Consider the following 70,053-nt stretch of genomic DNA (forward strand, 5'->3'; position numbering starts at 1 on the left):
TTTGTTGATCTAGAATGTGTGGCGTATAAACCATCCTGGCATGATCTATTAATGTCCTAATAATTCATTTCATTTCAGCTCTATCTATCACTTTATTAAGTATATAGTGTTTACAAGGATGGCTACACTCAACAAGATACCAATGCAACTTTAGGATGGTCCTCTGCTTGACACCGGATTTTGCAACAAGGCACCATGCATCATCTCGCTGTGCCACCTCCCTCTACCCTATGGGGATAACGGCTTCTTAACACAGGATGTGTGCCATGCTCCACTCTGAAGATGCCCTTTCATGCACACCATTTAGAGGCTTTGGTGCCTAGCATGGGGTCTCCCTACCCGCATAGACACCATGCAAAATCAGTCTATGGTTCACACAATATCAATGTCAGCTATATATAAATCATTGCCAAGGATTAGGAAATGATTTCATGCCCAAAAATGTGTGTGCTGCACAACTACATGATCCTAGCCATTTGTATCACATCTTCCACTCATGGTATCACAGTAGCATGCATGCAGACTCATTTCATGCATAATTTAGTGTTGGTTGCAGTAAGAGCACAAATTGAGTAGCAGCTCCTTAAAAACTGGTAGCAAGATGTCACGACCACAAGGGATGCTCCTAGAAGCACACCAAGAGGGCTTTGCACTGTTTTTCAAGACACTGCTAGGATATGTGCCCTTGGTGCTCTAAGCCTCGTGTGGAACCTGCACCAATGAGTTAGGATTGGGGCAGCTGCCACTTCATAAAGCACTGCAATGGAGTATAGACAGAATTGTTTACTGCTCGCACAACCACATGCATGTCACCCCGCACATATAGTGCAGGGACACATGTCCCTTAGTGTCATTTAAGCCTATATTTTTTTGGACATCTGGATCATAATTTTGGATATCATTAACAAGAAACATGCATGATCTTCCTTACAAGCAAAGCGTCTGGGTGGACCCGCTAAAAGAAAGTATCAACTAAGTAAATTTTAAGTTTAATTTTTAGTTTTTTTACAGTTTTATACATTTTTCTATCAATTAAATATAATTTAAATTTCCAATAAATACTGGAAAATTGGTAAAAATCAGAATATCAGTCTAAGAATATAATAAGTCCCTAATAACATTTATGTATATGAATGTTGTGACTTCAAATTTTTTTTGTATATGAGTTTAATCTCAGACCTTTCTCTCAAAATATCATGATATTAGGAAATGTAAGAACATTTGAAAATTTTAATAGTTATTTAATCTTAAAAAATATGGGTTTATAATTTTAAATTCAAATAAATATATAAAATACTGAAATTCAGCAATAGAAATAGCATGTTATTTGTGATTGGTGTAAGTATATAATTAATGTCTTAAACATTACATGTATATAAGGTTTCTAACTGGGATACTGTTTTTCGTAAAAAATAAGTAATGAATATTGGGAATAATTCAAGCCCAACTTAATCCTCAGCTCACTATTTCTTATAGTGTTTGAAGAAATTAAACTCCACGAGTTCTTAACCAATGAGAAAACAATATGAAATGTCATGGGGAAATAATGAGAATGGAAGGAAGGACTCTTTAGGAGCCAAATCCTATGAGTAAGTTATATTTTCCTAAATATCTATCCTCATTATAGAGCGTTCTGAGTTAAAGGATGACCACAAAGATTATGCTTAATCTAGGACCCAGGTTGATACACTTAGGTTAAGACTGTTTGGTGGAAGTTACCATTGATCTTTAGAAGAAACTTTGATAAAAATAAATGCTTAAGTTTGGATGCATATTCAGAATCAAGATGAGTCCCCTAAATCCAGAAGCTTTACTCTTTCTATCTTCAACACCTCAACAAAGCATAAAATTATTATTGTTCACTCTTCCATCTTCATGACCTTAAAAATCACTTCTTTCATCACATAGCTGACCTATGGTTTCCATGTGCACCATCATCCGCCACCGTAGTAAAAAACCGAGACCCATGGCAACATTACAATACACACCTTTTTGCATATGATAATTAAAATTTTGATTTATTTTTATTAGTGTTTTGACATGGAATTTAAAATATGGATATAAATAACTTTCACCTTGATTTTTCAACATGAAGTAAAATTTAATTAAGAGGCTAGTTCTCGGGAAGATAGAGTAATAATTTTCTGAATATATTTCAAATTGTGTAATGTTAATTAATTGCTTTAGAGAAGGAAGTAGCTGGAGCTCAATATTTTTTTATGACTAGTTTGTTGGTGGGGTGGTGGATGTGTCACTGGAAAGTTAATGGGCCACATGCATAATGTTAATGTTGTGCCAACAACATGCTAATGACATACCAACAAGGCTACATAAAATGTTCTCAAAAATCAAAGTTGGCGGTAAGACAGGTGATGGTCACGTGATGTTGTAGGGCACACTGGAATGTGTGGATTGTAGATGTTGACAATGACGGGGTGGCAATGGAAAATATTTTTAACGATCTTGAAGAACATGAAGGGAGAACAGGATTTGTTTCAAGGATATTTATAAAGCTTTTGAGGAGAGAGATATGGTAAATCCACCACAAACCTTCTCACAGTTTGAGTATTATACCCACACCAGCCAATTCTATAAGGAAGGAAGAAATCAAAATGCAAAGAAAAAGCATTGCGTAAATTAAACTTCGACCAGTTGCATCAACTTGGATCCTAGAAAAAGCTTTGTCTTATCGGGCAGCTACTGTTAGAGATAATGTATACAAATATTATTTATTCCTAGAAAATGTTACCATAATACCAATCTGTATAGTCTTAGTATCTTCCCATGCCATTTGTTCATGTTTTCCTAGTGGCCGAAAGCTTTACAAGTTGATTTTAATATGTTTTTTTATGAATACAAAGTTTGAAAGTTGATATTGTGACATATTTATCCTTTTTCTCTTCTTGAACCCATGTGTGTATTTCTTTTTCCTTGATCTCAAATGTTCTATATAAGATTCTTCTTCAATCTCATCAGTGGTAAAAAATGTGTTTGCCCATCTAAATCTTGATAGTGGATGCCAACATTGAGATGAATGCTATACCAGATATCAGAAATTGGAAATCCACTAACTGGCTCTACCAATATCTGAATAGAGAATGATGATATCAGATATCAATTGCTAAAATATCAGTATCTGCTATCGTCTTCCGTCCTAATATCGGTATCCATCTTCATCTCAGGGGTTGGAAGACAATATCTGACATGGGTGTCATTTATTGGTCATCCCAATATTCTAAAAATAAATTAATATTTCAAATGGTTTTCTAATATTAGTGTGAAATATAATTAAAAATTAATTAAAATATTTTTGTGATATTAGTATGAAACATATAAGTATGTAATTAAGATATTTGACTTCTATGTATGAATAATATTATTCATTATTAGCGTAGTTAATTAAAATTAACATAATTAAATTTTGAGAGGAATAATAAGAGACCGAAGAAAGATTCTAGTGGTCAAAATCAAGGGGGAAATTTATTAGCTCGGCCTAGTTTAGTTAAAACATGCTAATTTTGATAGTAAATTCGTGGATTTGTTTTCATTTAATTTATCATCAATCAATGTCACTAAAACTTAAAATGAGTTATTGCATTCTTAGAATGGTTCTAATTTCCCCCAATTTTTGTATTTTTATGGAAGTAGTTAGCATTAAATTCAGAAAGAAATAATTGTAAAGTCATAAAAATAATTTTTAACTTATTTTAATATTTTGAGAACTTTTTTATTTTTTCCTGTCTTTCTTAAATTTTGTGTCATCTAGCATTACAACACAGAGATAATGGAAGAGACAGAAAATTATATGATTGATATTTCTCAAACTTCAAATGAAGATATCAAACAATCTAGAACGAGTTTTGTGCTGAACTTTTGAGGACAGTTCCTTGTTTACCTCCTCCGTCCATCCACATGCTGGATATATAAATAAATGTCCCCATGCTTGTAAAATGGCACTCTTGGATTTTTTCCTATTTACGATTATTTTTGTCATATGTGTCCATTAAAAATGTGGTTTGGGTCCGTTTGTACATTCCAAGAGTTAATGATTGAGGTTGTGATTTACAAATCAAGACACATGAAGGAAATTCACCACTCTACCTACTGGGGATGTGATGATGATGTTAGTGTGATATCATCTTTTTGGACTCACATCTTCCTCGTTTTCCTGGGTTTTTGTAATCCATATGCTAGGTTTTCACCATCATGTATGGCAACGCCAACTCTGCTGCTCATTGGCATGTATCTGCCTCCATCTCCATTGGCATCAGCAATGATAAAATCAACACCAACTGCTCGCACTGTCGCTGGCCAGGGTGTATCCATAACCATCTCTCCCACAACCGCTCACTCCACTCACGCTATTCATACCGTTGCCATCAGCCTATCACCCAGCTCTATTGAAGTGACAAAAAAAGTATTTATTTGAACTTATACGTAAATTCTACAACAAACTTCCATTAAAATCCCCAAATTGATTTCATAAATTATGAGTCAACTAGGCTAATTATGAAAATTATTTTACCACCATTTAAAAAATATTTTGAATTAATTTTAAATTTTTATTTTATTACAATACATTAGATATTTAAAAATAAAAAAAATTATTAAAATAGAAATTAAATTTAAAAGTGAATTATTCAATACTTTCTCCCTGTGTATTCAACGTTTGATTTAGGAGACTATAAATATTGTTACATTAATCATAACCCTTAAAATAAGTTCTTTAAGCCCACTTTCTGGTCTATCACCTGTACCCATAATGCATTAAATTTTATGTGTGTTATAAGTTAGGGTTTATTAGTCAATAACTACATGTGTTTTCAAAAGTAGTATTTTTCACTTGGGCATTCCAAGAAAAATGTTTATTCTACATATTTTCTCTTCTTTCCTTCCTTATGAGACATCCATGCTTATAATAAATAACCGACATCCAGATCTCACATATTAATATTTGGATATCAATATTTGATAAGGATTCTGATATCCAATTTCCAGATACCTGAATACGGTATCAACATATTATGGTGAATAAATGATATGAAATATTCAAGATTAATGTAATTTATTGACTTTGAATAAATCAATAACTTTTAGCTATAAAACAGATGGAGAATATTAATTAGTATTTTCCCATCTTGGATGACGATATCAGCCAATATATCGAATCAGAAGTCTGCCTTAACTAATATCATGATATCTGATATCTATTAGTACAAAATAATATCTGCTATCCATTCAGATATTAGCCTCCACGTCTCTTGATGTTTGGTTGGAGATATTGGATGTTAGATCTGGATATCGCATTATTGATTATTGACATAGTATTTTTATTTTATTTTCATAATATACATGTTTTTTTTTATTTCGTTATCAGTAGTATTCGCTTAGAGAGACTCTGCCTTCTTTCTCTCTCACGCCAATATTTCAAATTCAATTGTATGCTGCTTCTCCCCTCTTGTCATAGCACCAACGGCACATTCACATAGTTATATTTTTCTCTCTCTATCAGTATTATCTTTTATCTAAATATATTGTCTTATTTGGCTATGTTTCTTCATCTATTGTTTCTTGATTTGTTTTTTTGTCTCTTTCTCTATCATTCTCACTGATTATCTCTCTAATCATTATCTATATTTCACTCTCTTGCTCCATGTATCTATTTATATATATATATATATATATATATATATATGTATATATGTATCTCACCCTATCTCTTTATTTCTCTATATGTATCTATAAAAGAGTTATTTTAAAATTTCTACCAAGTGATACATTGCTTCCATGCGTTGCTACTTTTGCACCATCCAGATATCGAATCCAATACATGAGTTTCCAAATTTAATATATGGCTCCAATTTCCACCACCATCAAAATGATGATGATATATGTCTCAATATCCATTAGCTCTTACAACTTGATTTCTATCCTGAAACTCGATATTGTCATCTGAAACCGCTTATTTTTCTGAAACCGATATTTCAAAGTTTCCAATAACAGATATGGGGATAGAAATCAGAGCGCAAACACTAATTTATTGTATATATGGAAATTGGGAATTATGGTTTCAAATTCAGGGATGCCAATATAATAAATGTTATTCAATAAATATAAACCATCCATAATTCAATAATAATCGGTGGATAATTCAAACATTCATTATCTATGGTTTATAACATGATATTTTACACTCAAACCCTCAAAAGGATATGCTGGAGACAAGGAGATCATTTGATTTTTTATAACATGATATCATTTGGGTCATACAAGTAGACCATTTTATGGGCATTCATCACTCAAGGCCTTTATTTTTTTATATGGAATGGCTTTTCATAAAAACTCATACACTTAAAGTTTATCCTCCAAAATTCAATAAACTTATGTATATGACCATGTATTCTGATGTACCAGTATAGGTAATTGTTCTATTAGATGAATAACTCTTTATTGGGCACCCCGATTAATGAACTTTGTCCAACATGAAGATTAACTAATAATGTATTGAGCTAATCCTATCAATTTGAGAGTCATCATCATGTGAGGTGCAAAGCTACACTTCATTTTTTACAAAAGGTAGAAACCATTTTATCAACTCTTCCACGGAACCTGTCTGTTATTAGTTACCATGTGTGTTTAATCCCTCATCCATGTGTCATCCCTATAACGACTATCAAACCTTAATCGGTCATCAAAATTTGGACTGATGTATTGAGAATATTAGGAAACTCATTTTCTAATAGTTTACCTTCACTGTCCAAGGAATTGATTGCATCATCTTCCTTGATTATATCTCCTCTTATTTCTCACAAAAATTAAATAAATTGAATTTTATTCTATCTCATATGATGGTTGTATCACCTTATGCTGAATAATTCATTCATTATCACTTGGTTCCTTGAAAGAGTTCCTTCAAGTCATTCATGCATCTGGCCTCTAGATGTAGCCACACTATCCCTCTAACATTTTATATCATGTTTAATCGCTTGAATTCCTCTTGAAAATCTAGTAGATCTTTTCACCGTCTAATCACATTTGAAGATAGGTTTATGAGAGGAAGAGGAAAAAAAGGGGAGGCACCCAAGCCTGGTTTTGCATGTACACATGAAAATGGGTACCCTTGTTTTTATTATTTTGGATATATTTATACAAATCATTATAATACCAACAGTTATCATATTATAATATGATATCACAATATACGCAACTTATCGACCTCTAGTAATATCCACATAGTTATCTTTAAGATAGTTTCCTCTCCTATCACTTGATTTGTGGTACCTGATGTACAACACTTTTTGCTAAAACTGTGTTTCAATTTAATTTCTACTGTGATATTTCTATTTCTCTTTCCTTTCCCAGTTATTATTTTTTGGATTGAGGATCATTATTATCTAGGATTGTATGATTTAATTCTATTTTCTTATATTTTTGTCATTTAACTATGGCTATGATAAGGCTGCCTTTCTTTTAAAATAAAATATATTTCTTGGAATGATCCAATAGATAATAAATAATGAGGACACTACTCTGTCAATATATATATGTTTGTATATTTCAGACATAAATCCTATAAATTTAGGTATGTGACCTCATTAACTAATCAAATTATCTCAGATATTTTTCAAAAATATGTGATCTTAAAATTTTTTTCTTAAAGGCTCATGTTAATGTTAAAATTCACCCATAATTTGTTTCTACAGATATTTAAAATATTACTCAATATGAATCAGTTGGTACATATTAGTGGTGGCCTTGTCTTCTGACTAGTCAAATATAGTTAGATTGATCTAAAAAATAACCAATTATACATATCATGATAATCTACACTCCAAAAAAATTCAGATTCAGACTTGAAGGTTTGATTTGACCATATTTTCAAAACTCAATCTTCACATGGAGACTACTTCCCTTCTCACTAAGTTATTGGGGACTATATATTAGATAACAAATGGCCTTGATTGAATATACGAAGTTGATAACTATTAGGGTAAATATTGATGGATATTACATGGATGTCATGCCAATCACACGGCCATGTTATGTTTTAGTTCTTTGAAATAAATATGCATTCGTTATTAATCCTTTGTTATGTTTACAAATTTATTCCATGAATACATGTAATGGCTTAGTGAATTATGATGAGATAATAATACAATGATCATCGGTAATTAAACATGTATTCCAAATATTCATGTTTATGGAAAATCAAGACATGCATTGTACTATCCAAAAGAATAGCACACTATGATCCTACTTATGAGACAAGTATGGCTGTTCTTGTGCATTTATTACAGAGATCCTAAGGATAGAAAGTGTGTGTTCTTTAGAGAGAGTTCACCAAATTGATTGTTACGAATCCCTGAACGGTGTTATACCTAAAGTATGATGATCTGAGAAGTGCCTCAGAAGCTCCCTCTACTCATATTCAATGGACAATGTGTAATCATTAGTAATTCAAAACAACAAGATAAAACAACAAATCATGCATCCCTCGTTCACAAAGCTAACCCCATTTGAGAATTTTCACCCTCGGTGGCTATTAAGTGAACCAATCTAAGTCAACTCAAGCAAGAATATGCAATGCTGGCCCCCTAAATTAGTTATTCATAAATGTCAAACCACTACAGATGATAATAAAGGGATATAGGGAACATAACCACACAAATTAAAAATTATACATAGCAGATCAAGCATAACCTCAACTGGCTAAGGTTTGAAGGTTAATTTTAGGAGACTTTATAAAGATTCACGAAGTTTCTAGTCAATAATCTAATCCAAACTTGACAAAATCCTTAAATTTAATCGCAGAGCGTGTGGAGAACGTGTGAACCAGTGGCTCAATCGATGTTTTATCTTCTTTCTTCTGCGGACGTTCTTCCGCTACGTCCATAAGAAATCCTCTCCCTCTCTCTCTCTCGATCTCTCTCGATCTCTCTCGATTTCTCTTTCTCTATCTCTACAGCAGCTGTAGGAGGAGAGCATGGCGTCCACGCTCTCCGCTCTATCTCTTCCATCCCTTTCGCTTCGCATCGCACGACACCGCCAAATTCTCGTCTTCCGATCAAACCCATTACTGTCCTCCGCTTCTTCTTCCAATTCGATTAATTGGGTTCGCTTTCCTTGCTCCGTCGCACTCAATAGGCGGATCGCGCGCCGGCACTTAGAGAATTCGGTAAAAACTGAGAATTTTAAGGTACATTGCATTTTTCTTTCTTAATTCAAAGTGTGTCTCATAATTGAAGGCTGGATTTGTAATTATACCGTTTTCCTTTATCCCCCGGAAGCTTTAAGATGGAGTTGGAGTTGCTAATCTTCTGTTTAGCACACGATCGGGTTTACCTGCGCAGAAAGAGATGAACTTTGAATTTATTTTCTGCTGATTCTGTATCTCGATGCAACTCTGTTGAGTTCTTTCAATGTTTTACCGATTTTTTTTGCATCAATGTCCCTATCATTTTCTGTTAATTTTGAACAAGCTACCAGAGATTTTATTCATCGACTGTCTAAATCTTCGATCTAGTTCAGCACACTTTCTATACATTCCTATCGTGTAAGCTGGTTTTATCGTTTTTATTTTTATTTTCTTACTTTTGAACTTTCATTGCTTGTTGCTTTTCTTCTCTGTTAAGTTTAAGTATTTCAGAATTCAGGGTCTTAGCGCTTAAATACTTTTCTCGTTGCAGGACTTCTGCTCCGATGATGAAGAGGGTCATCAGATGTCTTCAAATTTCATTGATAGGATTTCAGAGAACGCTCCCCTTTGGCGACAAAGAGTTGATTTACACAGTGGTTTAAAGTTAGTGTTGCTCTCTGGTCTGCTTACCTTTCAAGGCTGTCAGCACGCTGGTGCGATTGCAGAAATTTCCAGTGGACTTCAGGCTAATTCTTTCCTCGGAGATTTAAACGACATTGGGACAGGTTTTACTTCAGTTAGGAAACCTTCCTATCGCTTGTCTTAATTAATTTTTTTTTATTGCTTTTTTCTTCAGGTTCAGAAAATCATAATCAACACCTACATTCTCTTAATATTGGTAATGCTAAATGAGTGGCGAAAAACCTTCATCTTAATACTTCACCAGAGGACTAGATGAGAAGTAATTTCACGAATTAAGCAAACAATATCTCGAAATCTTTAATATCTCTGTCATATCCTCTTTAGTGGTCCGGTTCACTGATGTAATTATCCTTTTTTGCCAGGCATTTTTGCTTATATTTTTCTCTGAACTTGGAGATAAGACATTTTTTATTGCTGTAAGTATTCTCTCTCGGTGGTCTTTCATTAACTTTATTTACACACTTGAGGAATAACATTTTTATATATTGTATGCATTCAGGATATTTCTTTCACGTTTTTCTGAGGAAATAACGTCAGTAGATGAAAATTTGTTTTTTATCTATCAGTGCTGCAATATTAATAATGCTAGCGTTTTGAGCAGGCTCTTTTGGCTGCAAGAAATTCCGGCCTTGTGGTCTTTCTAGGCACGTTTGGTGCGCTCGCGTAAGTGTCTTCTAAACGTTTTTGCCAGCTGCTGTTCTTTTTCCTCCTACTTTCCGGTTTATTTTTTTATTTGTTGACGCATTTTTTCTATAATATTCTTCTATGTAAACTTCAACAAAAATCGAAAAAAAGTAAAAAATAAAGAAAAAATCTGCGGGAAAGTGACAACAGGTTTTGCTGAAGTATAATTTTGATTAGTAGTCGGATGTTTTACAATTTATGATACAACAAAGCAGTTCGTTGTAGTCGATTCCCCCTCACCTTATCTAATTAAGATAACATCTTTATTCTTCTCACTCCACTTCGTAAATCAGATATTTATGCTCCTTCTAATGATCTATATTGTAAAAATTTAAATCACACATCCGTAAAATGAGAAGCTTCCTATTTGGTCCAGAAGATCAAATGGCTAATTTGATCACCCCCATACTCCATAACGAGTGATAAGATGGTTATTTTTAAAAAGATATTTACTTGTATTTCTTTTTCTCCAAATGCGCAGGGTTATGACTGTCATATCTGTTGTTCTTGGACGTACATTTCATTATGTGGACGACCTCTTACCATTCAGGTAGGAGGTTTCTTCTTTTTTTGAATGTTCTGGTGGTTAACTTTGTAGTTGGCCGAAGATATACAATCGACTTTTATTTTTCTTTGTTTTTTTTTTTAAAACCCCACGATAGGTTTGGTGAAACAGACTTGCCAATTGATGACATTGCAGCCGTCTGCCTGCTGGTAATACCTCAAGCACACGATGCCCAAAGCTTATTTTTTCCAAGAAAACTTTCGGATTTAACTTCTTTGCTTAAAGTTAGGGTTTTGAATGGTTTCATGAGGTTATTGCTGAAATGGCGGGCAGGTCTATTTTGGGGTTTCCACTCTAATTGATGCATCTTCCAGTGGTACTTCCAAGTCTGAGGAAGAAAAGGAGGAGGTACATTTAAAACTTTAGGTTTTATTTCCTTTTTGGAGTTTGGACTTATAAAGTCATTGATTCTTTTATTTACCTCTGTGACTGACCCCGGATTTGTGAACAGGCTGAGCTTGCCATCGCAGACGTACTGGGCAATGGCGCTGGCATTGTCGCCGCAGCTAGCACAGTATTCAGCACTTTTGCACTGGTTTTTGTGGCTGAATGGGGCGACAAATCCTTTTTTTCCACCATTGGTATGTTAATTTTTCTTCACATTTTAGGTTAATCAAAGTCCATTCCTCCCAACAATCATTTTGTAATAATTTTTGTAAATTTTTATTTGATTTTTGCAGCCCTTGCTGCTGCTTCTTCACCTCTTGGGGTTGTGGGGGGCGCCTTTGCTGGCCATGCTGTTGCCACTGCGGTTGTTCACAGAGCTTTGTGTTTTTTTCTAGATTTAACGAGTCCTTATTTTAATATCATAAAATTATTTGAACTTATTAAGCATAATCTTGGTTATTGCAGCTGGCTTGCGTAGGAGGATCCTTATTGGGTACATTTCTATCTGAAAAGGTCAGTATTTGCTACCATAAATATTCTAAAAAATTACAGGAAAATGAAGATTTTTTGCTATTTTCTTTTTGCAGTTAATCTCCTACGTTGGTGGGATTCTCTTCCTGGTTTTTGCTGCTGTCACACTCTCTGATATTATTAACTAGAGGGACGATCACGAGGTAAGATCGGTATTTTACCTCATAATCTTAGCCATTGCTTGGTGAATTATTTCTTTTAGTTGGTCCCCAAGTCCTGATCAGTTTATATTAATCTTAATTGCAGGCTCAGACATCCAAAGATTTTCTATAATTCAAAGATTTTCCACGCAGGGTATCTTTGAAGGGGCTTTGTGATCTCAGCCGTTCGTTCACCTAACAATCAATCAGATTCTGTAGGATTTTAAACATGTTTATATCACGTCCTTTCTAAAAGCAAACCGTCATCCCGTTCCGTTTAGAGGTGTGGACGGTTCAGATGACTGATGACGAAAGATGACAGATGGTGTTCAGATAAAAATGGATGACGCCTGTTGACAAAAAAATCAATCTAAATTAGATACAAGAATTGCATTGATGCACACTTTAAATGAATGTAATGTATTATCTTTTGAAAACATGGTTTCCCATTTATTTTATTATAATTTCATCAAAAATATTTACGTATGCTCAGATGGAAAATGCCTTCTTAATATTAATTTATTATCATAGTGAGAAATAATAGAATGCCTTCGTGGTAAGTAAAATGAGAAATATTTTGTCGGATTCTTAAGAGTTCATATAAGAAGTAAAGATTAAAAGTATTGCAATGAAATTTGGAAATTTCTTTGAACTGTATTGAATTTTACTATCTGTTTGGATGTGTAAAACTCTTGGCACCTATTTTTGTATCATTTTGAGAAACGTCTGCCCAAGAAAATCAAGAGGTTAATTTTTTTTCTTTAATATAAAAGAGTGTATTCTTAAATCGTTGTTGAAAACATTATTTTTGCAAAATAATTATTTCCCTTTTCTACACGCTTTGATTTTGACACAAACAGAGGAATTTATTCAATCTAAAATGTCAATATCCTCGCACCACAATTTTTGCTTACCCTCCTTCAATTTTTCATTTTGCCCAAATACATTCTCAACATCAATCTATCAACCTCAACGATTCAATTCTTCTAAAATGTTTTATTTTGATTGAATCTCAATCACTTCATTGATGTCCCTAAATTAAACTATAATTTGAAACCATAATGATAATTTTACCATGATGACCATGATTAAACGTTACAAAAAAACCTGTTTTTGGTCCTTTCTAATTAAGTTAATATAGGGATAAAATACAGTCTCATCACAAATAAATTCCATTTTTGAAATAGAACCTAATATATGACAATTAAAACATTATCAATGGGTGTGTATATTTCCTACTACCAGTCTACTAAATTTTAGTAATTTAATAGTTTTGTAAGGGAAAAGATATCTTCCAGAAATGAAGTGCATTCTATAACTGAAATAACTTATTTTGAAACGCAAAAAGATGTAGTGTATCTAGCATCAGGAGACACCTCAAGCATAACAATAAACCCCAAGCTCTTGAGCATAACGGAGATTCTGAGACGAGTGTTGGACGAAAACCCATTTTGCATCAGATAAATGTTGTCAACAGCTCTTGGCGCCCTTCAACTTTTAGAGAAAGATTTAGTGATGTAAATAAAATAAAGGTTATTATTCACAAACAAACTCATACACAAAAAAAAGTTGCATTGTTGTTTTAGTAACTGTATGAAAGGACAAAAAAACACAACTATATATAAAGACAGACAAGTTTCTAAGTGCCAAAAATTGTATCGACATTTAAGTCATGCAAGAAACCACACACATGGTGATCTCATAACCTTTATCTGGTTTAAACATAAGATCTATAACATAAAATTCCAGCAGTTTGTTGATAAATCCATTGATTACTAAATCATATCAATCAACTCAACTTATAATATATATATATATATATATTGCATGGGAAATGCCAGCGAATGAATTTGAAGAAGCCTTAAAAATGCATCATTAACTGAAAATTAGTATCAACCACATATGTCAACTGGATGCATAGCCCAGCTTAAAGATTAATGGACTGTAACTTGACCCTTAATGGACTACATTTGACATAATTGAATATTTTGTATGGAAATAATAAATTTACAGTGAATGTTCATGGAAAATAAAATATGCCTTTCTGCCTTTTAGCCTCATGTTGACATATATAAAACCATTTATTTGAGTGCATCTGGTAAACTGGCAAAGCAGAAGATATCTGATCATACACCAAGAGACTCGAGGATTAAACATAGGAATTCCAACACTATGAGGAAACTGCGTATTTTTTATTGAGGTAATCTTTTCTTGTTTATATATGTTAACCATCTTTTATATATTTTAGTCTTCTGAAGGAAGTGCATCCTTATCGATCAAAGGCCTCAACTTTTCAGTATGTTTGGTCTCCAGGTTTAAATGGTATCAAAGTTTTTCAAATTTAAAATCTATCAAATCAATAAATTTGATCGTTAAAAATAATAATGAAACTTTAATTTGGTAGAAAAATCACGAAAATTATCAAATTGTGTGCAAATTTTCATCATAAATATGTGAATGACCCTCTGGATGCATGAATAAAAGGCATGGTCTTTACCAAAAGAGGTTTGATTGATCATATAAGGCCAATATAATGGGCAATTTGATGAGACCCAAAAGTCATAGTGAGGAAATGTAAAAACAGAGCAAAAAATGAGAATAAAAAAATGACAAAGATGATGGACAGAGCAAAGTGGTATGATGGTCTTACAAAATATGGCACGCTCTGTGCAAGTACCTCACTTTGTGATGATGCCCAATTGATGGTATCCATTTTATAAATATTACAAGTTACACTATTACAAGGTACACATGCTTTCCTATAGAAGGTAATTGTACAAACTGCATACACTTCGTACCTAATGTGCCAAAGGTGCCACCATTAGAAACATTTTTATCCACTGTTTGAAGCCAACATTTCACTATCCATAAAATTACAATATTATCCACAATTAGGGATTCTCTTTTCACATGAAAATTCCACGCCCCCTTCAAAATAAGTGCTCCACCAGTACGCTGGTCACTGATATCAAGAGGACTTCTTAATTTTATTTCAAACCAATGGTTATAAGATATGCCACACTCATAGGTGTGTGGGACTTGATAGTCCTATTCTATTCATATTTATAACACATGTTTAATAACTAATTATCACCATATTATAACCTCATCATAATTGACTAATCATTGCATGTATCATTGGACTTCATTAATAAGCATATCATGATCATTATTTTCAATATATTTTATCAATTAATAATAAATGTGATGTGGAATGTGTGATTGAATTGTAGTCAAATATATTTCCAAATTAAGGTTATCACATGATAAATAAATTAAGAATTTAGGAGAAAGTACTAGGCATCGCCCCAATTCTCTGGACCTAATAAGACATGATCCCATGCAAATACTTGACATGTATGCCTTCTTCCAAGATCAATGCCATAACACTTCATACTTGAAGAGATGATTGTTGATGTGATTTTCTCAATTACTACCCTACTCAATGGTGCACTCTTCAACATAACATATCTGTAGTTTCATCATGCCATAAAGTCCAAGCGAACATTTTCCCTATTTTGGCATACATTGAATTTAAGAAATATGCACATACCTTACCCTTAGATGCACAAAAGTACTCACAATTTTGACCAGTGTTATAATCCAACGTGCTGTCTCACCAAGATAGGTCAAGTCACATTTATAATTTATGTTGGCATCATTTGTGTCCTTACTTGTGGAGTTCTCATACATGGGGAAGCCACTTTCAATTTTATATGCCTCCATTTAATTTCACAGTTGGGTATGTTGGGTTCTAGGGGCCTTAAGATGGATGAACAATACAAAACGATGCGCAGCGGAAGTCTTTTGCGAATCGAACGGCATCGACAAAAAACCATTAAAACGAAGTACCTTGCACGAATCTCATTCGTGATTTCTTCGATCCCGGAGTGAGACGAGTCGAACTGCTCAAGTGTGTAGCCTCTAGACGTATCCACGCGGTCCTCGGCACGTCGGATCTCCTCCTTCTCATTGACCAGCCCCGTTCTTTCTCCGTCAGCGTTGTTACGTCGTCCCGATCACATCAGAGATGGAGAGAGGGTGTGGGGAGAGTGGAGAAGAAGGGGAAAGGCCCCTGAACAATTCTGGCCTGGGTGAATTTCGTTCAGGACCTTCCCCTATTTATACTAAGTGGGTATTTTTCATAAAACCCCCCAAAACTTAAGTATATCTTCCAACATCCAAAAGACCATTTGCGTGTGACCCTCTAGGCCCATGTATCACTCTAGTTAATGACTCCAGCGGCCCAATAACCTTTATTGGCCTTACAAATTAATTAACTATATCATCATATAGATTAATTAACATCGGATTGATTTAACCCAATCGATAGGTCGAGACTCCGACACGTGGGTGCCAAGCTACACCTCGTGTCCTAGAAGATACAAAGGAGTGTGTATCGACTCACTCATGGAACCTGTTCATCGTTAGTTACGGTGTATGTATAATCCCTCATCCACTTGACGCTCCTTGAACGACTTAGGGTATGGTCAACTGTCAAACCCTAATCGGTCATCCGAGTTAGTACTGATGCATTCGGAAATCATCGGAGAACTCTTCTCTGATATTTCACTGCCTTGGCCAAGGACTTCGTTGCATCATCTTCCTTGAGCTTTCACCTCTTATACCGAGGGTGGACGATCCCATCTTGACCACTCAATCGCCTTTGTGTACTTCTTGATGCACCCGAACTAAGACCTTTAGAATCCCATGATTAAACACTCGTTGGCCATAGCCAAAGTACAACCGTCCGTCCACAAGACGTCTTTGGTGTCTCAGGTCTAAGGACCACTTACACAACTGTAACGTGAATCAACCTGATTGAAAGTTTGGTACAATACCATTCAGGGATTCGTACAGATCAATTCAGTGAACTCTTTCCACTAAAGAGCACCCACTATCTATCCTTAGTGTCGCCACACTAATGGCTACGGGACCGGCCATACTCATCATATGAGTGAGGCTAGATAGTGTTATTCTATCCGGATACTTCAATGTCCTTCTATCGTATCCTTCGAATAGGAATGTTTAGAACACATGCTTAAAGACTAGTGATCTCCGCATTACGATCTCATCATAATTCACTAAGTCCGATCATGTATTCATGGACTTCATTATACGCATCACACGTGCACTATAATGAATATGTTCTATTAATGAATATGGAACGAGATGTGGAATGTGTGATTGGCTTGCCGGCCACATATATTTCCATCAGGGTATACCTATCACACCATATCACCAAATCATAGTGGTGCTTGCTTATGGTTCCTACAGATTAATCTCAGGACTTTGCACAAATGTTCAGCTTCAGTTACATGGAATTACATTGGAACGAAAAATGATCATGTTTGAATGTGGAAATATAGATATAATTCTGTATATACAGTGTGATGGAGCGCGCCAATCACTCCACCAGAGACGTCTTTCGAGTCACCATCGTCATCATCGACAGCCCCGCCGGTTTGCATCCAGACCGATCGGCACGCCAAGGTGTCAGTGAAGACCCCCGGGTTTACATAGCCCGGGTGAAAGCACGTCTGTTTCTCTCCCGCATTTTTTATTTCATATCACCTTCGTCGTTTTATCACTTTCTTGTGTTCATGTCCGTCATGTCCATGTTCGTCGTGTCGTCTTCGTGTTCGTGACGTCGCATCTGGTGTCATTTTGCATCGTCAAATACATGTTGGATGTATGTTATACTTTTGTGCTAGAGAGAGGTCTAATGTATAAGACCCCCCCGCCCCTTAGTAAGTTCCCTTATTAAGCGTTCCCCTGCCCTTAGTAAGGGCCAACGTGCCCCTATATAAGGGGCACGATCAAGCCCTAGCCCCGCAGAACACGTTTATCAATATTGAAAGTTTGTGAAATCTTGGTCTCACCAGAAGAAGAAGAGGAGGGGAGAGGAGGAGAAGAGGAAGAGGAAGGGAGAAGGTAGAAGGGAAGAGAGCAAGCACGTGGGCGCCTCTTGGAGACCCCAGCCTTTCGCCTGGCTCTTTTCCCCAGTACCCCACCCGAGCTTGAGTCACCAGCGCCGCATCTTCACCGGGTTTGGTCGAAGCCGCTGTTTTATGCTCTCGCAGGGTGCGGTGCACTCGCGGCCGTCGACTAGCGCTGCCCGCGACCAGGTCAACGCGGCATGCATCTGTCTGGCCCGCGCGGCGTTGAAACCCCGCATGGACGATGCTCTGAACACCATTCGATACGACCCGCGCTGCCCGGGAACTGGTCAACGGGATCAACACCCGACGGCCCCGCGATCGCTGACTTGCACACAACGTGCCTTCGATCAGGATTGGAAGCCCGCGGGTTTGAGCTGCTGCCAGAGTTTCGCTCAGGACGCCATTTGGTATGACATGTGCTGCCCTCAAATTGGTCCACCAGGCCAACGACCGACCAAGACTAGAAGCTACTCGGGGCTTGCACGCCCATACGAGCGCCATCTTGGACGTTGTTTGGCTCTACCTGCGACCCCTCTCACCAGGTATAGCGCCAACTGGGGTCGCGGTTGAGTCCAGCGGCGTTGACAATCGGCGATCCAGCCCCACAGTGCCAGCACCACCAGTTTACTGCTTTGACGAATGGGACAAGTGGTTGTTTGTGCTGCACGCAATACCTGCTCGGACGACGACCACTTGAGTCATAGTGCCCATCGCGCTGCTCAGCCAACGTTGTGACACCGCCACTAGTCGAGCTAAGCCGTGCCCATCAATGGCACACCTCAGCCTACCTGCCCGCACCAGCCCGTGCACTGACGAGACACTGACGACGAACGACACTACCGACGAGGTACGTTTGTTCCCCTTGTTTGTTAGTTACATTACGTCTTTCAGTATACTATGGGCTGCACTCCACCACGCTTGGGTTAAAAATAGCTGAGAGATTATCTTGTGAAAACTACGAATTGAGCGAGTTCTTTGGTGCAGGTCGAGCCCGTCCGTTACGTACGAGCGCCAATGGAATTATTCTGTTCGACGCCAAAGTTGCCATCATCACTTCGATGAGGGTCATAAGGTCACCATCACTGTCACTGCTCGTCCACCCCGAAGCTCAGAGCTCGACAAAACCCCACAAGTCGGGGCCTACACATACCTCCGCCTAGGGTTCTTTGCATCACGTAGTTTCATTCCCTTAGGGATTTACCCGTCGAACGACATCGTTGACGACGTCCGACATCATCTAGGTATCTGAGCATCGTCTTGATACCCTTTCGGATGACGTCTCCGACAATGTCCGACATCAACTTGGTATCAGAGCATCGTCTCGATACCCAACCATACGACGTCCCTGATGACGTCTAGCTCATAGTGTTTAAGAACTCTGGGCTGGTTCCATTCAAATTATGACCACCTTATGTTGAAAATTTGTGTGAGGATCTGGTCATTACTATAAAAGCCGACCCTGAGCTTAATTGGAAGAGGCATTCTTTCTTTGCGGATGAAAGGGCTCATGAAGAATTGGTAACAACAATACAGCAGACCGAGTGGATCAACAGACAAAAAAATTAGCTGCTTGTCAATCAAACATTACACATCATATTCTTGTCAATCCACATCGGAGAATAAAGTTCAAGATGTGCATGATGCATGAATTGGGTTTGTCATGAATAGGGTTTCTGAATTTTCAAGGTGTCTGCCATGAAGTTCATCATCTCTATATTGTTGGTGCATGATATATTGAGTTTTGGTGGCTTTGATCAATGTTTAAAAGATGATTCATCCAAAGGAAATTGAAATGGAATTATAACAGCCCATTAACACAAAAACAAGGAAAAAACAATAATTTAATCCTCTTTGCATGGAGTCAAATCCACAATCAAGCAATTCATTTATTGAGTCTCTTTGAGTTGTTCAAATGTCTGCCCTCTAGGCATGTAACTGCAGTCCCTGGTACTTCTACTCTCCTCCTCTTTTACACCATAAGTGCCACAACTAACTCTGAAATGATCTCCTCATTGTTCTAGCCATAATGGTATGGGAGGGCATCCAAAGAGAGAAGGGAAAATGAGGATGGTGATCAAGAGACCTCATGGATGATTACATTTTTGGCCCTGTCCTATTTATACTTGATGGGAATATTTCATAAAAACCATGTACTTGAAATATACCTCATGATGTCGTATGAGTTTTTTTTACTCACCCTCTAGGCTCATATACTAGTTTTTTTTACTGGCAAAAAACATGGTGCTGGTACGGCCAACCCAAGGGTTGTGCCCGTAGACCGAACCAGCAGTGCCATGGACGCCACCCATGGAGGATTTTTTTATTAAGTGAAGTGTTTATAAGCTTTTATATGTGTGGAGCGAGTGTAAATGTCCCAATTACACCCTGGACCCTACTCGCCTACTCCCATGATGCAAAAGAGAAAAAGATACAAAGGTGGCAGTGGTGCAGCTCCCGAAGAAGGCCGCATGCACCCATTGTGTGATCGTGTCCCGCGGAGGTGGTAATGCATGGAGTATTAGTGATCCTCGTGCCATCATTAGATATCATTGTGGATGTGCGCAGAGGGTACAACAGTTAGGCAAGAGGTCACACACTATTTAGTAACTCCAATATCCCAATAAATTTTTATTATCTAACATGATTAACATGATTAACTAATGGTGTCTAATCTGTCCATTAATTTATCATGGATTGATTTCACTTAGGGTATGGACAACTACCAAATCCTAATCAACCATCCCAGTTAATAATAATACGTCGAGCAATCATCAGAGAACTACTTCTTTAATATTTATGGTTCCTTGGCGAAGGACTTTATCACATCATCTTGTTTGAGTAGTCTCCTCCTTTACAAAGGGTGGACGATCCCATCTTGACCACACAATTATCTTTGTAAACTTTTGGTTGCATCAAATTTGAGATGTCTAAAATCCCTTGTTAATTCATATGCACACACTCAAAAAGTTATCATCCATGCACAAGATGTAATTCGTGTATTATGACAAACAACTTACATAGCCGTGACATGAATAAACCTAATACCATCCTAGATTCATATGGATCAGTTCAATAAACTCTTTCCATGGAAATCACTATTTATCATTTGTATATGTACACTAATTAATGGCTATGGGATTGGCCATTCACATGAGCGGGACTAGATAATGTTATTTTATACGTATATTTTGATGTCTTTCTCAAATATCCTATCAATAATAATATTTATAGCAAAAGGTGAAATACAAATAATTATCGTGTTATGATATCATCATTACTCACAAATCATTGCATATATAATATTTGGCTTCTGATAGCTATCACAAGTGTATTATATGAATATTTTTTTGAATGAATATTGAACAAAACATAAGACTGAGTTACATGCCATTTACATTGAAGCATCAAAGAGAATAATACACAAAAAAGATGCCAAAAATAAATCCAATTAATAAGTGATTTTGCACATTTTGTTCAAGTTTTAAATCCTTTATTGCACAAATGACAATAACACTTGTCATCTCACCATCATGCTTCTCCTCTGTGTGATCATTTTCTCACAAAGGTTCCACATTTTTTGGCCCAGTGCATTGTTATACCACAACGGGCATATATATATATGTATTGGTTGCCAAGTATCTAGTGTGGGAGCCACCTGGTTGATCTTGCTGAATTTTTTGGTGAGATTTTCCTTCAACTTAGTTCACAGCCCATGGAATGCCCCTTTGATTTCATACTATCACGTGACGTCGATGCCAGCTTGTTAGTCATAAGCCATGCTATTTGATTTCAAACTATCTCCTTTGGGTTGATGAGTCATCATCGTGATCGTCAGCGATAATGGTTGACTGGTGTCGACGATGACTGACAAGTCATCATCATCATCAGTGGTGTGACAATGAGTTGCTATCATCATTGGGCATAACAATGACCATGAGCACCAATGGTGATTGAGTCATCGTCCCTCCACATTCCATCCTTAGTTTGTTCTTAGATTTGTGCTGCACACAACGTTCCATGATAGTACTCGACAAGAGCGGCAATCAGCCACTGACTCGACAAGAGTGTAGATAGTGCCTCATCCACACAACACTGACTTCGGAGGAGCACCAATCAGCCACTGGCTCATGATGACTCATCATCAACCTGTCTTGGTATCACAATTATATCTCTTTACTGTGCGTTGTAAACGTCGGTGGATAGGGTTTGTGTGTATTTAAATATTTATGCTCTCTCCACGGCACTAACTCTTGCAAAGACTGAACCCCAGTTGGTGGGGCCATTTCACTTTTGGGTTTGGTCTACTAGCACGACCCTCGGGATGATCATACCCTGCATTATGTTTCTGCGAATTTTAAAAAAAATATTTGCAACAAAAACCTGAATGGATGAAGTTTTGGTGTGGACTATGAACTCCATTTACCACCCTCCTGTCTGTCTCTTACTGTCATTCGTCAGTCAAGGAGCCTTCATGGTAGGGTTTGTTCATCTGATATCCGACATCGGTTAATGTATATCCAATATCTATGGTTTGCGGTTTTTGATACATGATGCAGGATATCATATATATATCAAATATCCATTCGATACCGGATGTCAGGATGGATATCGTACACGTCCAGACGTTGCAGATGTCAGTCAGTGCTAGATATCAAAATTGAATATATGGAAAAATGTTAAATTTATAGTAGTATAAATATCTTGGACCATTTTAATGCTATTAAAAAACGTTGCACTCAACCCACTGTAATCACTGAATGTATCAAGGGCTCATATTAGGCCCCGCGGTGAGAGCAACCTGACCCATTTTGTTTTGGGCCTGACCAAGTTCTAATTAATTAGCAAAATAATAATTACAAACCTTTAAGATATGAAAAAAATGCTTAAACTAATATTATATACGGCTCCCGATAACATTATAAACGGTATCAGATAACGTTACACACGATAATTTATTGTAAATTTTTTTTTTTATATTCATATCTCGAATATAAATAAAACCGATATCAGGCATCGATATCCGATAGCGTCGTTCAACCTTTGAGACGAGGAAGGTTGTTGATATCGGGACTGATAACATTATCGAATATCGGTGATGTAGCAGCGGATATCCGATGGTGTTATCCGGTACCCATATATTCGTATAGACAAAAATCAGATAGCCCATTTCTGAGATCTGGTTCAGCATCCGTCCCGATAACATCATCTGATATCGGACGAATGAACACTACTTCCTGGCGGTCAAGATATACTCTCAACCCTTTATGAATATTTCCTGCTCGAATGAACATTTTAATCCAGAATATTTCCAGCCGTACGATTCAAATCTGACGGACGAGATTTCTAAGGGCAGTAGTGGGGTTGGTCTGCCGACAAAATTATAGGTGGTAGCCCTGGTCGGTGCTGAGTGTAGTCATAATTACATTCTAACCCAAAAATATAATATTTATATTTTATAGTAGATTTATAAACCCGGACGATTATCTCTCTCTAGCCCGTGCCCGATAGAAGTGAGAGACGGTTCATCTCTCCTCATCCCAGCTTTGTATCTTCGTATTCTTCTATTTAAACTCAGATCTGCGCCAGATTGGCAAGGTTGCCCCAATCTCGTTCCTCAGATTCAACATTTCTGCTATCTCGATCGGCGCCGACATCGCCAGGTTTGTCCTCAATCCGTTCATTTTTCAATGTTTGTTTCATTTCTTCGCTTTTTTCGCTTGTTTTGTTGTTCCGATTTCGAGCTGCGGGAGTGAGTGATTTCGAGTCGGCGGCTTCGGATCTCGCGTTTGCTCGTTTGAACGGATCCAGTTCGACTCCGCCGCGGGCGGAATCTGGCTCTGTTTGTGACAGTGGTTTCGTCTACTACTCGTTTATCTTCTTGGATTTGGTAATTCTATAGGAGCAACGCTGGGGGCGACTTTCGTAGATTCGGATTGTGGTGTCGTTCTAGAAAAATTGGATTTCACTTGGTGTTGAGCTTTGAATATAATTTTGCGTTCCTTGTTTTCTGAATTACTGCCTCAGATGCGGCTTGTTTTTAACTTTTTACTTTTCGTTTTTCATTTATCTACGTTGTTTTCATTCGCGGAGAAGTTTCTCGTCTGCGGGGTTGGGTGATTTTCATCTATTGGCCTCTTGTTTTCGCCTTTGCGCTATTTTGGCAAAGAATCCGTTGTCTTCGTCGTTTCTCCAACAAAATAGTTGATGGTGGGTGTACGATTCGAAAAAATATTTTGTCTAAAGATTATTATCAGATAAAATGTAGAATTATTTGATCAGTTTCTGATCAATCGAATATAATTTCCTGCGAATTAATGTATGGTCTCTATCTCGCATCGGCGTCCAGGTGTTTGTTAGCTTCCCTCTTCTATAATCGACGGTCGAGGAAGTTGTTCGATTACCTTCACAACAGTGGAGTACTAACACATGACGAGCCTACGCAGTCCGTAACAGATTTCATTCAGGACTCTTGGATTTAGTAGAAAGGCATTGTCTGACCTTAACTTTATTTTGTATTTACCTTTATTTTATACGTATCTTATAGTGAAAGGCTCTTTGTCCTTGTATCTAATACTTGCAATATTCTTTTATTTAATAGAAGGGAACGCAGAAGAGTTTTCCATGGACAAATCAAAGGTAAAAGGCGATGGGACCCAGAAGAAGAAGTTGGTGGTTTCCTTGTGCATTTTCGGGGGAATTATTATCTTTATTCTCTACAACTACGGTTTCTTTGGGAACCATGAGAATACTGGTGGGTATTCTTTTGAATATGGTACAAAGTCCATCCGTGCATTAGGCTGGGGAAACGAAGAGGAAACTGAACATCTTAGCAGACAAGAGGAATCTCCTTTTGTACAAGATGAAAGTGACGGTGGCGTCATTCCCAAAAGCTACCCAGTGAGTATTTCTCTCGCTCCCTCCACCGCTGTTTTCTATTTTTACAACCCGATTATAGTTTACTGATTGGGTATATTGATGGTAATTTCAGGTCTGCCATGATCGCCACTCTGAGTTGATTCCTTGTCTTGATAGAAATCTCATTACTCAGATGCGGTTAAAGCTTGATTTGTCTCTGATGGAGCATTATGAGAGGCATTGTCCTCTTCCTGAGAGGAGGTTTAATTGTTTGATACCCCCACCTCTCGGATACAAGGTCCTAGTTTTATTATGGTTCTCTCTCTAATTTCATAGTCTTTAATAATATTCTGGTTTTCATCAACGTTTACAATTTTGTTTCCATTTCTTGACAGATCCCTGTTAAATGGCCAAAAAGCCGGGACCAAGTCTGGAAAGCTAATATCCCCCATACCCACCTTGCGCACGAGAAGTCTGACCAAAATTGGATGATTGTCAAAGGAGATAAAATTGAATTCCCTGGAGGAGGCACTCATTTCCACTATGGCGCTGACAAGTACATTGCGGCCCTTGCCAATGTAAGTTGAACTTCTTTCAAATACTTTTATTTTCTTTTTCTTCTCAGAAAGAAGCCAACTTTGATGTTTGATATTTGATATTATTCAGATGCTCAACTTCACGGATGATAATCTGAACAACCAAGGGAGAATCAGGACAGTCCTTGATGTGGGGTGCGGCGTGGCAAGCTTCGGCGGGTATCTCCTTTCCTCGGACATCATCGCCATGTCTCTGGCCCCGAATGATGTACACCAGAACCAGATCCAATTCGCCCTCGAGAGGGGAATCCCTGCCTACCTTGGAGTCCTGGGCACAAAGAGGCTTCCCTACCCCAGCCGCTCGTTTGAGCTCGCCCATTGCTCCCGTTGCCGAATCGACTGGCTGCAGAGGGATGGAATTCTCCTGCTCGAGCTGGACCGACTGCTCAGGCCGGGCGGTTACTTTGCCTACTCGTCCCCGGAAGCGTATGCCCAGGACGAGGAGGATCTCAGGATTTGGCGAGAGATGAGCGCGCTCGTGGAGAGAATGTGCTGGAAGATTGCAGCCAAGAAAAACCAGACGGTCATCTGGGTCAAGCCCCTGACCAATGACTGCTACATGGAACGGCCCCCCGGCACGCAGCCTCCCCTTTGCAAGTCTGACGACGACCCTGACGCCATTTGGGGCGTGCCCATGCAGCCCTGCCTCACCCCCTACTCTGCCCGTAAGTGCCTTTTCTTTACTCTGGCTATTGTTCGCCCATCCCGATACCGGATTACGGTATCAGGACGGATATTGTACTGGATACCGAAAATCAGATTTTTGGTATCTGTTTTTTCCGATATCCGGATATCGGACAATGATATCGGATATCCGGATACAGTGCCGATACTCAATATCGGTATCCGTCTCGATGTCATCATCCGCCTCCGTCTCGCGGGGAGGATGACGATATCGGATATCGGCGTTGGATATTGGATTCCGATATCCAACTTAGAGGGGTTGCATAAAAATATAATTTAATCATTATTGATGAGCGGTTAGACAAATCAACTTGCGGAACAGGGTAGTTGGGAGCTTTTTATCTATTAAGTGACACGTTTGATATATACAGGTAGACCTTTTTTTTTCTTCCATATGGGATAACAGGATTCGAATTTTAATGTGCACTGCGAATCCTGTTATCTCATATGGAAGAAAATAAAAATTTTGCACTGTATATATTAACCGAGGTTGATTACATATCAAAAACTTATGCCGTTGGATTTATATAAATCATTGAAGGTGATGAATAATATAATTTTCTCTGTTGATACCGGATATCGATATCCGGATCGTCCTTACCCTCCAATATCCATCTTCGATGTCCTTATACGCCTGACGGACGGATATCATCCGATATCCGATATCAGACACCGTCCCGGTTTTTTCTGGATACCGGATATCAGTTGTCTGATACTGGATATCAGACGGATATCGGTCGGACAAACACTAACTCTGGCCCAAGCATGCGTTAACTTAAAAGATCTTATGCTTCCCAAGTGTATGCTTAACTCTGGAGTTACTTTCTATAGTTCCCGAGCATGCTTAACTTTGGAGTTATGCTTTCCTAGCACGCTTAACTTCGGGGCTTATTATCAGCATGGTTGTGATCATAAGCTTTGATTGCAGAGCAAAACAGGGACAAGGGCAGGGGGCTAGCTCCATGGCCGGAGAGGTTGACCACCCCACCCCCTCGCCTCGCCAGTCTGGGCATCAACGGGGAGACGTTCGAGAGGGACATGGTGGGCCATGGCATCTGAATTGACTTTGTAACATGAATCTGAATCTTCTCTCACCATGGAGATTGATGACATGCGTGTATGCGCAGGAACTATGGCGGAGGAGGGTGGGGAAATACTGGGAGCTGTTGGACTCTAAGATTGGTCCCAACACTCTGAGGAACGTCATGGACATGCGAGCCCATCTCGGGTCCTTCGCCGCCGCCCTCCACGACAAGGACGTGTGGGTGATGAATGTCATCCCCGAGGACCAGGAGCACTACCTTCCCGTCATCTACGACCGCGGCCTCATCGGCTCTGTTCACGATTGGTCAGCCTTCTCTCTCTCTCTATGTTTCTCAATGAAACAAGTGCCTGGCTCTGTTTCTCTCTCTAAGATAGAGGGGTGGATGCAGGTGCGAGGCGTACTCGACGTATCCGAGGACGTATGATCTGCTGCATGCCTGGGAGGTGGTGACGGAGGTCGGGAAGAAGGGGTGCAGCCCCGAGGACCTGCTGCTGGAGATGGACCGAATCCTCCGGCCCACCGGATTCGCGCTCTTCCGCGACAGGCGACCGGCCATTGACTTTGTCAAGCGCCGCCTCAAAGCCCTGCGTTGGCGCCTTGTTGCCGCTGTTGACTCCGCTGCCAACGCCGACCTCGCTGCCGACGAGCTCGTCCTCGTCATCCAGAAGACCGTCTGGGATGCCGCCGCCGCCGCTTCCGCCTAGTCTCCCCACGCAATCACAATCGCCATGCGTATTTCTTTGGCTTACCCACCCTATTGGGCACCGATTCCGTTTGTTCCTCGTATGTTTGCCCACCCATTCATTTTTATTCCCGTTGACTATGCAATTACCCCCTCCCATGTTTTATTATTGCCAATATGCCCTTGTCGTGTAGTAACAATCTCAACTTATGAAATTCCAGAGATGCATGAAATACATCATTTTCTTGTTCCGGTAGACCAATTTACAACAATTTTCTTCCAAAAAGTCAACAATTTTCTAGTGCCGCCTACCTGTGCAGGATGCCCTTTCTCGTCTGCTTCAACTTCCTCTGGGTGTGATTCTTGATAAAATCATAAGAAAAAAGAGAGAAAGTTATTTAACTACCCCGAAATTTTTAAAAAAAATTAAGAGAATGATTATTATTTATTACCTTTTGCCTCTCCAGGGCTTCTACGTCCGTTCTCTCCTTCCAAGTGCTCTTCCGGAGCTTAATCGGGCGATTGCCCACGTACTTCCCTGGAATCAGTCAACGGATAAGTCAACGCCCAGAAATTTTCAGAAAACCCCCTGGGAAAAGAAAATTGAAGCAAAACCGACCGTTCATTTCTTTCAATGCCGCGGCGAGATCGGCGGGGTTGCAGAAGCTCACAAATCCGTAGCCCCGGGTTTTCCCTGTCCTCTTGTCTCTCACCACCTGGAAAAGTCAACGTTGACGTACCCCTACCGTTGACCAAGAAAGAACAGATATAATATAGTTGACTCACCTTGGCCATGTTGAAAGACGGGAATCTGGAGAAGGCCTTGGAGAGAACATCGTCGTTGACTTCGTTCCCCAGGTCCCCGCAAAACAGACGAAAGTCATCTGCAAATAAGATAATCAGAAACTTCCCAGGAATTTACGATTGTCACGTCTGCAGGACGACGGCGACGGCGCCTGACGATATCGATGCTGCCGATGGACCAACGACGAAATCACGACGATGGCGTCCTCGTCAATAGGCGCCGACAATCGTCATCGTGGAAAATGGAGAGGTCACAACCTTTCCTTTCTCCATTGATTATAACTCCCAGGAGAGCCTCACCAATTGCCTCTTGCTGGAGAACTTATCATCTGACAACAGAGTCATTGTCGACTTGTTCTCGTCATCGAGAAAGCCATCTACGACGTCCGACAACATCATACATAGCGTTGACCGTCATCGTCCTTGTTGATGTCATCCAACGACAGACGACGATGACGACTGCAGGTGCCTACCAGGGATTAATTAATTCAAAATGTAGTAAGGTTCTATGGAGATCTTACTTTCTGGCCATTCGGACAAGGTGGGGTCCTCCCAAGTTTGACCGGCGGCCTTACGTGGCACTGCTCTCTTCTTCGTGTCGGTTTTGTGATCGACATCACTGCTCGCCAATGCAGCTTTAACGCTCTCTAACGCTTCCGGCGTGATGGTCTGCGCATCTCTTTGGAATAATTGCTGTGCCTGGGTGTAAAAAGGTCTCATAATCTCAGATAATTAACACCAAAATGGAAAATTCAAAGTCTGAGCAAAGCAAATGATGATCGCATTTAGTTAGGACAAGGAAACGTTGGTGGAGAGTAAGTCTGTGGAGAGTAAATGATGATTACAAATAATTAGCACAATGAAAATTTAGTTGCTAGAAATAGAATGAAAATATGCAGGAATGATAGAATGTAATCTATGTTATAATTTACAAGAGTAACCGGTAAGAGGAACTTTTAAGCATGAAAAATGAGATTATGATAGGAAATCCTATTGCCTGCATATTGACATATAGCTCGACCAACTATAGCCATAGCTCTTAGGATAGATTTAAAAAAAAAAAAAATGAGGAGAATGATTTATGATGGTTTCTGTAGTTTGTTTTGGTGAATGCGTAGATAGCTTCTATGAAAAGGTCAAGACAATTTTTCTTCATTTTCCAAGCGGATATGATGATACAATCAAGTGAAGTATTCTCTGAAAAAAGGAGCAACTTTTAAGGAGTGGAGAATTTGAATCTCAATCACATTTATATATAATTTATAGGCGAATGGGAGGAATGACATTTTAGAGTGGAGTTCACGATTACCAGGGCTTGAATAAAAAATAAAATATAAAAACAAGAAAAAAAGAGCTGATGCACAGGCACACAATTGAGAAAAACATCCTGAAGAAGGTGAAACTCTAATTAACCTTGCCACCTATAGAGGATCTTCTGTGTGCGACTAGTTAAATACATGATGGCTGATAATTATTGAAACCCAGTAACTTTTGTACCATACAGTAAAATTTTGAATATCAACCAAATTGTCATTCAGAATGTAACACTTCTTTCTTCAAAAAAAAAAATGTAAGACTCCTTTCTACAGTTGTTATTCTCTATTAATCTTACAGGAATGTGTCATTGATACCATCAGACTAGAAAACAACATTATTGAGGACATGAAAACCAAAAAAATTTCCGAAGGGTCACCGATAATCGGCACACTACCACTACTTAAAGCCCAATACCAGGAAACTGATCATTTTCATAAGAGTCATCAAATGACAGAATTGAATGCAGCAATTCAGAATTATCACATAGAACATAACACTCCTCTCGATGGTTATAATTTTCCATTGACCAAACAGGGAACTGCGCCATTGATGAAATAACACAAGCAAACACCACCATCACCGAAGCCACGGAAAAATCCAAAAAAAAATCACCAATAATCGAAGCAAACTGAGAAAAAAACACCATTTTCAAGCATTAAACCTCCAAAAATTAATAATCGCGCAAGATTTCGAGCCCTCGAATTGCGTCATTGCGAAAGAAGCAGCTGAATCAAAGAAAAAGGAAGAACAAAGAAAGATCACCTGCTGAAACTGCGGCAGAGCGTAGACTCCGGGGGCCGAGGAAGCCGAAGAAGGATAAGCAGGGGCGTAAACGGGCGCCGCCGGCGGGATCTTGACTGGAGGCGCAGCGTAAGACGGCGGAAACTGCGAACTTCCGGCAGCCTCGACCTTCTGCAAGTGGAATGGCACCGGAAAATATGGCGCCGCCGCCGCAGAGTACGTGGCCGACGAGCTCGACGTTGAATCCTTCGACATTAATGGCGAATTCTCGTCCTCGATCCGCTCCCGAAGAGCAATTCCGACCTAGGGTTTGCAATTCGGCACCTCGCCGACGGAATGAACAAGACGACTTTTCCCCCCTTTTTCTCTCTCCATCGGGCATCGGGCGTTGAATTTGGGCCGGCCTATTATAATTGTAGGCCCATTAAGTAGAGGGTTTAAATTTGAAGCCCTCGTTCTTCTTTTTGGGTATAAAAGGGGGAGGCGGATCATTTTAGGCGCGAGAATGCGGATCATTTGGCGTGGATTGATCGGGGAAGGATAGGAGAAGGAATTGATGATGGCGGATTCGTCTGGATTGGCGGGGAGGAAACGATTTCGCGATGGAGAAGATGAACCGGCGGAGGAAAACTCGGACGGAACTCTGAGTTTAGGTAATTTTCCTAGTTTTTTTCGTCAGCTCTGAGAGTTGTTTTTGTTCAGGTAAATTTTCATATTTTTTTGTTAGCTTTGAGTTTTTTTTTTGTTTAGGAAAGTTTCCTGATCATCTTGTTCTATCTGAAGTTGTTTTTTTTTGTTTGGGTAAAATTTCTTAATTTTTTTTTATATCTGAGTTTTTTTTTGATTAAGTAAATTTTCCGGATTCTTTTGTTAGCTTTGAGTGTTTTTTTTGTTTAGGTAAAGTTTCCTAATTTCTGTTAGATCTGAGTGTTGTTTTTTGTTCGGGTAAATTTTCCAATTTTTTTGCCTTGGTAATTTTCCGTAATTTTTTTGTTAGCTCTGAATGTTTTTTTTTGTTTCCGTAGTTTTCCTAATTTATTTGTCTGATCTGAGCGTAGTTTTTTTGCTGAGATAATTTTCTTAAACTTTTGGTTAGCTCTGAGTGTTTTTTTAGGCAATTTTCCTAATCTTTTTGTCTGATCAGAGCTGTCGTTTTTTTGTTGAGGTCATTTTCCTAATTTTTTGTTTGCTTTAAGTGTTGTTCTTTTGTTAAGTTAATTTTTTTAATTTCTTTATCAGCCAAGAGTCTTGTTTTTTTGTTTGGGTAGTTTTTCAAATCTTTTTCTTAGATCTGAGTATTGTTCGTCACCGAGCAGTAAAAAATTTGGGGAAGCGATGATCATCCCTCTTAAATTTCAGTTCAATCTTGTTTTCAAAATCTCAGGGGACAGTCTTACGTTCTGTGACACGGTAATGGCTCTTCGGATGATGCGTGCGCAGTTCCCAAAAACAAACAAGGTTTAATAACTCTGAGTTTCTCATGATTTTTCTTTAACTGTGTTTGTTCTCACCACTCGTTTCCATTTTCGCGTAAATCGTTTCTTTTGTGTCATTTCATATTTCATGCTAAGAATGGTCCTCATTTATTACCAATATCGTCTCTCAATATCCCCTCTTAGCTCCATCCATGGAGTATGAATTTCCTTGAATGTAGATAGACTAAAAAAAGGGAACTCAGGGATATGAATAGGAATAACTTGCAATTGGAAAAGGGAGCACCTTTGGAGAGGTTCCGAAGGTTATAAAGTAACAAAGTAAAGTTACACCTATCATATTCAGCCGCTCATTCGGGTCCATTTAATATTTTGAGTAGCTACTTGAAAACAACTATGTGCAAATTTCCTAGACCTTAAGCCTTAAACCTTAAGCTGAGTTCTTTCTAGTGATCGCTTAAACTACTGACCTGCCAGTGTTGGTTACTAAATCATAACTAGTGGTGAAAAAGTACCAAAACCACTGAAGCCTACATCCCATCATGGATGGGTTCTAAGTTTCCAAACTTGAGTAAGATAAGCCTTGAGTCAATCAATAGGTAGGGACAACTACACCAAAGTGTAAGGGTCAGGATGTTAATAGTGGGCTTGTTTGTTTGTTCTATTGAAATATTGAATCGAGTTTTTCTTGCGTAACAACACTTTAGGTCGCCAACATATCTGATATAAAACAGATATTGCCACAGTAGCTAGCAGATATTGAGACAGACAACCATATATACAGATACTGGGTTTCGATATCCACATATATACTATATTGCTGAAGGGCAGTGAATGGAAATGCCAGATTCCTGCACTCCCTGGTGGCCTCATGTGTCATTTCATAATTCATACTTAGAACAGCTCTCTGTTATTGCCGATATTGTCTCCCAATATCTGACACTCCCAATAGTTGTGATTAGGGTTGGACGTTTAGGACAAGGACCGGTCAGACAGCATCAAATGGGGAGTGTAGATCTGCCATTTTAGGGCAAACCGGTTGGTCGGGCAGGCTTAGTTTCACAGTTCAAACCGGATTGGAACCGTAGGTAAACTATTTTTTTTTTTTTTTGAATAATATAGAAGATCACCCAACTTGGTGACCCTCCGTACACATGGACGTGGAAGGGTCTAAGCCAAAAATCATAAGCCCATCCTTCCTCCGTATCCACCACTTCATCCAGGACCAACCAACAAAAAACCAGTCTCTCTACATCATTTATAACCCTTTCCACCAACATTGCCGCCCCCTTGAAGACGACCTCGTTGCGGTGAGACCATATCGCCCGAAGCACCGCGAATCTCAAGCACCGCGAATCTCAGCCCCCGCTCCTTGTCAATCCCATGCTGGTGCCGCGGCAGTGTGGCCCATAACTGCGAGCTCGACGTAACCTCTGCCAGCCCCTGGCTAGCCCATAGCGCCCTAGCAAACCGACAATGGAAGAAAAGATGCTCGCACTCCTCTTCCTCCGCCGTACACACAAGGCATAGTAAAGATTCAGCCGGAAAAAACCTTCGCCATCTCACGCGGGTCATTGTCCGCTTGGTTTGCAGCCATGCAAACACCCTGACCTTTAAAGGAATCTTTTGCCTCCAGATTGAGCGACATGCCCTTAGGATGATTGGGTCCAAATAGTGGTGTGGTCTGAAACTCTGGTAAACACCTTGGCTGGAGAACGGACCCGATGCCCATACCCACCCATCTGTCATCCCCTCCATTGGCCTCCAGTTGTTCAGAGTTTGCTGAAGGCTTAAAAAATCCTCCACCCGCTGACTAGATAAGATGGCCGCAAAAGTTGGACACCACACTCCATCCCAACACTCTTCTACCAAGGCATGCCGGTGACGGGCAAGGGCATATAGGCGAGGGAACAGATCACGGAGTCGTCCATGCGACGACCAATTGTCTATCCAAAACCTAAAACCGGCGCCATTCTCCAATTGGGCCCGGAAAAACTCCCTGACCAATGGCCACACCTTCCTCAGCCCTCTCCAAAAAACCGACTCCCCCCCTCACAGTACGCATCAACTTCTCCCAATCCAAATTGGATCTGTATCTGTCCCTCACCACCTCCTTAATCAAGTCATCCTCCGGTCCCATGATCCGTCTAACCCATTTCGTCAATAGCGCCACATTTAGTGTATTTAGGTCAGGCACCCCAAGTCCCCCCTATTTAGTTGGTGTGCAGATGTCATTCCATGAAACCAGCGCCATGACACATCCTTCCCCTGCATTTGCCCCCTTCCAAAAAAATCTCCACATGATCTCGCTCAGGCGTTTCTCAACACCCACCGGGATTTTAAACACGGATAAATAAAAAGTTGGAATTGCTGATAATACCAATCGCAGCAGCACTAGTCTCCCCGCTCGCGACAAGACTCTTTGCTTCCAACCCTCCAACCGTCTCTCCACCTTCTCCACCACTGATTGCCAGTCTGCTTGTTGTAGGCTATCAACAGAGAGGGGTAGCCCCAGGTATCTCATAGGCAATGAACCCACTGGCGTTTCAAGCGCACTGGCACACTGGGTCTCCTCCACCATTGATAGGCTGAAACCCACAAATTCCGATTTTCCTCTGTTGATGTGCGGTCCCGAACAATCTGCGAACACCCGCAAGAGTGCCGCCAAATTCTTGGCCTCCTCTACCGATCCCTCGATGAAGAACAGTGTATCATCGGCATACTGTAACAGAGGGATGCCCAATGGCTGGCTCGGCGTCTGAAAACCTCTAATACAACCCCTTCCACATACCAAAGAAGTACTTATGGCTAGTACATCAGCTGCCAGAACAAAAAGCATCGGCGATAGTGGACACCCTTATCTGAGCCCTCTCTGCGGTCTGATCCACCCCCCTTCTGGACGTCCATTTACCAACACGGCAAACGACTGAGACGTCACGCATCGCTTCACCCATTTGATCCATTCCTCTGGGAAACCCCGCCTTCGTAGCGCTGCCCATAGGAACCGCCAATCCAAAGAATCATATGCCTTCGCAAAATCTACCTTCCACATGAATCCCTTGGTCCCATTCTTCTTCCACGAAGCAATAATCTCCCCTGCCATGACTGCATAGTCACCAAGCTGTCTCCCCGGAACAAAAGCAGACTGAAACGGGCCAACCAAGTCCCCAAGTACCCCTTGTAATCAATTAGCCAGTACCTTTGCCACAATGAGATATATGGAGTTGGATAACGATATGGGCCGGTAATCGCCTACATTCTCTGCTCCTTGCCGCTTCGGTAGTAAGAATAAGAAGGATTTGTTTATCCTTTCCATATTTGCTTGAGGGTTCTTGAGCTCCCCCAATGTGGCGATCACATCATCTTTGACCTCACTCCAGAACTCCTTGTAGAAAAACATCGGTATGCCGTCCGGTCCTGGGGCGCCTTCGCCATTCAGCCCTGCCATAGCTGCCCGAACCTCCTCCATATCAAAAGGCCGCACCAGACCATCTCTCTGCCCTTGCGTTAACTGAGACGCCCCTTGGCCCGTCCACCGCCAACTGTTCCGACCTCCCGCCGTGACATCGACCGAAAGTGCTCCGCCATTGCTCGACCCACTGCCTGTGTCCCTGTAACCCTTTGCGATCTGACCTTCACTGATAATATCTGATTCACTCTCCGTCGTCCATTTGCTGCAAGGTGGAAAAACCTCGTGTTTGCATCCCCCTCCTTTAACCATAGCTGCCGGGATCTTTGTCTCCAATCCATTTCCTCCTTATCCTCCTCTGCCACCACACTTCTCTACTTCTTTCGCTCCTGAATCTCCGCTCCCATTAATGTCCGACCGTCCTCCACCTCATCCAGTTCTCTAATTCTTGTGAGGGCCTCGACTCTCACTTTACATCTCGCCTCCCTTATCCTCCTTCTGTAGCTTTTCAAGTGATCTCTCAACCCATCTATGCGAGTTGCCAATCTGCTCGCCCCTGGCTCCTGCTCCGAATGTGTCCGCCATGTGTCCGCCATATGTCCTTTACCTCCTCTTTGAAACCCCCTTCTCGTAACTATGACTTGTCAAATTTAAAGTATGTGGTCCGCCCATGGCCCTCATGAGACTGCCACATGATCGGTGTATGGTCCGATATAGGCCTTGGCAAGGCTCTTACATCTGCCCCCGGGAATCTCTCCGTCAACTCCACTGAGCATAAGAACCTATCCAGCCGAGACTTAGAAGCCGCTCTCCCCGAACTCCTCCATGTGAAACAACAGTCAATTGGTCCCATCTCCTGCAACCCTGCTTCCGCCAAAAAAACCCAAAACTCCTCCGACCCTTGGTCCCCCCCCTCCTCCATTAGTCCTATCATTTGCCCCCAGGGTCACATTGAAATCCCCCCCAATCCACAATGGCATCCCTCGAAATTTATCCACAAGTTCCGCCAGCTCCAACCATAGCCCCTCCCTCAGACTGGCGTTCACAGTTCCATAAACTGAAGCTTTAACCACCCCCAAACCATCATTCCGTGTCAACCTTACTACCGTCGTGAATTGACCACGCCATGCCTCCTCCTTCCTTAAGACCGCCTCGTTCCAAGCAACTAGCAACCCCCCTGATCGCCCAATTGCATTCACCGAAACGAAACCCTCCAGCACACTCCCTCCAACCCCACGCCAGTCCCCTGATCCACAATCCTCCAACATCGTCTCCTGCAAGCACACCACCGTGGCACCCCACTCCCTTAAGTATTTGCCCACAATCCCTCTCCTCTTGGCATCCCGGAGCCCCCGCACATTCCATGATATGCATCTCATGGAGACCGGCACAGACCCCTTCCGTCCTTTTGAGTCTCTGCGAAGCCTCCGAGCACACCCACATTTCTGTCTCGTGTCGCATTGTCGACCTCGGTCACCACCGCCTCCCTCTCCGGCTCGAGTGTCTCCTCTATCACACTCTCCTCCATTGCCATGTTTCTCAATTTGTTTGCTTTCCTCTCCGTTCTGTCACGCCTTGTCTTTCCCACTCTTACTGCCATCCATTCTCGGGGGAACTGCATCCTCCCACCTTTCCCAACCTCCAGCCATATCTTCTCTCCGTCGACGTTCTTGATCAAAATTTGCTGCCTCTCATAACCAATGCACCGACCCAGTAAATCACCCCTTAATAGCCGTCTCCCTCTTGGCAATCGCATTATGCCCTTTCTCCTGGCCCCTTTCTGGCCGATCGCTCCCGAACTCTGGATCTCCATCCTGCCATCACTTGCATTATCACTTGCATTCATATCCTCCGATACTCGTGAGCTCTCCGCCACATTATTCCCCTCTGCCATCACCTTCCTGGTTCCTGCCTCCCTCTCTTCCACCTCACCTTCGCCACCCTTCACATCCGGCACCATCTTCCCTTCCCTTTCAGACAGCCTCTCTCGCCTCCCGCCTCCCGCCTCCGACCGCCCCATTCCCAGACTCCTGACCTCCTATATCAGGTGGGCCTGGTGGTTGACGCTCCAGATAAGTCACCCTTACTGTCACTCTACAGAACCGTACATGAGATTTTCACCTCATACAGCTCCTCGTTCAATTCTTTCGAAGTTATTGGATGCTTTTCCTCGTTCGAGAATCTCCTCCCTTCTTCCACTCCGTTACATTATATGTGCCTTTTCGACCCTGCAGCAGAACCTGCGCCGACGCCACCGCATCCTCCTTCACTGCCACATCCAACACTGCCAAATCTGGGTACCCGACTCTAGGCCCGATGAAACGACCCCTCGCAGCCGCCCGAAAGATCGGACCAATGCCTCCATATTCCGGGTGGAACGATATGCAGCTGGTACTCCCCTGACGTCAATAATACCCGGCCTCGACGCTCTATCCTCGACCTTCCCTGTCCAGATGATGCGCTGCCAAGTGATTCTTGCTTCCCCAATCATCAGCCTCCACCCACACACTGCGATGCATTCAGCCACCGGAACTTGTCGGATCAATATCTCTCCCGTCTCCAATCTCTTTACTTCTGACCCCTCCATCTCCGGAAATTTCCTCACCAATGCCCCTCGTACTTCCTCCTCTCTCACTTCACCTGCTTCAATATTCCCAACGATGCACGCGGCCTGGGTAAGGCTCACCTGCCTCGCAACCATTAATTTGTTTGTCTTTCTATGATCAGAGGCCACTTCTGGGCATTGCACTTGTCGATGTCCCACCCCCCGACATCGCCTGACAATGAGCAAACTTCGGCAATCACATGCATGATGCCCCCACCCCAAACACCTGAAACAATTAAACCCCTTCTCTCGACCCCTGCCCCCCACCGTCTCTCTCCTCCTTCGCCACGGCTGTCCGCGCCCGTTGCCATGCTCCTCGCATCCTGACTGCCTTCCCCCGCGCTTTCTCACGTCCGTCCACCCCTTCTCTTGCCCCGGCATGTCTATCACGCCCCGCTCAGTACCTCCTCCAGCGGTCCTCTCCCCATCCTCCGCTCCTCCAACGATCCATCTCCGACGCCCCTTCACTGTTGCCATGCTCCTCTGGTCCTCCCCGGCATGTCTCTTTTTTTCCTTTTTTTTTTTCTCCGACGCTCCTCCTTCTTGCTCCTCAGATGCCCCTCCGCCGCCGATCCTCCTCAGGATTTTTTTCCCCCGACCCCAATTCTCCTCAGGCTTTCCCCACCGCCAATCTCCGCCCCCCGATCCTTCCCCCGATCACCGCCGCTAATCTCCGCCGATCCCCTTCCCTAATGCTTCAACTTCCGCCGATCTCCATCGACCTTAACCCAATCGATCTCCGACGACCACCGTCGACCTATCGATCACCGTCGCCCTCCGTTGACTGCCGTCGATCTCCGTCGACCTATCGATTTCCGTCGACCTCCGTCGACGTCCCCCTCCTATTGACCTCCGTCGACCACCGTCGACCTCCTCCACCATCCTTCTTATACTAGTCGACCTCCTCCGTCCATCGACCTCCGTCCGTCGACCTCCTCCTCCGTCGACCGATGAATGATTGCAGCCTGGGAACTGTCGATCGATGAATCGAGAGGGCTTTCTGTTAGAAGAGAACCGTAAGTAAACTATTAAATATGTATTCTAAAAGTATTTAATCAAACTCTGTGGAGAGGTCTCTATTGAGCTCGGTGTAGGGGCAACATATTTGGCTGTCCATGGGCGTCTACTTGATGAAGAGGAGCTCTTCTTTGAAGGCGGACTGCAAGAACCAATGGCAAGGTCTTCTTTTATTGCATGTTTCTCCGTGAACCAACAGTTCTCCACGAAGAAAGAGAGGTGTGGAGGGAGAAAGACCCAGAGAGAGAGATAGACGGAGAGGGGGGAAATATGAGAAGGGAGGCAAAGGGGCATTAACATAAAGCTGATTTAAAGCTGGTTATGTTGATAGTGAATATAACCATTAACATAAATCTTCTACTTTGACTTTGACATTGACTAGTCAACCTGATTGGATTGGGAATGGATGACGACTAAAAAAGAACGGACTGGAACCGGAACAAAGTTTTTGTAAGGTTTAGGTCTTTGCTAAAAACCGGGACTGTACCAGGATCAGCAAACAGTACTTGTGATGGTGTCAGATGACAATATCAGATATCAGACATCAGACAGATATTGCCACTGTAGCTAGCAGATATCAAGACAGACAAAGCATATATACGGATCTTGGGTTTCAATATCCATTTATATACTAGATTGGGGGAGGGCAGTGAATAGAAATGCCAGATTCCTGCACTCCCTGTTGACCCACATGCACGCCTCATGACATTTATGTGGAAATCAGGTGGACGGAATGGGATAGTCTCGTATCTTAGTTACTATTATTTGTTTTGTTATTTGTATCTTTTATTTTTAAATCTGGACAAATGTCAGCGTGGGTGAAGGTTGGGTCAGGGGCCGATAGGCCGACTGAGTAGCGAGTACAAAACCAAAAGTTAGGAAACTTCAAGTTACTTACTTGATGTAAAAAAATCCCTGAAACAATACCCTCAATAATAGTTCACATCGTAATACTATGAAAATGTTTAAAATATAAAAGGTTAGATGTCATAAATTCCAATATCCGATATCAGCAGCCAATCCTCAAGACGGGGGTAGATGCAAATATCAATATCAGGTAACAGTACCGTAGCAACTCGCATCCGATGTCAGTGATGTTGGGATCAGTTACAGGGGATATCGGTATTTCCCCTCTGATATCTGATTCGGTATCAGGAGTGATATTGGCATCTGAGACAGGCAAACACTATTCAAGCATTTTGATTCACAGGGACTTCACTCGTTCTTGATCTTAAAATTCTCCTTTCTTGTCATCTATATGAGAGTAATGATCTTTTCTACTATGATCTAATTGCAGGATATTTATTTGTACAAAGTTAGTTCATCATGTCCGACTAATCAAATTTTAATGTAAACCTATGCATCTGACTTTCGGTGAACACATTTTTAAAAAAAATGCATCGTAAGGATTAAGGAAGCTGGCTCTTCCAAAATATTTGTGATAATTTATCAGAATCATGATTAATTTCGTCAGGTATCCGTTGAACCTTTCATTTTGAGGTCACAGCTGTACAGTTGCATTAAGAACAGGACGCAAGTGGATAGAGACCTCGAGGTGACTCTCTTTCACTGAATTCCATTCTTTATATGATACGGATTATTACATTTTTATCTGTTTCATTTTTAAATGATTATGGACTATGGATGGGATCAAATTTAGAGGATTTACAGAAAAGAATTCGGTTACAGGGAAACAAAAAAATAATTTCGACTCAGTATCTATTCTACATGATTTCTACCTAAAGATTTTCATTTTCTCAGGTAATTAATCAATTCACTGTAGATATTGATTTCTTTCTACTCTACAGGCACTAAAAAAGGAAAAAACCTTGCGGTTATTCAAGCTGAACACCGGGCAGGATGATCACGCCATCATGTTCATGGATGATTACAACAAACAGGTCAATATCTAATTCTTTTTCTTTACTCAGAAAAGAGTTCTTAATAATGTTTACGTCAGAAGAACTTGAACATTTTTTGCTAATTAGATGTGCGTGAGCTAGATTGGAGCCGCGGCGGAAAGGTTGGGGAAGAAGGGCCCAGATCAAGTTCAAGTTCTTGAGTGGTTCAAGCTTTATGTCCTAGGAACCAAGCTGGATTTGAGTATAGAACACAACGAACTAGTAAGTTTTTCGCTCATTTTCCAAAGTTTATCAGAATTATTTGACGTTTCTTACATCTACAATGCTTCTTATGTCAATCAGTGCTCGTTGTTGTCGGCCGGGGGGAAGGTGAGAGACGAGCACGTCTCTCTCTTGGTCAACGCCGGCTTCCTCGTGAGTTACCCTCCCACGCTGGGAAACAAAAGAGCAATAAAACCATGCGATAATCCATTTTACCGTAATTTCAGTATAAAAATATATTGCCAGTCTTCAATTTTAACTTTATTGTTGACTCGGTTAGTGTTGACTTTTCTGTTCATTTTCTCACCATTCCAATAAAGCTGGATATTGGAAGTTATTAATTTTACCTTCACCGTTGACTCTGGTGATAGTTGACTTTGACTAGTTTAATCCTGTCTCCTTTTTAATCGTTGACTTTTATGATCACTGTGAATAAACACCCACACTGGGAAATGAATGATGAATAGAACCATGCAATATTGATTTTCCCATGATTTGAGTTAAAAATGGACGTCGCCAGCCTTCAATTTTAACTTCATCGTTGACTCTGGTGTTCTTTGACTTTAACTCGGTTTCGGTCGAGTTCTTTTGATGCGTTGACTTTTATGTTCATTGTGAATAAAACCTAACAATATTGAATCTCCCATGATTTCAATTAAAACTGGATATCGCCAGTCTTCAATTTTAGCTTTCTCGTTGACTCTGGGGAAATGAAAGAGCAATAAAACCATGTAATATCCATTTTCCCGTAATTTTAACGAAAAAAGATGTCGCTAGTCTTCAGTTTTAGCTTCATCGTCAACTCTGGTGTTCATTGAGTGTTGACTCTTATCTAATAGTTGACTTTCTGTTGGTTGCAGACCCGTCAACTGGTTGACCCAGACATGTATTGGTTCTCCATCCCCAACGTGGGGTCAGTTCTCAAAGGCCTGTCCCAGGTGGGGCTCCACGGCCCTTCTCTCTCTACCCTTCTGAGATTTTCTCTCTCTAGAAATTGCATCATAATAAGTAGTTTATCTCTTGTCTAGGGGAGGAAGGAGGTGATGGGTATGCTAAAGAGGAGGGCACACGGAGAGATGATGATGGGTGTGATGGAGAAGAAGCGGCTTCGGTTCTCTCCCTTGGACATGCGGTTCCACCTCCGCGATTTGATCGGCTCCGGCCATCTCCACACCGCTCAAACTCCCCTCGGTCTCGTCGTCCGCCTCGCCAAGGATTGATCGAACTTCAATTGAAGAACATGCCCGTCCACCTCCGTGATTTGATCGGCTCTTGCCATCTCCACAACGGTTAAACTCCCCACGGTCTCGTCGTCCGCCTCTCCAAGGATTGATCCAACTTCAATTGAAGAACATGTGCATCCACCTCCGTGATTTGATCGGCTCCGGCCATCTCCACACCGCTCAAACTTCCCTCGGTCTCGTCGTCCGCCTCTCCAAGGATTGATCCAACTTCATTTGAAGAACATGTGCATCCACCTCCGCAATTTGATCGGCTCCGTCCATCTCCACACAGCTCAAACTTCGTTCGGTCTTGTCGTCTGCCTCGCCAAGGATTGATTGAACTTCAATTGAAGAACAAGTGCATCCACCTCCGTGATTTGATCAGCTCCGTCCATCTCCACACCGCTCAGACTCCCCGCGGTCTCGTCTTCTGCCTCGCCAAGGATTGATCGAACTTCAATTGAAGAACATGTGCATCCACCTCTGTGATTTGATCAGCTCCGGCCATCTCCACACTGCTCAAACTCCCCTCGGTCTCGTCGTCCGCCTCGCCAAGGATTGATCGAACTTCAATTGAAGAACATGCCTGTCCACCTCCGTGATTTGATCGGCTCCGGCCATCTCCACAACGGTTAAACTCCCCACGGTTTCGTCGTCCACCTCTCCAAGGATTGATCCAACTTCAATTGAAGAACATGTGCATCCACCTCTGTGATTTGATCGGCTTCGGCCATCTCCGCACTGCTCAAACTCCACTCGGTCTCCTCGTCCGCCTCTCCAAGGATTGATTGAACTTCAATTGAAGAACACCTTCCCTGAGGCTCCTCGTCTACCCTCAATCTTCTCAGTTAGATTTTTTTTATCATGGCAAGAATTGGAGTGAAGGCGCCACTTGAGGAGCGACAAATGAGGTAAATGTGCTTCCATCCAACTTTATTGGACATTTTTTTAGCACTAATTTTAAAGTAACCAATCTTTTAGATCTATACACTTTACTTTAAGATCTACGGTCCCACCGGCCCAGGCCGTTGGCATGAGCATAAGAAATCTATACACTTGATCTGTGATAAGTGAGGAATCACTCTTGATATGTGGGGCCTAAAATGGATTTTATCTCCCTCCCAATTATTGCAGAAAATCTTCATGCTCTACCTTCAATTCATAATGATGTTCATGTTCCGCCACTAGATCAGCAATTAATGCATTTAGAAAAAATTAATCCAACAGGATTCTATCTTTTCCCCTGTATTGAGGAACATTTTCATGCTCTAGTTCGATCACTAAATCGGGAAAAAGATCTTTTAATGGGAAAATTTGAAAAGGATTTGACGGGAAATGGATTTGTCTGAAGAATCCAACTGGATTTGATCATTTCCCCATGATTGACGAACATGTTCATGATCTAGTTCGATCACTAAATCGGCAAAAAGATCTTTTCATGGGAAAATTTGAAAAGGATTTGACAGGAAATGGATTAGTCCGAAGAATCCAAATGGATTTGATTTTTTCCGCAGTACTGAAGGATACATTCATGCTTGAGTAAAATCACTAAATCAAAAAAGTTATTTTATTGGGAAAATATGAGCTGTTTAAGTGGCTTTGTTCCTTTCTAAAATATGACCTGTTCTACCTGCAATCATCACGATTGTCAACCACTCGATCGACAGTTTTTCGTAGAGAAAATTTGAGATGGAATACGAACAGAAATGGATTTATTCTTTCCTCAAGTTTAATGACGATCATGTTCAACCACTAGATCGACATTTTTTCGTATAGAAAAATTGAGATGGAAGAATATATCTGCGCTTCATTTCACTGAAGGAAATAAAAAACAGAGCTTTTGAACTTTTCCTCGACAATTGAGAATCACTCACAGCCATAAGTTTCGAAATTTGCGTAAAATCGAGAGGAGAATCACCTGGATAAAAGTTCTTCTCCCAGGGAACAGATGATCAAGCGTCCGCCACCGCGCCAGAGTGATGGTGGTGGTGGTGCTGATGCCCATGGTCATGGTGATGACAATTCTGATGGTGATGATGATGATGATGATGAGGATCGGCGCGAGATCCGAGATTCTTCCTCATATCGTACGCATCCTCGCCGTCGGCGTAGTACTTGGCCTCGATGTCGTGGATCTTGTAGCCCAAGGTGGACATGTAGAGATTCAAAGCCGCGCGATTGGAGCGGCGAACGTGGAGCGAGACGTACTCAGCGGCGTGCACGCTCTCCATGGCGTTCTGCGCGGCGGTCATGAGCTTGGTGGCGACGCCGAGCTTGCGGTGCGTGCGGAGCACGGCGAGCGAGGTGATGTGGCCATGGCAGGGCTCCGTGGAGTCTTCTTCCATCTTCGCGAGGACATAGCCGACGATCTTGCCGCCGTAGTCTTCGGCTACGAAGAGGAGCTGCGGCCATGAGAGGATGTGGTAGAAGTAGTACTTCATCTGGTAATTTTCCGGCAAGCACATCAGATTGCAGGCCTGCATCGCCAGTAGATCGTCCATCGTCGCTTGCCGAATGCAAACCATCTCTGATCTTCGGATCTCGATCGTCTTCTTCCTCGCTCCGCGCTAGGGTTTCGCTCTCTGCAACTCTTCGCCCTCTTCTGCTGATCTTCTACCTTCGACCGGTATTTATAGAGCGGAGTTGGTTACTGATTCTCTGCTTGAGCGTGTTTTATTGTGTATATGCCCTTCGCTTTATATTGGGAATTTGTCCATAACTACACATGGTTGTTCTTTTTTATTTTCAAAAACTAATAAAATTCGCACATTCAAACAAAATTCACACATTCGAACAAAACTAGAACAAAATTTGCACAAACAAAGCGAACAAAAGAACCTCAGACGGGTAGCTGCAATGTTCTGATCGAATTCGTTTTTATTTTGTTAGGAACACCGAACCGAATGAACAATTCGCACAAATTCGCACAAAAAGAACCGAACTACCACGTCTAACCCTAACTGAATATTGGGAAATCTCTTGAGTGTTTTGGAGATTATTGTCAATTACGTTTTACTCTAACTGGGAAGTTTCAACGTGTTGATCTGAAGTTGATTAGTTGAATCTGGAAAATAATCCTAAATATAGTAATAAATTAAAAGAGCTTAAATGGTGTATACTTAGTTTTCGACACTCCCGGTCCGATCCCAATCTTTGGCAAAGACCTCACCCTTGCCTAATGTATGGCCGTTTCTTCGGTACTGGTCAAGTCAGGTTAAATAGTCAATGAAAAAGTCAAAGTATAAAAGTCAACATTAAAAAAATGGGTATGGATTTCAAATGTACAATATAATTTGGGAACGACAAACGTCATCTGTCATGTCATCTGTCACGTCATCCGTCACGTCATTTGTCACAGAGGCAGATGGCGTGAAGGCGACAAATGACATTTTTTGTCTTGTGATGGTGACGGTGACGGAATACCCGTGATGGGTGACGTGACAGTGACGGAGGGTCTCAGGCGTGTGACGTGATGGGACAGACACCACGGATGACATTTGTGACGAATATTTTTAAGCATGAAAAAGGGGAAAATGGGGATAATAAATATTTCTTGCTCAGAATAAAATGAGAAATAGTGTGGACAAATTTTAAAGATTAAAGTTGTTAAATATTTAAATGTACATTATGTTGTCATATTTTTATTCCGCGATTGAAAATAAATACTATTGATCATATTAAGTATATTACGTTGTCAAAATATATAGAAAGTGTTTATGTGTAAGAGCCTATGAGATATTAAAATTTTAAATAATAGAAACAAATAAATTAAAGGGAAATTTCAAAAAATTCCACATAGTAAAAGCAGAGATGTGATGGTCGAAATTAATATTTAAAATTTAATTAAAATATTTATGAATTCATCATTAAAGTATTTGTGCGTGTGTGTCAATATAACTTTATCATACTCACTATTGTGACATGAACATTCTTGTATATAATATAATATATATATATATTATATATATATATATATATCAATAGCCACTGAAAGTTTCCTAATTGGACGTAAAAGGAATTAACACTTTTTCTACACTTGTTTTCTTAACCATTTCCCACACTTCAACCATTAAAGTATCCAAATTTAATCTTGGTCATATAATGATAAACATTCTGATATACTAGCTTTCTTTATGCCTTGGAGATTCAGCTATTTTAATGGAGCTTATCACATATTAAAATTTTAAATTATGGAAAGAAGCAAAATTAAAGGTAAATAGCTCTCTTTATTTTATGGAGCTTCATATATTTAATGAAGCCTCATCTATTTAATGGAACATTCTGTATAGAAGCTTCCATTATTTGATGGGGATTCATCTATTTGATGAAGTTTATCACATATTTGATGGGGATTCATCTATTTAGCAGAGAGAGTACAATGCTTTCGCGAGCCACCAATTATATGCAATAAGTTCTGTCATTGTCCTCTCCCCAAGTTCATTGTATTTAAGATAATGAAGATGATATGAACTATTATTGACATAGAAACTATACAAAAATACTTCTTCATTGGTATTCCAATATGTACTTCAGCCTCATCATTTGAACTTCTAGTTACAGAGGCAAATTTTTTTTGACTATCTTGATAAGAAACATACCTTTGGACCTTAGAGATCAGTGCACTAGGTCACCGTACACATTGCAACCACATGCAAATCTCAGCAAGCAGCAACACTCTGTCACAATTTCTAACATAATAATAAAACCACTAAAATTTGTATCATGTTTTGGACGTGGAAGCCAAAATAAACATGATTAATTAGCCTAAACAGATCCTAGATTTCAATACACTAGTTCACTGTTAGCATCATAATCACATGCAGTAATATTAAATAACCAATTCCAGATCAACAATTCAATCGCCAACGCCATATTTTCATTATTTGGATGCGAAAGCCTAAAAATAAACATGATTAATTATCATAAACATAACTTAGAGATCAATGCACTTTGACACAGTCCACGAGCAACCACAGGCAGATCTCCATTAGCAGCAAAATTTAGCAAAAAAATCCTCCTGATTCTCATAATTAAAATGCAAACACCATAAAATAAACAAGATTAATGAGCAATAACAGATCTTATGGATCAATGCACTAGGACACCTTCCTCATTGCAACCACACATAGATCTCCATAAGCACCAGCACTTAGTGACAAATTTTGACGAATTCTCGCAATTGGAATGCAAAAACCAGAAAATAAACAAGATTAATGAGCCTTGTGAAAGAATAAATGAGAGATATACATGATTCAAGAAAATAGACACTTCACGAATACATGATTCAAACATTGATTCAATTTTCTGGAATAAGTTTTTCAATGCAGAGGAAAAGCCATCTTCATTGGAAAATCCCAAACGTTGCGACATCAAATAAAGAACGAATATTTCTTTGATTTATACAAGTTTTTCATGGCATATGAGAATCCCTAAATCACTAAACTCCCTGAAGGATATGCGCCGAGTGTATTCATCATCATACATATCCAAAGTGAATTTGAATCATTCCCCGTAAAATAGTGCGACATGGACAAATGGAAACAAAATTTTATTATCAATATGAAAAATACACAAAAAATCCTCAAAGGAAGAAATAATAGTCTGCATGGAACATAATGAGTTCTTAAACATTATTGAGGCATGATAAGGCATTACAAAATTGACATGCTTCCACCAAGCTCTTTCGTTTACCCTATATGCAAAAAGTAAAACAAAGGCAATTATGAAAATGATGTCGTAAGTCTAAAAAAATAAGGGGCTTCATTACTTCATAAAAAAGAACTTTAAATAACGTCAAATGATAACAACACATAATTTTGAGTTTTTATTCATTACTGCCTACCACAGTGGTATACATTTTCAATAAGTGTTACAATTTCCAATTACCTTTTCAAAGAAAATTCGGGTTCAACCTCTGTCATTTGTATAAAAAGAGCTTTTGGTAAGCTCAAATTTCTTCCCATATGACAAACAAATATTTTTTAACAAATATCAATTGATAAGCAATAAGATGATTCACTTAACGCCTTGTATAAAACATATTGACAAACTGATTTTTACATAAGAGCAAGGTAGATTGATGAAGGGGCAAATCCAAATCATGGAGAATATTTGGATCCAAAGAGTCTCCCATACATCGTTGAATATGACTAAAATTTGCTTCGATACTTGACAAGGAGATAGCTTTTTGCTTATTGTTTCACCATAAGATCAGGTTACCATATAGGAAGTAGTAACATGTGGTAGATTTATGATCAACATATGGGAACTAAATTCATCATTAGTATAAACTAATGGAAATATATGTGGCTAGCAAGCCAGTCACACATTCTACATTTCGTTTGATGTTCATTAATAGAACGTATTCATTATAATACATGTGTGATGCTTGTACTGAAGTCCATGAATACATGATCGAACTTGGTGAATTATGATGGGATCTTAATACGGAGATCACTAGTCTTTAAGCATGTGTTCTAAACATTCCTATTCAAAGGGTATGCGAGAAGGACATTGAAGTATCCGGATAGAATAACACTATCTAGCCTCACTCATATGATGAGTATGGCCGGTCCCGTAGCCATTAGTGTGGCGACACTAAGGATAGATAGTGGGTGCTCTTTGGTGGAAAGAGTTCACTGAATTGTTCCGTACGAATCCCTGAATGGTATTATATCGAATTGTCAATTAGGTCAATCCACGTCACGGTTGTGTAAATTATCCTTAGACCTGAGACTCCAAAGACGTCTTGTGGACAAATGGTTGTTCTTTGACTATGGCCAACGAGTCTCTAATCATGGGATTCTAATCAGGCTTAGTTTGGGTACATCAAGAAGTTCACGAAGACGATTGAGTGGTCAAGATGGGATCGTCCACCCTCGGTATAAGAGGTGACAGCTCAAGGAAGACGATGCAACGAAGTCCTTGGCCAAGGCAGTGAAATTTCGGAGAAGAGTTCTCCGATGATTTCCGAATGCATCAGTACTAACTCGGATGACCGATTAGGGTTTGACAGTTGACCATACCCTAAGTCGTCCAAGGAGCGTCAAGTGGATGAGGGATTATACATACACGGTAACTGATGACGAACAAGTTCCATGAGTGAGTCGATATACACTCATTTGTATCTTCTAGAACACGAGGTGTAGCTTGGCAACCCACGTGTTGGAGACTTGACCTATCGATTGGGTTAAATCAATCCGACATTAATTAATCTACATGATGATATAGTTAATTAATTTGGAAGGCCAAAAAAGATTATTTGGCACTAGGGTCATTAAGTAGACTGATACATGGGCCTAGAGAGTCACGCGCAAATTGTCTTTTAGACGTTGGAAGATATACTTAAGTTTTGGGGGGTTTTATGAAAAATACCCACTTAGTATAAATAGGAGAAGGCCCTGAACGAAATTCATCCAGGCCAGAATTCTTCAAGGGCCTTCCCCTTCTTCTCCACTCTCCCTACACCCCATCTCCATGCCCGATGCGATCAGAACGACGTAACGACGACGGAGGTAGAACGGGGCTCGTCAAGGAGAAGGAAGAGATTCAACGTGCTGAGGATCGCGTGGATATGTCTAGAGACTGCACACTTGAGCAGCTCGACTTGTCTCACTCCGAGATCCAAGAAATCATGGATGCGATCCATGCAAAGGTACCTCGTTTCATATTTTAATGATGCCTTACGATTTCAGTTCAACTCTTCTGCTGCGGAATGTTTTAATTTCTTCATCCATGACAAGGCCTCAAGAACCCAACATAAACATCAACAATATATGGCATACTTCTTCATAATGTCAAGCCAATGCCAATCATTGAGAAATCACCGCCCAGACTACACTTGAGATATTTAGGAGACATCATAAAATGAACAAGGAACATTCAAAGTGTTAGGGATGTATAGTATTTTATTGGCCAGGTATATGAACCTCCCACAATGCATTGGTAGAGATGGATTTCCATGTTAGAGTCAACAAACTCGTGGGGTGAGCTTCCCATATACCTCCATAGGAGTCAACAAGGGTTGACATCGTAAGTGCCTAGTCTCATTATGAAAATCTAAATATATTTCCCCTGGGCTAATGTGATGGCATGAGGATGATGGGCAACTTCAATGGCCAAAAAATAAGTCAGATCACATAAGTTTTTAATGTCCAAAACATTTTTAAGATTTTGGGTATAATCCTTCTCATCTGGCCAGTAACATATTTCTTCAAGAGCAACATATACATTTCCCAAATTTGGGTTAAAGTGGAGATCCTCCATCTTGGTATTCAGAACAGCTCACATTGGAAAGACTGCTAGCATTTATATCACTCTCTGGTATTGGAGTAACCAATGAATATATAATTAAGGGCGCATGTGCCTACCTTTTCAGTTTGATGATGATATGAATCGACATAAAATTCACACCCAAATATTTTAATTCCAGATCAGTATGGAGTGCATGTTGAGGATGAGAAGCTGTTAGGACTTTTAGGGGGAGTTCTCCCTTTGAGAGTTACAATGGGCAATTCATTGATCAAATAGACTGAAAGATAGTAGCCTCAGCCCATAAACTCGTGGAATCCTGACTTTAAATAGTAAATGTCTTATTTTCTCAAGAATCTGACCTTGATTTTGCTCAGCAACCATGTTTTTCTTGAGGTATTGAAACACGAAGTTTGATGGATGATCCCTTGCTCTTTAAAAATACTCTCAGATTCATTGTTGATGATTCTCGCCCATTTTTGTTGAAAAATATAGCTTCAATTTTATGTCAAATTGGCATGGAATTAGGCCTAAAAAACCATGGATTATTGTGGCCACTTCAGATTTATGTTTCATAATATGAATCCAACATTAATGAATCACATCATCTATACTTAAGAACCAGCAAAACCATCTAAGTTAGAGAAAGAGGAAGGAACCCATACATCATGGTGGGCTAACTCAAACACATGTTCTGCTCCAGTAATTAAAAGATAGAAAGCAGCAAGTTTATGTTTAGCCAATTGACAGATATCACACCGATGTTTTTTCCATGCTTTGTGAAGAAAAAACTAGACAACATAAGGTATATTGTCTAGTTTTTGGGAGCGAATGATTCACATGTGTTCCATGATGCTTTGGTTAATGGTTTAACTTCTTCCTGGAGTATTGTATCATGCTGGGTACATCACAAAGTTAATAATATGATAATTCACAAGTTAAGATGCATAAAAGTGCCCAGAGGTACTACTTCAGTATTTTTAATATGACAAAAAAGAGAGTAGGCAGTAATGCAATGGGTAAAAACAACACAACTACAAGAGTGGGAGCCAGAGGCAAAAATTATGATGGGGAAGGGTCAACCTTAAATACTTAACTACTTAAACACTTAAATAAGCACTTAAATACTGATGAAAAGCACTAAAATACTGATGAAAAAACTCAACACGTCAAAACATGTATTTATCTAACTACACTGGGAATAGGCCCCTAATTTTTTGAATTACACGGATGATTATATTTTTACCCAAATTTGCTTAGACAACATACCAACTCAGAACTTTCATCACGGTGAGAATTAAATAACTAAAATAGCCCGCAAATTAACACATTAAAAGAATTAAAAAACTATATTTAAAAGAATTAGCCATTCGCCCAGGATGCATCTACTATTTTGATCATTATAGATGATGTTTTGCCCGAAGCCCAGAAAATGTTGAGAAAGTAATACTATACCCAATCTTCTGTCTGTATTGTCAAATCAACCTGTGGCAGGAGCTAGGGAAGAACAAGACGTCCGTTTCGACGTGGAGATGAAGTTCGGAGAGGAGATTAGATGCGTTAGATCTTCGCGAAGAGCTCTCTGGATCTAGGTTTAAGGTTTCTTATAGAGAAAGAATTGCGATTCTTGGTTAACAATAAGGTATTGCGGTGAAGGATATTGCAGAGGAGGGCGACAGATTTGCGATGGTCTCTGTTGGAACTTGGTGCCGATATGTGGCGCACAAGTTTGCTTATTCGTTGTCGATTGGTTGGAAGGTAATCGGCGGTGTTCATCGATCCGTCTGGCTCTTTTCATTGTTGCATTCACTTGGCATTTTTTTTGTTCTCGTTATTTATCTCGTTAACGTTGCCTGCATTCGAGGATTTTTCTGTGAGAGTTGGGATCCGTGGATCAATGCGATGATTGGGTAGTCATTCTCGGAATGATTCTCCTTTCGATGTGTGTTTCTCGATTATTCCATCTGCATTACTCTGAGCTCGGATACCTCGCATACAGCGCGAATATTAGCCAGCGATGCGATCACTAGTTACCTCGCAGTTAAATTGGAACACACTCTCATTCTCTAAATTTGTAATTTTGATTGCTGTTCTTCATTTGAACTCGTCTTTCCATGAATAAGATAGGGTAAAATGTTACAGATGCTTTCTAAAGTCCGTACTAGATTGATAATTTTAAACATGTGAAATCTCTCTTCGATTTATTTCGTCTGCATTGGTATCCAAATTTTTTCTAATATTCGATTTATATTGGTTAAGAACCAAAATTGCCCTATTGCTTCGTAATTAGGTTCCTGAAACAGTCCCGTTGATCGGAACATGGTTTTTCCTTGCACGTCGCTGTTCATACATTTATTGTGGCCAGAAATTTCGAGGGATCTGTAACTCTTTTCAAAGCCCTATCTTCCTCTTATTCCCAGCCATTTTGAAACGTGGATAATCTGCCAAGGATTAAACTTTTTTTTTGCTTACATTTTTTGTTCTGTGCTGCATTTTAACTGTGAATTTTGCTAGAAATTAACTTTTTTTTTTTGTTTTCATCGGCCTAAAAGCGCCAAAATACGAATGCACATGTCAAATTCTTGAACTACACTAAGAATGAGTGTTAAAATAATCCTGGTTTCGCCCTCTTCCCAATATTTAATGGTTAGTAGTTTCTTAATTACGTAAAAATGTGGATGAAACAACGGCTTACAAATTGCAAAAAAGGCTCATCTTATACAAAGGTCTTTTTTTTTTAATGAAGAAATATTCAAAGGTCTTTTACGTGGAATTCTAGAAAGCTTTGCTCGTACACAATAGCTGAACGGTTATAGTTTGTCAATAACCTACGTTGGAATCAGCTGCTGATGCTGATTGAACTGAGGAAAGCAAATGATTGGACTCTGATTGAAACCACACAGTGCCTCTTCAGTCTGGCAACTTCAGTTCTATGAATTCAAACATGGGGGGACTATCGAATTACTCTGCCCTTACAGAGAAATTAGAATTTGTAGTATTCAATTTTTCCACTAGGCCAAATTCCTCAGTTTAAAATATTTTTGCCAAAGTACCGTACTTATAAGTGCAGCCTTTAGCTACCAATCTCACATTGTGTTCTCTAGAGTTCCATGTGCTCGGCGGATTGGGGAAAATATCCATTGCAACCCTCTAGTTTCGTTCATGGTTGTAGGACAGTCGGTTTTCATGTATTATTTTCCTGTAAAGCCTCCGTCTCTTCCTTCATAGGTTGATGCCATCTTCTTGCTGGACATTGTGTCCTCAATTTAAGGCTTTTTTACTTCTAGATTACTCAGGAAAGCTCTATAATGACTGTTGTGTTGATCATATGGAAGATTATTACCCATATGCTGCTATGGTTTGTTCTCGCATCGTCTTACTGCATTCCACTGGGAAATTGGCCATCCCATCCACTCATTTTTATCGAATTTTTCTGCCTGAGTTGGTAAGATATTGGCCGCTGCACTCCGCCAGCGGCTCCTGTTTTCATCCAATCCTAATCAACACGTGGCTGTCAGTAGAATAGAAACATGGACCTCAACTAAGTCATCGTATTTCCCTTTCATATGGGAATTCAAAAATGGGCCTCAGTAAGTGGGCCCTTATGCGAGTCTCATAATGGATCTCATTAAACAGTATATAGAAAGAACAGGTATATCATAGAACACATAATTACATGATAATACAAATTTCTGAATCCAGGCAGAAATCTTCAACTAGTATCATTTCTTCCCTGGACGTGTCTTCTTCTTTTGCACTCTTGATTTCTTCAGACTCGTCCACAGATGTGTTAGTTTCTTCCCTCTCAATCTCCTGTGCCTTTTCCTGTATATAGGTTTGCTGCCACAAATGAACTGAACCAGCTAAGAAGGAACAAATGTGAGTGGCGTTGGGAAATCTTCCCTGCACCTTTCAACCAAATTTCTGAATGACATTTCTTCCATAGAACATGATAAAGCATCACCGGAACATTATTTTTGCCAGCTTTATACTTCTTTTTAAATTCATAACCAACAAATTGAATACCCTTTTATGGTATCTCCGGGGAATCTCCTCCTGATCTTGCAGAAACATCAAAGTGAATTGGTCAGTATGGATACTTTTTTCTTTGAAAAGTTGTGCTTCCATTCATGCACTGACCATACTACTGTCTTGAGCTCCTTTTGTTAGTGAGAGACTAGCTACTATGGGCTAATGGGCCCTATTCTATAAGCCCATTAGCCCATCTATCCTTCTCTCTCTTAGGGTATACATACCCACCTATGTACTCAGTTATGTGCATGTCATTATCTTCCTCTTCCCTTCCACAACATGGTATCAGAGCTCCAGAGCTCCTCACCTAGGGTTTGACATCGCCCGCACATCGCCGCTGCCGCTCTTGCAGCAGCAGCCGCCGCCGCCGTGCGCAAGCGCAGCAGCCAGCCACCGCCGCGTGCAAGCGCAACCGCCCGCCGCCGCCGCACGCCGCAGCAGCACATCGCCGCAAGGCACGCGCAGCAGCCCGCAGCCGCCGCGGCGCACGCCGCCGCAGCCCGCAGCCGCCAGACGCTGCACGCCCGCGCTGCAGCCGCCAGCCGCCGCGCGCCCGAGCCGCAGCCGCCAGCCGCCGCGCGCACGCGCCGCAGCCCTAGCCGCAGCGCGCCCGCGCCGCAGCCGCCCGCCGCCGCGCGCACGCGCCGCAGCCCTAGCCGCAGCGCGCCCGCGCCGCAGCCGCCCGACGCCGCGCGCACGCGCCACAGCTCCAGCCGCAGCGCGCCCACGCCGCAGCCGCCAGCCGCCGCGCGCACGTGCCGCAGCCCTAGCCGCAGCGCGCCGCTGCAGCCGCCAGCCGCCGCGCGCGCACGCCGCCGCAGCCCTAGCCGCAGCGCGCCTGCGCCACAGCCCTAGCTGCAGCGCGCGCCGCGCGCAGCCGCCAGCCGCTGCGCGCACGCGCCGCAGCCCTAGCTGCAGCGTGCCCACGCCGCAGCCGCCAGCCTCTGCACGCAAGCGCCGCAGCTCTAGCCGCAGCGCGCCACGCCGCAGCCGCCAGCCGCAGCGCGCCACGCCGCAGCCGCCGCGCTGCGCGCACGCGCCGCAGCCCTAGCCGCTGCGCGCACGCGCCGCAGCGCGCCTGCGCCACAGCCCTAGCCGCAGCGCGCCCGCGCCGCAGCCGCCAGCCACAGCCAGCCACCGCTGCACGCCGCCACCGAAACCAACATGCCGTTCACTGAGACTGACTTTGCCGAGAGGCCCTTGTCCTACAAGGTGGCCCATCCGCTCCCATCGGTCCCGGAGGTGACACTCCTACGGGGCCTGAATCTCCTTCAGTGGATGCGCTTTGTCGAAACCGCCCTTAAGGCACGTCAGCTCTTCAAGCACTGCACTGAAGAGCCCCTTACAGTCGACCACCCACACCATGCGGCGTGGGACGTTGAGGAACAGTTCGTCCTCGGCTGGCTATATGCGTACACCCTGGCTCCCGACTTCCGCGACCGGTTTCCGCATCAGAAAAAGGTCAAAGGATTCTGGGATCAGGCGCGCTCCTTCTGTGGCCGGGACAACGACTGGTGGCGCCTTTATGCTCTTGCATGTCAAGCCAGCAATCTCCGTCAGGGGACGCTGACCATCTCTGATTATGCACTTGCCCACAAGAAGATGTGGGATGAGGTGGACTATTATCTTCCACCCGACGACCCGACGTCGAAGACTGTTGGGGAAGAGAAGAAGAAGATAATGACATAACTTGAACAGAGTACATGTAAGGGTATATGTACCCTAAGAGGGAGAGAGGATAATAGGGCTAATGGGCTTATAGAATAGGGCCCATTAGCACGTGAGGGATAGTCTATCACTAACACCCTCCCGCAAGCGAAGTATGGATATCTTCCATACCGAGCTTGGAGACGGCACGTTGAAGAAGAGGGCGGGAGACGCCCTTGGTAAGGACGTCCGCTGCCTGGTCGGCGGATGCAACAAAGTCCAGGTCAAAGATCCCTTCGTCAACTCGCTCCTTGAAGAAGTAGCGGTTGCGCTCCATGTGCTTGATGCGGCCCTGTTGTCCAGGGTTCTTGGCCAACGCGATCGTCGACTTGTTGTCGCAGAAGAAGTGAATCGGGCCAGCATACTCCACGCGAAGATCGTGAAGGATGCCGTAAATCCACTGGCCCTTAGAGGCCCCATCGGCGAGTGCGCGGTACTCAGCTTCGGCGCTAGAGTGGGAGACTTTGTCCTGCTTGCTACTTTTCCAGCTGACGAGACTGCCAAAAACAAACGTGCAGTAGCCCGTGGTAGACCGATGATCCACAACGGAGCCGGCAAAGTCAGCATCAGTGTAGACTTTCACTGTCTGGTCAGTGCTGCGAGGGAAGAGCAGGCCCTTTCCAGGGCAGCCCTTCAGGTACGCAAGGACCCGGTGGGCGGCCTGATGGTGAATCTCCCGTGGGGAGTGCATAAACTGACTGAGCAGGTTGACGGCGAAGGCGATGTCGGGCCGAGTGTGTGTCAAATAGAGGAGCTTCCCCACCAGCTGCTGATACCGGTGGGAATTCGTCAGCGGCGAATCCTCCCCTTTGCCCAACTTCACGTTGGGATCAATGGGAGTGCTCACCGGCGCACAATCGGTCATCCCTGTGAGTGCCAGTAAGTCGACGGCGTATTTCTGCTGCGAGACGAAGATCCCACGGGGGGAGTAGGCTACCTCAAGACCAAGGAAGTAGCGAAGAAGGCCTAGGGCCTTGATCTCAAACTCCTTAGCCAAGGCAGTGCTGAGGCGAACAACTTCGGCAGCATCAGATCCCGTGATAAGGATGTCGTCGACGTACACGGCAAGAATGGAGACACCGTTCGGGCGGTGACGGAAGAAGAGAGAGGCATCTCCATTGCTCTGAGTGTACCCTTCGGTCTTCAGAACAGAGGAGAACCTCCAAACCACATGCGCGGGGACTGCTTGAGTCCATAGAGGGACTTCCGCAGTCGACACACGTGACCGGGGGGGCCGAGTGAGTAGCCCGGGGGTTGCTGCATGTACACCTCCTCCGTCAAGTCGCCGTGCAAGAAGGCGTTCTTGACGTCGAACTGGCGGATGGCCCAGTGGAAGTGCGCTGCAAGCGCCAGAAGAAGCCGGACAGTCTCCATCTTCGCCACGGGAGAGAACGTCTCGAAGTAGTCCACACCATAGGACCGAGTGAACCCCCGAGCCACAAGCCGAGACTTGAGGCGTTCGAGAGTACCGTCCGCATGATGCTTCTTGGCATGAATCCACTTGCAGTCCACTACCCTCTTGCCCGGAGGTAGTGGAATGACGTCCCACGTGTGGTTCTTGAGGAGAGACTGCATCTCCTCGTCCATCGCCGTTTTCCAATGGGGAGAAGCGATAGCATCGGCTAAGCGTCGAGGAACGGGATCCGACTCGATGCGGGTGAGGAACAACCGGTAGGGAGGACTCAGCCAGTCAAAGGAGAGGTAATGAGAGAGAGGGTAGAGGGGGGCCTTAGTGCACTGACGGACCCCTTTCCGTAGAGCAATAGGCCACCCCAACTGATCGTCACCATCGACAGGAGAAGGAGAGAAAGCAATGGGGGACTCCCCGGGAGGAGCAGTAGACGACACACCGGGAGTCGTAGGAGACTCACCGGAGGGCGAGGGTAGACCGGGAGGGGGGGGTGACGAGGGTTGGTCACCGAGAGAGGAGGAGGGTAACGCACCGGGGTTTGACAAGGATGGGGGGCCGGAAGGAGGAACGGAGACCAATGGGAGAGGGAGAGCTGTCGAAAGGGGAAGGGCAGGTAAGGAAGAAGAGGTACAGGACACGTCCAAGGACCCCGCAGGAGGAAGTGAGGAAGAGGAAACAAGGGGAGAAAGATCCAGAAGTGAGGAGGGTGGAGTGGGAGTGGTGGACTCCACGATCGGACTTGGCCCCAAGGGGGGGGCCGAGGGAGCCTCATCCAGCGGAAGGCATGATGAGGTAGAGTAGTCCCCAAAATAGGGTTCATGCTCGGCAAAGGTGACGTTTGCCGAGATGAAGAACCGCCGAGAAGGCGGATGATAGCACCGGTACCCTTTTTGGAGGGAAGAGTAACCCACAAACACACACCGGAGTGCGCGTGCATCAAACTTCGTGCGTGTGGGAGAAGTATCATGGACGTAGGTGGTGCAGCCGAAGATACGAGGCAAGAGTCCCGTCTGCAAAGAAGCATTCAGGAATGCCACAGTCATCTGGTCTAAGGGGCTGGAGAACTCCAGGAGTGGGGTGGGGATACGGTTAACGAGGTGAGTACTCGTCAAAACCGCCTCTCCCCAATAACGCCCCGGCGCCTTGGAGTCCAACAGCAATGTCCGCGCCTTCGAGGTAACATAGCCGATGCGACGTTCAGCCATGCCATTCTGCTCGGGCGTGGCCACACAAGAGGACTCGTGGAGGATGCCCCGGTCGGCAAAGAAGGAGGCGAGGTCAGCGTTGAAGAAGTCCCGAGCATTGTCGGAACGAAAACGCTGGATGCCTCGACCAAACTGTGTCTGTACCATGGCGCAAAAGTGTCAAACATTCTGCGCAACCTCCGACTTCGCAGTCAGGAGGTAGACCCACGTATAGCGGGTAGCTTCGTCCACAAAGAGTAGAAAGTAGCGGTGCCCTTTCAGACTGATCTGCGGTGCCGGCCCCCAAACATCACTGTGGACTCGGAACAGCGTGGTCGATGTGTGAGACGAGGATGAAGTAAAGGAGGATCTTCGGTGCTTGGCTAACTGACAAGGTTCACAAAGCATAGTCTTAAGGTCCACGCCCGAACACAACGAGGGAAAAAGACGGTGTAAAGTGGAGAAAGGTGGGTGTCCAAGTCGCTGATGCTCCATCAGAAGGCGTCCCCGACGCTGCTCAGCCATCGAGAGAAGAGTCCGGTGCACCACGGAGCACTGGGAGCGGCCTCCATCGTCCAGCATCAGCAGTCCGTTCTCCCGCCTAATCGGTGTAGTCCGGCCCACCTTGTCAGACAGAAACATGCCGTCAGGTTGTAGGTAGAAGGAGCAGGAGATAGCATCAACTAAGCGCTGCGGAGACATAAGCACGTCCCGCAGGTCAGGGACATGGAGAACGTTGTGGACCACACCGAGGCCGTCCACATAGACTGCCCCGATTCTGGCCACACGGAGACGTCCACCCCCGGCCGTGAGGACAGTGCGGCCACCACGATGCCGCTCATATGATACAAACCGGGCATTGCTCGGGGTCATGTGTTCGGTAGCCCCCGAATCAAGGACCCAAGTCGTATCGGAGACGACAGGTGAGTGGAAGGCCATATGGCCACAGTACCATGCATCTGAAGATGAAGGAAGGGAAGACGCACCAAAGCCGCCGAAGTAGGCCGTGGATGGATTCTGCAGTGCAGCCATCTGGTCACGGAGGCGGGCCAAATCTGCCTGAAGCTGGTCCATAGTCACTGCGCAGGGGCTGGCGGAGGAGGAATCAGAATGGGCCTCCATGGCCTTGCCTTCTGCGGCCTCTTTCTTCTTTCGCCAATCATTCAGGCGCTTCTTGCACTTGTTCTTCCCGTGGCTCGGTTTGGCGCAATACGAGCAAATCGTCGTCCCAGCTGGAGGAGCGGTGGAGGTGGGCGTAGGGAGGATCGACGGTGCCTTGCCGCCTGAAGGGAGGGCAGAAAGTAGTGCGGTCGACTCACCCGGGGGGCCGGAGGAGGGAGTCCCATGGAGGAGGAAGTAGCTTTCCTCTTCTTGAAGCTCCTTCACCAACTCCTCGAGGGCAGGAGGACCTTCCTTGCGGTGCAAGGCACGACGACGTACGCCATCATACTCGCGGTTCAGGCCATTGAGGAAGCCCATGATCCGCAGAAGAAGCACATTCTGGAACGTTTTGGACGTCGGATCGTCGGGCGGTAGGTAGTAATCCACTTTATCCCACATCTTCTTGTGGGCAAGTGCATATTCAGAGATCGCCACCCACTTCGACGGAGATTGCTGGCCTGACTTGCAAGGGAATAAAGACGCCACCAGTCGCTTTCCCAGCCACAGAAAGAGCGCACCTGATCCCAGAAGCCTTTCACCGTTTTCTGATGCGGAAGACGGTCGCGGAAATCTGGAGCCAGGGTGTACGCATACATCCAGCCGAGGATGAACTGGTCCTCAACGTCCCACGCTGCATAATGTGGGTGGTCGATGGTAAGGGGGTCTTCAGTGCAATGCTTGAAGAGCTGGCGCGCCTTCAAGGTGGTCTCGACGAAGCGCATCCACGGGAGTAGATTCAGGCCCCGTAAGAGTGTCGTCTCGGGGACCGACGGAAGCGGATGAGCCACCTTGTAGGACAGTGGCTTCTCCAGGAAGTCGGTCTCGTGAACGGCATGGTGCTGTTACGGCGCTGCTACGGTAGTGCTGCGGCTGCGGCTGCTGTGCGCGCGGCGCGGCTGCGGCTGCGGCTGCTGTGCGTCTTGTGGCGGCTGTAGGTGGGCGATGTCAAACCCTAGGGAAGGAGCTCTGGAGCTCTGATACCATGTTGGGGAAGAGAAGAAGAAGATAATGACATAACTTGAACAGAGTACATGTAAGGGTACATGTACCCTAAGAGGGAGAGAGGATAATAGGGCTAATGGGCTTATAGAATAGGGCCCATTAGCCCATGAGGGATAGTCTATCACTAACAAAGACGTACCAGAATGTGATCATGGGCTTCCTCAGCGGCCTGAACCGCGAGTATGATGACGTCCGTCGTCGTGCTTTGCACCGCAAAGAAGGTCCACCTGCTCTTGAGGAATTGGTGAAGGAGCTCCAAGAGGAGGAAAGTCACTTTCTCCTCCATGGGACTCCCTCCTCCGGTCCTCCGGGCGAGTCGACCGCCCTGCTTTCTGCCCCCACCACGTCTGCACTTTCTTTCGGCGGCAAGCCCCCGGCGATCCTCCCTACGCCCACCTCCGCTGCTCCACCAGCTGGGACGGCGGTTTGCTCATACTGCGGAGAACCGGGCCACGGGAAGAACAAGTGCAAGAAGCGCCTGAATGATTGGAGAAAGAAGAAAGAGGCCGCCGACGGCAAGGCCATGGTGGCCCAGTCTGACTCATCCTCCGCCAGCGCCTCCTCAGTGACCATGGATCAGCTCCAAGCAGATTTGGCCCGACTTCGTGACCAGATGGCAGCCCTGCAGAATCCATCCACGGCTTACTTCGGTGGTTTTGGTGCGTCTTCCACTCCTTCCCCTTCCGATGAATGGTACTGTGGTCATACGGCTTTTCACTCTCCTGTCGTCTCCGATACTACTTGGGTCCTTGACTCGGGGGCCACCGAATATATGACCCCGAGTAATGCCCGGTTTGTGTCCTACGAGCGGCATCAGGGTGGCCGTACTGTTCTCATGGCAGGGGGTGGACGTCTTCGTGTGGCTGGCATCGGGGCAGTCTATGTGGACGGTCTTGGTGTGGTCCACAACGTCCTTCATGTTCCCGACCTGCGGGCGGTTCTTATGTCTCCACAGCGTTTAGTTGATGCCGTCTCCTGTTCATTCCACCTCAGGCCTGACGGTATGTTTCTGTCTGACAAGGTGGGCCGGACTACACCGATTAGGCGGGAGAATGGACTGCTGCTGCTGGATGACGGAGGCCGCTCCCAGTGCTTCATGGTGCACCGGACTCTACTCTCGGCGGCTGAGCAGTGTCGGGGTCATCTTCTGATGGAGCATCAGCGTCTTGGACACCCATCTTTCTCTACTTTACAGCGTTTGTTTCCGTCGTTATGTTTGGGCGCGGACCTCAAGACTGTGATTTGTGAAGCTTGTCAATTGGCCAAGCATCATAGATCCTCTTTTGCTTCCTCTCCGTCTCACACTACGACCCCGCTGTTCCGCGTCCACAGTGATGTATGGGGGCCAGCCCCACAGCCCAGTCTGAAGGGGCATCGCTACTTCCTACTCTTTGTGGACGAAGCTACCCGCTATACGTGGGTTTACCTTCTGACTGCGAAGTCGGAGGTTGCGCAGAATGTTTGACATTTTTGCACCATGCTCCAGACGCAGTTCGGTCGCGGCATCCAGCGTTTTAGGTCCGACAATGCTCGGGACTTCTTTAACGCTGACCTCGACTCATTCTTTGCCGACCGGGGCATTCTCCACGAGTCCTCCTGTGTGGCCACCCCCGAGCAGAATGGCATGGCTGAGCGGCGGATCGGCTATGTTACCTCGACAGCGCGCACGTTGCTGTTGGACTCGAAGGCGCCTAGGCGTTTTTGGGGCGATGCGATTTTGACGAGTACTCATCTCGTTAACCGTATCCCCACCCCGCTCCTGGAATTCTCCAGCCCCTTGGACCGGATGACTGCGGCCTTCCCGGACGCTTCCCTGAGGACGGGGCTCTTGCCTCGTATCTTCGGCTGCACGGCCTACGTCCATGACTCTTCTCCGACGCGCACAAAGCTTGATGCTCGCGCCCTCAGGTGCGTGTTCGTGGGTTACTCTTCCCTCCAAAAAGGGTATCGGTGTTACCATCCGCCCTCTCGGCGTTTCTTCATCTCGGCAAACGTCACCTTTGCCGAGCATGAACCCTACTTTGGGGACTGTTCTACCTCATCACGCCTTCCGTTGGATGAGGCTCCTTCGGCCCCCCCCTTGGGGCTCCGTCTGATCGTGGAGTCTACCACCACCACACCACCCTCCTCCCTCCATGATCTCTCTCCCCTTGCCTCCTCTTCCTCAGTTCCCCCTACGGGGTCCTTGGACGCGTCCTCCACTTCGTCTTCGTTTCCTGCCCCTCCCCCCTTGGCAACTCCTCCTCTCCCATTGGTCTCCGGTTCACCATCCTCGTCCCCTCCCGGTGAGTCGCCCTTGTCACCCGTTCGTGACCAGCCTTCGTCTCCATCCAACTCATCTTCCCCTCCTACCGCCGACATACACTCCTCATCTGGTGTGTCGTCTCCTGCTCCTCCCGGGGAGTTCCCCCTTGCTTCTCCTTCTGTCGATGGTGACGATCAGTTGGGATGGCCTATTGCTCCACGGAAAGGGGTCCGTCAGTGCACTAAGGCCTCCCTATACCCTCTCTCTCATTTTATCTCCTTTGACCGGTTGAGTCCTCCCTACCGGTTATTTCTTTCCCGCATCGAGTCCGATCCCGTTCCTCGTCGCTTAGCCGATGCTCTCGCCTCTCCTTCTTGGAAAGCGGCGATGGATGAGGAGATGCAGTCTCTCCTCAAGAACCACACGTGGGACGTCGTTCCACTTCCCCCTGGCAAGAGGGCTGTGGACTGCGAGTGGATCCACGCCAAGAAGCATCATGCGGACGGGACTCTCGAACGCCTCAAGTCTCGGCTTGTGGCTCGGGGGTTCACTCAGTCCTATGGCGAGACTACTCGAGACGCTCACCAGTGGCGAAGATGGAGACTGTCCGTCTTCTTTTGGCTCTTGCGGCCCATTTCCACTGGACCATCCGCCAGTTCGACGTCAAGAATGCCTTCTTGCATGGCGATCTAACGGAAGAGGTGTACATGCAGCAGCCGCCGGGCTATTCTCTCGGCCCCCCCGGTCACGCAGCCGCCTGCGGAAGTCTCTCTATGGACTCAAGCAGTCTCCGCGCATGTGGTTTGGGCGGTTCTCCTCCGTTCTGAAGACCGAAGGGTACACTCAGAGTAATGGAGATGCCTCCCTCTTCTTCCGTCACAGCCCGACCGGGATCTCTATTCTTGCCGTGTACGTCGACGACATCCTCATCACGGGTCTGATGCTGCTGAAGCTGTCCACCTGAGCGCCGCCTTGGCTAAGGAGTTTGAGATCAAGGCCCTCGGCCTTCTTCGCTACTTCCTTGGTCTCGAGGTGGCCTACTCTCCTCGTGGGATCTTCGTCTCACAGCAGAAATACACCGTCGACTTACTAGCACTGACTGGGATGACCGATTGTGTGCCGGTGAGCACTCCCATTGATCCCAACGTGAAGTTGGGCAAAGGGGAGGATTCACCACTAACGAATTCCCACCGGTATCAGCAACTGGTGGGGAAACTCCTCTACTTGACATACACTCGGCCTGACATTGCCTTCGCCGTCAACTTGCTCAGTCAGTTTATGCATTCTCCCCGGGAGGTTCACCGTCAGGCCGTCCACCGGGTTCTTGCGTAGCTGAAGGGCTGCCCCGGCAAGGGCCTGCTCTTCCCTCGCAGTACTGACCGGACCGTCAAAGTATACACTGATGCTGACTTCGCCGGTTCCGTTGTGGATCATCGGTCTACCACGGGCTACTGTACGTTTGTTTTTGGCAGTCTTGTCAGCTGGAAAAGCAGCAAGCAGGACAAAGTGTCCCGTTCTAGTGCCAAAGCCGAGTACCGCGCACTCGCCGATGGGGCCTCCGAGGGCCAGTGGATCTATGGCATCCTTCACGATCTCCGCGTGGAGTACGCCGGCCCGATTCACTTCTACTGCGACAACAAATCGACGATCGTGTTGGCCAAGAACCCTGGACAACAGGGACGTATCAAGCACATGGAGCGCAACCGCTACTTCTTCAAGGAGCGAGTCAACGAAGGGATCTTTGACATTGATTTTGTTGCCTCTGCCGACCAGGCAGGGGACGTCCTCACTAAGGGCCTCTCCCGCCCACTTCTTCAACGTGCCGTCTCCAAGCTCGGCATGGAAGATATCCATACTTCGCTTGCGGGGGGGTGTTAGTGAGAGACTAGCTACTATGGGCTAATGGGCCCTATTCTATAAGCCCATTAGCCCATCTATCCTTCTCTCTCTTAAGGTATACATACCCACCTATGTACTCAGTTATGTGCATGTCATTATCTTCCTCTTCCCTTCCACAACACCTTTGCATCAGCAACTCTTGAATGAACCCTGGTTGAAAGTGCCTTGCTGTAATAAGCTATGATGTGTGATTCTTGAATTATGACTGCAGCAATATTGTAACCTTATGCCATATCGTATCAAACTGTCCAGAGGAAGTAAGCTTCGCCCATTGTTTGCATAGCTTAACTTAATGGGTTGATCGGTGGTCTTGGGTGATCTTCCCCCCTTTCAGTGAAAAAATATATTTCTGGACAACTTAATTACTCTCTGCATCAGTGGATACTCCTGGCGCAGAGATCCAATGTCACAGAAATCAGTTTGGTCTTGATGAGAAAGTCATATCTTTTTATTGATCCAGAGTTTATTATCCCTTAAAATGTCCAGGACCATACTCAGAAGTTTATTGTGCTCTGTGTAGTCTTTACTATATACTAAAATATTGTAAAAAATGACGTGAAAAACGCGTCAAGTGTTGTTTTAAGATTTAATCCTCTAGTCCCTGGAAAGTTGCTAGAGCTGTAGACTGACCAATAGGTATGACCATAAATTCATAATGCTCCTGGTGAGTTTTGACTGCGGTTTTTAATCTGATAATACCTAGACTTTAGGTTCAACTCGGTGAAAATTGTTGTCCCATGTAGTTCCTCCAATAATTTGTCCACGATCAGTATGGCTAACCTATTTGGAACTTGGGGGATCCCGAAGCTCAAGGCCTACGATCTAATCTGAGGTTTTCATGATCAAGGAATACGGATTCCTCTGTGGTAGGTTCTTCATCACTTTACATTAGTTCTGCATCATTTTCAACTAGTTCTTCTTGTTCATCCCCTTCCCTATTCTAGATAAGGTTCAAAATTTTTTTTCCAATGGTCCCCAGGGGTGAATGGATAATTGCAAGAATAGCATGAACCTTGTTTTTCTTCTGCTGATATTTTGAGTATGTTATTTGCATTTTTTGGCCCCTCATGTTCCTACCATTATTTAGAGGAACAGAACTAGGTGGAACAATTGCGGATGAACTTGCTGTATTGTCAGGGTACAGCTTGAAGCGATTTATTGTAGTCTACACTTGGCTGATCTTAGGATTTGCAGAGGGACACTGGATTTGCGTTGATTGCACTGCTAGATCTGCTGCCGGAAAATATTAGAATATCTTCACAGAATTTAATCACTAAAACGGAAAATTGATAAAACGAAGAAATGGAGGATCCGGTCGGATTCTCCTCTTCTCTGGTCAGCCGGATTGCTCCTGTTGGCCCAGCCCTCAGTTGCAACTGCCAATCTTATGGCTTCTTGAAGGAAAAACCAATATGCTCCTTGCTCTCCCACTCCATAGGTCATCCTTTGGGTGCACATATCCAAAACTGACTCATCTTGCTCATTTTCATTGTGCGGTAGTGTCTTGTTTGAGAGGTCACAGTGTCACAATGATGAGAAGAACAAACGAGTTAGAGAGAGTAACAGGAGCGTGGTGGAATTTGAGTCAGATTGACTTTCCTTCGTCTGGATGGAGAGAAGCTCCATCCTCCAGCAAGAAGCCTCAGCTCCACTTCTTGAAACAACTTTGACTGATGGTTTGACCATCCACTATCCGACTTAGTTATAGGCACCCCTTTCCTGTCAATTTAAGAATTTGGATTCCCACGTTGGTTGCACGGGCTTGGTTGCTCCACTTATCCCTGTGATAATTCTGTTTGAGGGTCTTATCATGCAGCCAACAGACTATATATATGCCCCTGATTGTGCTGATTAACATAACCTTTGTGAATCTCTTCCCACAGATCCTGTACAGAATGTGCATACATTTCTCCGTATGTTTCTCCCATTATTGAATTCTAGGGTTATTCTCTCTTTCACCTATGATCGTAGGACAAGGAGAATCCATGGATGCGGACAAAGAGGAAGTTTCCATCTTGAGCATCTTGCACAGTTAAAGATTACGAGGAATGGATAAAACATTCTTCCTCACTGTTCCTCCAATGTAAGAAATGTGATAAACCGAAATGAATGTCTCTTTCTAAGAAATAATTCTTTAAGGGAAAAGGGAAAAGACTGGTAGATTGAGAAAAGACGAAGATCACAGTTGATGAAGTGGTGGTACAGGTCCAGGTTAGAGGCTTTACTCCTAGGGATCATCTCCCGTATAAAACAGCCCTCTCACAAGGGACATGTCCAGTACGGCTTGGCCCCTCTTGTTGAATCCGATATCTTCTTGCATGATCCCTGGGGGATGGGCTACATTTTTAGGAGGAACATATTCATTTGCAAATGACTGAAATACCCATGTAGGGTTTGGGAATCATGTTAAAATCGTGTCACAATGGCTCTGAGTCTATGTCAGAATCCAACCTTTCCCCCGTTCTCCTGTGCTGCTCTACGTGCCAGGGTTTTCCCAAGCAGAAATGTAACGTTCAAATTCATGAATGCTCATAATGGGCCTGACCCATTGAAGAGTAAGTGTCCAGGTCCCGTTGAGCGATCCTCTTTTTATTTATATGGATCTTCTCAATGGAATAATTGCAACAAAGAAAAGGAAGACAAATAAAGAATTAAAACAAGAAAAAAATCAAGTATTCAATTATAGATGCCAAAGAGTGTCATATTGTTAGGTTTGCCCGGTTTCCTAGTTTCCGAAATTTCTATTTATGTATCTGAATTTCGACTGGTCATATTTTAGCTGACACAGCTGGTAGCACCTTTTTGTGGCACTTGGTGTGGCGCAAAAGCTGAAATTTGAAATTAAGTTATCCTGTTTCCTGATGAAGTACATGAATGCTCCTGCATGTTCCCTCGTTGAAAAGGTCTTCGTAAAGCGTTAATTTTCTCACATTGCATCTTCTATAAATTCTCAGGATTGTAGTCATCCCGATTAAAAGCACACACTTTTTTATATAAATGCTGTGAATTTTAAAGCTAGAAACCTTTCATGGTTTTTTCTTGACTTGAAGAAGATTTTTTTCTGAGGTATTGGAATGTCATACTTTGATTCTATTTAATATCAAATCTAATGAGCCAACATTTCATTTATTGCTATGTAGAGCTATAAAGTGGGTCAAATCACGGAGACACAAGTCGGAGACGTTGTCTGGAAGAACCTATTCCAAGGCAAGTTGACCTACTTACATTGGAATAAAGGCCAGCAGATGGCGCCAACAATTGTGGAAGATGGCACTGTTCTCGTCAGAAAATTGCCTACCGTAGACCCAATGTTCGTTATACAACCTACTTGTCATCGAGTTAATGTTTGTATTTTTTTTTTAATTCAAAAAAAAATGTTTGTATTCTTTCCCTTCGCTTGGTATTTTCTTTTTTCACGGAAACTTAATTTTTGATGCATGAGAACATGATCATATTGTTTTGCAAATCATAGTCTGCTATCTTTCCTCTGAATTAGTCGAGTACTATTTACATTTGTTAATTATTTTTCTTATCTTTATGCCCCATGGGATGCTGAGGGTCATCTTTCAAAATTTTTTTTACAGGAGTGTCTTCATTGGTGATGTTGTTGTTCTAAAAGACCCTGAGAGTCCTGAAGATTACCTCGTCCGAAGACTAGCAGCTATCGAAGGTTATGAAATGGCATCGAACGATGAGAAAGATGAACCTTTTGTCTTGGAAAAAGATCAGTGTTGGGTTCTGGCTGATAACGAGTCCCTTAAACCGAAGGTATGACCAATTTTAGTTTCAGTGATAGTTTCTTATGTTCTTTCTTGATCACACTTCTGGGCAGTAATGTCAGGAATAAATGTGTTAAATTGTGGGCTGTAATAGGAAAAAAACTGATCATCTTCTCTAGTTTTGTTCCTCGAATATAAGTGCGATATAATTTATTTTATCACAAACATTCTGAATCTGAAAAGTTGCAATTTAACAGTCCATCCATTTATTCTTTTGCTCTACATTTTTTGCTCACAAATCTGTTTTAAGCTACATTTTTCTACACTTACGTGGTGATGATTTTCTTGATGTACATAATTATGATGATCCTTGAATATAAGTGCGATTTGAAAACATTCAGTATCTGAATAGCTGCAATTTATCATCCATCGTTTTCTCCATACGTTCTTCATTTTTCGATCATAGACCTTTTTTAAGCTACATTCTTCTTTATCAACGTTGTGATGATATGGTTGATGTACATATTTATAATGAACATGTCTATTTCACAGGAAGCCCGGGACAGCCGGACTTTTGGCCCATTACCGATGACGGACATTGTCGGAAGAGCAATTTATTCACTGAGAACTGCCGTTGATCACTGCCCAGTGCAAAATAGGTCATTTCTCTCTCTTCTCTCATATTTGTGGATGATCTCTCTTCTGTAAAGGAGTCTTACTCTTAAAGATTGGTCTAGGAATATTCAAACATGTTATGAGATCAGTGGCTAGGATTCAACATAAGTTTATAGATAGGAAATACTTAGACGGCTATAATTAAAT

General features: G+C 43.0%; 6 protein-coding genes across 8 annotated transcripts in view; 4 read left to right on the plus strand and 2 right to left on the minus strand.

Annotated features, from left to right (window-relative positions):
* Nucleotides 1–8,831: 8,831 nt before the first annotated feature.
* Nucleotides 8,832–12,485, plus strand: LOC144710496 (GDT1-like protein 1, chloroplastic). The gene is made up of 12 exons (XM_078584298.1): nucleotides 8,832–9,196; nucleotides 9,687–9,932; nucleotides 10,201–10,254; nucleotides 10,440–10,501; nucleotides 11,004–11,072; nucleotides 11,185–11,236; nucleotides 11,361–11,435; nucleotides 11,539–11,668; nucleotides 11,768–11,838; nucleotides 11,940–11,987; nucleotides 12,062–12,148; nucleotides 12,252–12,485. Exons 1-11 carry the CDS (start codon nucleotides 8,984–8,986, stop codon nucleotides 12,131–12,133), a joined length of 1,092 nt encoding a protein of 363 aa, XP_078440424.1. The 5' UTR covers nucleotides 8,832–8,983; the 3' UTR covers nucleotides 12,134–12,148; nucleotides 12,252–12,485.
* An 11,092-nt stretch (nucleotides 12,486–23,577) lies between these two features.
* LOC144710707 (putative methyltransferase PMT3) lies at nucleotides 23,578–28,205 on the plus strand. Of its 2 annotated transcripts, XM_078584537.1 has the most exons (9): nucleotides 23,579–23,747; nucleotides 24,434–24,573; nucleotides 24,686–24,984; nucleotides 25,076–25,240; nucleotides 25,338–25,520; nucleotides 25,609–26,203; nucleotides 27,151–27,263; nucleotides 27,350–27,570; nucleotides 27,656–28,205. In XM_078584537.1, the coding sequence occupies exons 3-9, from the start codon at nucleotides 24,709–24,711 to the stop codon at nucleotides 27,969–27,971; spliced, it is 1,869 nt and encodes a 622-aa protein (XP_078440663.1). In that variant the 5' UTR covers nucleotides 23,579–23,747; nucleotides 24,434–24,573; nucleotides 24,686–24,708; the 3' UTR covers nucleotides 27,972–28,205. The 2 variants fall into 2 exon arrangements, with proteins under 2 accessions (XP_078440664.1, XP_078440663.1); XM_078584538.1 differs by lacking the exon at nucleotides 24,434–24,573 and having other exon boundaries at nucleotides 23,578–23,747.
* Nucleotides 28,139–31,159, minus strand: LOC144710708 (RNA-binding (RRM/RBD/RNP motifs) family protein). The gene is made up of 6 exons (XM_078584539.1): nucleotides 30,833–31,159; nucleotides 29,275–29,452; nucleotides 28,736–28,833; nucleotides 28,569–28,665; nucleotides 28,402–28,487; nucleotides 28,139–28,311 (listed from the first exon to the last, which is right to left on the minus strand). The coding sequence occupies exons 1-6, from the start codon at nucleotides 31,064–31,066 to the stop codon at nucleotides 28,258–28,260; spliced, it is 747 nt and encodes a 248-aa protein (XP_078440665.1). The 5' UTR covers nucleotides 31,067–31,159; the 3' UTR covers nucleotides 28,139–28,257.
* A 130-nt stretch (nucleotides 31,160–31,289) lies between these two features.
* Nucleotides 31,290–43,770, plus strand: LOC144710130 (Serine/Threonine-kinase). Of its 2 annotated transcripts, XM_078583804.1 has the most exons (8): nucleotides 31,290–31,464; nucleotides 32,196–32,269; nucleotides 40,750–40,830; nucleotides 41,084–41,176; nucleotides 41,279–41,398; nucleotides 41,480–41,551; nucleotides 42,259–42,336; nucleotides 42,427–43,770. In XM_078583804.1, the coding sequence occupies exons 1-8, from the start codon at nucleotides 31,368–31,370 to the stop codon at nucleotides 42,616–42,618; spliced, it is 807 nt and encodes a 268-aa protein (XP_078439930.1). In that variant the 5' UTR covers nucleotides 31,290–31,367; the 3' UTR covers nucleotides 42,619–43,770. The 2 variants fall into 2 exon arrangements, with proteins under 2 accessions (XP_078439930.1, XP_078439928.1); XM_078583802.1 differs by having other exon boundaries at nucleotides 41,279–41,551.
* Nucleotides 43,771–44,408: 638 nt separating this feature from the next.
* On the minus strand, nucleotides 44,409–45,236 carry LOC144710131 (Acyl-CoA N-acyltransferases (NAT) superfamily protein). Its single transcript, XM_078583805.1, has one exon. The coding sequence runs from the start codon at nucleotides 45,144–45,146 to the stop codon at nucleotides 44,574–44,576; it is 573 nt and encodes a 190-aa protein (XP_078439931.1). The 5' UTR covers nucleotides 45,147–45,236; the 3' UTR covers nucleotides 44,409–44,573.
* Nucleotides 45,237–52,360: 7,124 nt separating this feature from the next.
* The window catches only part of LOC144710137 (mitochondrial ATP-independent inner membrane protease subunit 2-like), an 18,030-nt gene continuing 337 nt past the window's right edge, over nucleotides 52,361–70,053 (plus strand). The window contains exons 1-4 of the mRNA XM_078583812.1: nucleotides 52,361–52,629; nucleotides 68,653–68,822; nucleotides 69,097–69,280; nucleotides 69,784–69,890. Coding sequence (XP_078439938.1) covers nucleotides 52,558–52,629; nucleotides 68,653–68,822; nucleotides 69,097–69,280; nucleotides 69,784–69,890 — 533 coding nt within the window. The 5' untranslated portion in view covers nucleotides 52,361–52,557. The remainder of the gene's footprint in view (nucleotides 52,630–68,652; nucleotides 68,823–69,096; nucleotides 69,281–69,783; nucleotides 69,891–70,053) is intronic.

The sequence above is a fragment of the Wolffia australiana genome, chromosome 12, assembly GCF_029677425.1.
Source record: "Wolffia australiana isolate 7733 chromosome 12, ASM2967742v1".
Lineage (NCBI taxonomy): Eukaryota > Viridiplantae > Streptophyta > Magnoliopsida > Alismatales > Araceae > Wolffia > Wolffia australiana.

Bases quoted from the DNA above. Each gene is read 5' to 3' on its own strand.
- LOC144710496 (XM_078584298.1), top strand. From the start codon at position 8,984: ATGGCGTCCACGCTCTCCGCTCTATCTCTTCCATCCCTTTCGCTTCGC. The intron at 11,237-11,360 runs GTAATACCTCAA...AATGGCGGGCAG, and splicing joins TTGCAGCCGTCTGCCTGCTG to GTCTATTTTGGGGTTTCCAC. The intron at 11,839-11,939 runs GTTGTTCACAGA...TGGTTATTGCAG, and splicing joins GCCATGCTGTTGCCACTGCG to CTGGCTTGCGTAGGAGGATC.
- LOC144710707 (XM_078584538.1), top strand. From the start codon at position 24,709: ATGGACAAATCAAAGGTAAAAGGCGATGGGACCCAGAAGAAGAAGTTG. The intron at 25,241-25,337 runs GTCCTAGTTTTA...ATTTCTTGACAG, and splicing joins CCCCACCTCTCGGATACAAG to ATCCCTGTTAAATGGCCAAA. The intron at 26,204-27,150 runs GTAAGTGCCTTT...CTTTGATTGCAG, and splicing joins CCTCACCCCCTACTCTGCCC to AGCAAAACAGGGACAAGGGC.
- LOC144710708 (XM_078584539.1), bottom strand. From the start codon at position 31,066: ATGTCGAAGGATTCAACGTCGAGCTCGTCGGCCACGTACTCTGCGGCG. The intron at 29,453-30,832 runs GTGATCTTTCTT...TTTTACACCCAG, and splicing joins CTCTGCCGCAGTTTCAGCAG to GCACAGCAATTATTCCAAAG. The intron at 28,666-28,735 runs GTGAGTCAACTA...TGACTTTTCCAG, and splicing joins CGTCTTTCAACATGGCCAAG to GTGGTGAGAGACAAGAGGAC.
- LOC144710130 (XM_078583802.1), top strand. From the start codon at position 31,368: ATGATGGCGGATTCGTCTGGATTGGCGGGGAGGAAACGATTTCGCGAT. The intron at 31,465-32,195 runs GTAATTTTCCTA...TCAAAATCTCAG, and splicing joins GGACGGAACTCTGAGTTTAG to GGGACAGTCTTACGTTCTGT. The intron at 42,337-42,426 runs GTGGGGCTCCAC...TCTCTTGTCTAG, and splicing joins TTCTCAAAGGCCTGTCCCAG to GGGAGGAAGGAGGTGATGGG.
- LOC144710131 (XM_078583805.1), bottom strand. From the start codon at position 45,146: ATGGTTTGCATTCGGCAAGCGACGATGGACGATCTACTGGCGATGCAG.